This window comes from Pezoporus wallicus, unplaced genomic scaffold (genome assembly GCF_028554395.1).
Source record: "Pezoporus wallicus isolate ANWC-B61680 ecotype Strahan unplaced genomic scaffold, APGP_CSIRO_Pwel_v1 contig_4322, whole genome shotgun sequence".
Taxonomy (NCBI): domain Eukaryota; kingdom Metazoa; phylum Chordata; class Aves; order Psittaciformes; family Psittacidae; genus Pezoporus; species Pezoporus wallicus.
In genome coordinates this window covers 1,368,573-1,440,661 of record NW_026637224.1, presented here as the reverse complement: position 1 = coordinate 1,440,661, position 72,089 = coordinate 1,368,573, and the positions used below count along the sequence as shown (strand labels likewise).

The 72,089-nt window shown below is 39.7% G+C and overlaps 1 protein-coding gene across 3 annotated transcripts; it reads left to right on the top strand.

Moving 5' to 3' along the window:
* Nucleotides 1–27,373: 27,373 nt before the first annotated feature.
* TMEM161B (transmembrane protein 161B) lies at nucleotides 27,374–66,805 on the top strand. Of its 3 annotated transcripts, XM_057404286.1 has the most exons (12): nucleotides 27,374–27,484; nucleotides 37,466–37,569; nucleotides 42,837–42,917; nucleotides 47,568–47,665; nucleotides 49,376–49,532; nucleotides 55,527–55,678; nucleotides 56,275–56,335; nucleotides 58,029–58,169; nucleotides 61,584–61,697; nucleotides 62,728–62,902; nucleotides 64,563–64,659; nucleotides 65,513–66,805. In XM_057404286.1, the coding sequence occupies exons 1-12, from the start codon at nucleotides 27,482–27,484 to the stop codon at nucleotides 65,788–65,790; spliced, it is 1,461 nt and encodes a 486-aa protein (XP_057260269.1). In that variant the 5' UTR covers nucleotides 27,374–27,481; the 3' UTR covers nucleotides 65,791–66,805. The 3 variants fall into 3 exon arrangements, with proteins under 3 accessions (XP_057260269.1, XP_057260271.1, XP_057260270.1); XM_057404288.1 differs by lacking the exon at nucleotides 58,029–58,169; XM_057404287.1 differs by lacking the exon at nucleotides 61,584–61,697.
* The last annotated feature ends 5,284 nt before the right edge of the window (nucleotides 66,806–72,089 follow it).

The window sequence follows — 72,089 nt, the reverse complement described above, 5'->3', positions numbered from 1 at the left end:
AAGGGCATAAGAAAATGGCCTTTTGTAGCCTTCTTTAAGTGGATTAAATTTGACAGTGCAGAATGAGCAGATATCTGGTTTTAGTGGCTTCAAAGACAACTGCAAAATATTCACCAAAAAAAAAAAAAAAAGAGTAAAAATGAGCTAAATCACTTTTGTTGTTGTTGTTGTATAAAATACATCTTTTGGGTAAAGTTTGATCTTGATAAATTTCCTATCATTTGCATTCACCATAACTAGGAAACTGATTTTTTTTGTGACAAATTCATCATCATATAATTTTCTTTGTTATTTTGGATGTATGCATTTTTAAATATCCATGACTAATACTAAAGACTGTATTAATTTTATATATAAAATTAACCAGAATTCAAAAAAATCACAGGTACTAAGGGGAAATAAACCTTTGCACAGCTGAAAGTCTGCAAGCAGAGGACATACTCCACAGTTGGTGTAGCAGCCTATATTTTTGTAAACCAGAAAAGCATAATGAAATCTTTAATGTCCTCCTAAACCAGAATGCTCCTTGGTTTCGAGGCTGGAGAAGTTCCCATCACACATACATTATTCTTGAGATAAATTCTTAAGATAAAGCCTAAACCAACGAATCAATAATAATAAAATAAAAACATTTATTTTCCACATTGTGGAAATCGCTTGGCAATCGTTGGTAATGATTGGGGAATAACTGATTGACTCATTCACAACCCATGTCAAACAATGTGAAATTTATTCACTGTCTTCCATTATACTATATATGCCAACCATTCACATAAAAAAAAAAAACAAGTTCAACTCAGCTCTGCTGCAAATGCATACAGCTGATTTTAATTTACTAGCACCATCTTTACTGTTATGTAACTCCACAAGCTTTAACAGAAATAAGCCAACTTTATGTTAGCACAATGAGGATCAGATATTCAGTGTTAGATGTAGGATTTATAGGTAAAAATCTCCTGAAATCTTTTTACCACAGACCTAAAAAAGGAGTGGTTTTGCCTTCTGGTCTCCAAACAGCAATTTCAATTTTTGTTCCAAATAAGCAAACTGATAAACTACATTACTCTCTTAAATAAATGCAGCCGAAAGTGGGCATTTTTTCTTAAGGAAAAGGAAAGAGATAGAAAAAGCAAGTTATTTCCTTTAGGAGATCAAAACATAATGAGGAAAACAAGAAAATAAACTTAAATGGTGGTGTAATCCCCAAAGAAAAATCTTCAGCAATACTGTGCAGACAGCCCACAAGCATGTAAATCATTTTATCTATAAACAATAGCAGATTACAAGAAAATTATTTAAATAATTTTACTCTAACTTGAGCAAACAGGATGATTGGAAAAACAGAACTATGACAGACTAAAGGTCCAGATTGATAAAAACTCTATTAGCTGTGCTGGTATGAAAGGATAATTTTAGGAATAAGAAAAAAGGAAAGGAAGAGAGCAAGAAAGGAGAGACAACTGTTGCCAGGCAATAGGGAAGCACAGGTGGAGAGAGTGGCTCTGCATCATGCCTGCTCTCATAACTTAAGCTTGGTCACAGTAAAGCATCACCATATGGAAAAAGACACCTTTGACACACACTCCTCAACTCAACTCAGATTAACACTTGGGAAGACTTCTGAGCTATTTATAAAAGCACTGCTTGCTAGCATAAATTTTCTGGGCATTTATATGACAATATTATATGACAAATATTGCTATGATAGCTGAGCACTTGTATTCCGTATTGTAGTTTTTTAATTATCGTCTCAGTCGGACACTTAACATAGACTTACAGACCGGTTTGTGTTGGAAGGGACCTTAAAACTCATCCAGTTCCAACCCTCTGCCAGGGGCAGGGACACCTTCCACTGAACCAGGCTGCTCCAAGCCCTCTCCAACCTGGTCTTGAATCTTCCAGCATGTGATACTTCTAGCAGATGTGCTAGGATGCTTCTGGCAGCAAGCCACCATGTTTGGCAAAAGGCCTTTATTTTATTCTATTTTATTTTGTATTTATATTTTATTGTTTTTATTTTATTTTACTTTATTTGTTTAATTATTTATTACCCAGCACAGGTGGGCTGCAGCTTCTCCACCCTTGGGGTTATTCTGAACTCACCTGGATGTGGCACCAGCCTAACCCAGCAGGACCAGTCTGAGAGCAGGACTGGATGACATAGCCTCCAGAGGTGCCTCTTTGGGTAAAACAGTGTATGCTTCAGTGAAGGAATTTAACAGGAGTCGTGTGTGTACAGCACTCAGTTGGCATTCATAGGGCAATATCACACATGAGTTCTCCTGTTTTTCTTCATATTACAGCCCTAAACAGCTAAAATGCACCTCAGGCCATGACTGGGGGCATTGGCACAAACCACAGGTATTTTCTTTGCTGGGGAATCAACTGAAATCACCATGTGCCTTGACAAAGCTGGTCATCAACTCTACCTGCCAACCATCTAGGTTCCCGGTATCCTCCCTGCCAGCAGCTGCTGCTTTACTCTGCCCCAAAGTGGCTTTTATTTTGTGAACCCTCCATCAGGATGGGTCTGGCTCTGCAGTGGTGGTGTACACCCATACTGGCACCCACATTGATGGCCATCAGTCACCCTGAACTGGTGGGGGTTTTATTCTTCCAGCTCCGCAGTCCTGTAATTGCAATCATAATTCCACACCATTTATCTTGCCTGACATACTAAAAATAAGCAGTAAATCACTCTGCAGGTTTGTGCAACCTTCTGTGTTCACCAAAACTTAGAAACTAACTGATTTTTTTTTTTTAGTTTTATTCTTTAGATCAGAACCTAATTTGCTCACAGCAGGAGTTTCTGTGCTAGACCCTGAACAGGGAGAGCTGAGGCATCATGGCTGGAAAACCAGAGAAGTGGTTGTTTATCCACCAGTTAAGAGCAGCGCACACCGCTAAGAAGTAGATGTTTTCTTATGCTTTTATTTTCAGCCTTGAAGACACCATCTTTATAGTTAGTTGGGAGGATGAGGAAAGAGGAGAAGGAGAGAAAAAGAGAAAGCAAACAGAGAGATGGTTTTATATGCTTTATAGAATCATAGAATGGTTTGAGTTGGAAGCTACCTTAAAACTCATTGAGTTCCAAAACAGGGACACCTCCCACTAGACCAGGTTGCTCCAAGCCCTGTCCAACCTGGCCTTGAACACTGCCAGGGATGGGGCAGCCACAGCTTCTCTGTCTCTCTGAGTAGACACAAGAACATCAGAACAGCATAACTACTCTCACAGTCACAGCAGTGGTAAGAGGAGATCATAGGTTGGTTGTTATTAGGCTCTGACCAAGGTCTCATAGGTTAATTTCAATTAACATGATTATTTTAGTCTGGTGGTGCTCCATTTGCTAAAGTCAACTCGTTGCTGTATTTTCCTATCAGATCTCATCAGCCCTCCCCTTCCCTCCACAGACATATACTTAGTGGGAAGCCACCTTTTTTCAATGCTGGCTTCCAACCCATCTGACACAGCAACTGAGCCGTGCAAGGCCCTTGTCAAAACTGCCCTGCGAAGGGACATCTGCAGACAACAGGCAGTAAGAAACATGGTGTGGTGAATTCCCCTTGCTCTGGGGATGATAGATAAAAATATCATCATGAAAATTCTGTCTCTTTCCTCCTCCTTGTGCAAGGGACAGGCAGGACAGAACAATTTCACACTATGACCTGTCCACATGCAGCACTGATTATCGGGCTTTCCACACTGCAGATCACAAGAACACACACTTCCTGATTGTAAAACTATCCCACCTGATTCTTCTAAAACATTCATTCCTGGGATGCTTTAGAAGTAATAATATCAGTTTAATCACAGAGGGTTTCCTATGAGCACAGGCAAGTAAGATGAGTGAAAACTGAGCCCTTATGGCTCAGTGTGATAGGTAGCAGGCATCTTGCCAAAGCCAAACAAAATCATCAAGTGCCATTTTTGGATGATGAAGATACACACTTGGCAAGTCCACAAATCCTCCTCAGTCTGTGTGTGATGCAGATCCTAAAACTTCTTCAGCATGGTGTCTTGACAGGGTCTTTTTTATTATTTTTTGTTATCAGTGGTTGTTTCTTGCTAAAGAGACTATTAGGTTTTAGTGGCAAAAAAGAAATCCCCTTGCGACATACTGGCAAGGTGGATATTAACTGACAAAGCCAAATTCTGTAACAATTTCTTCCTTGTGTTTTTGACGCTTCCTCCTTTAAAATAAAATGAAATGGCCTAGCAAATGGTTAGCACAGGTCCAACTCCAGTCAGTAAGTGATCAGCCTTAGTAAGTGAAAAGCTGAGCAGTCTGCACTGCTAATTACAGCGTAAACATTTAATAAATATTCCCTCTTTTTATCCTTTGCCCTTTTCAAAAATGGAAGGCTGTAATTTACACATCTGGTGGCTCCTAATTGCCTCTTTACAATACCTGCTTGTTTTATCCTTATTTTGGGAAGAAGTGGAGCACATTGAAAGGGAACATTTCTACTATCATCTACATGTCTTCTGCAAAACAATGCTCCCCCCAAAAGGAGCCACATCTCCCCCACACACACAGAAAGCTAGGATTTCCTATCATCTCAAGTGATAATTATAACAAATTGCAGTTTTAATCACAGAATAGTTATTTACAAGCGTATTTGTGCCTATATGGGTGCACAGATACATATTTGGTGCAAAACCAAGAGGTTTTTTTGCGTTTCTGTTTTATAACTATTCTGACAGGGACATGGTTGAGGGATGAGTTGGGTTGGGGGGGGGGGGGGTATTTGTTCTTTACAACGAAATATGGCTGCAGGAATGGTTATGTTTGGGCTCCATATGCAAGTTCCAGCCATATATTCAGGGTGGACAATAAAACAGGGAAAAAACAGCTGATACACAAAAGGGACCGTCTAGACAGTGCCCCATCAGTCTGGCTAAATTTGGTACTGGCATTCCCAATGGGATTGTAATATAATTGTTCTGGTGTCTGCATTCATTCTCACTGTCAAACACCATCCCAAACATACATCCTTTTTTCAATACAATAGGCCTGAACTGTACCATTAGATGAAAGCAGCTTTGAAACAGCCATCTAAGAAGCTATGTCCTAAGATGCAGAAATCCTATTCTTTAATTGCTGGAATTAAAAAAAAATCCAACAAACCAAAATTAAACTTAAAACAACAAAAAACAAACAAAAAAACCCCCATAAGATAAAACCCCAAATAAGCAAAACTTCCCCCAATTTGTTGTCAGAATAGAAATCATTTGACTTACAGTCAAGATACAATATTTTAATTAAGAATCTAAAAATATTTGTGGAGGGGGGAAATGTGAAAATGTACTTTTTTATGGACACAAAGCAAAGTCACCTTCTCCTGTAGCTTTATTAACTGCTCAAAGAAAATTTAACAGAAATCAGAGATGTAAATGTGAAATGAGATAGCTATGGATCCTAATTTGTGATGGAGGAAAAGTCTAATGAGAAAGGGAAAAAAAGCCTTAATGAGCAAAAAGTCAGGAAAAAATGCTGTTATTTTACCTTCTCACAATTAAAACAAACCAGTGGCTACCTCTTGAATTTCTGTGAAGTGACTGTTTTACTTATTCAGAATATCTGGTTGCTCAAAACACATTTGAAAATACTGGAAGAACAAAACTTATCTTGATTTAGGCTTTTTCTATGTGTTTTGAAAAATGCTGTGAAAAATCTGAGATCTGTGAAAATTTTAACAAGGAAGTCATGCACAAGCATGACACTTCAAAAAGGAATTGTAATAATAGTAAAAAAGGAATTAAGAACATTAGCTATGCCACTGATGTCCACACATGGCACAATGGTAGAAGTCAAAATATGCAGATAAAATGCAAAGATGTAAAATCCCTACTTTGGGAAAGTAAAATACAGAAAATGTGTTTCTGATTTGTCTGTCTTCACACTCATATATTATCTTCCATGCTGTTTTGTCCTTTTGTTGGAAGACCAAATTAGTCCAAGACTTTTAGATATAAATAGGATTTTAGACATTTTAAAGGAACCTGGCTAACTTTATTCTAGAGGGTGCTGCTCCCACCGTGCATCAGTAGCTATTTACTATTGAGGCATATTGAGAGTCCACACACACTGCAGCTCAAGCCCATGGCAGGATGCACAATGGGCATCACCCAGACTGTACATGCTTGTATGACCATGTTGCTCACGTGGCAAACAGAAAACACGGATTTCTTCCCCACCATTCACCAGCTCTGACAAACGGTAGCCAGGAGTCTGAAGTAATAACCTAAACACCAGGATATGCTGCAAAACAAACAATCCACCCCAACGCTCTCATTCCCTAAGTTTTCTCTGCAGAAACTCCAGCCCCAGCAACTTTTTGCAGGGTGAGTGGTATAAAAGAGAGAGAGGACACCCCAAGTAATAGCAGGGGAAAAATAAATCCCCCCATCTCTACCTAGAAATGCCTTGAAGGAGTCATCTGAGCTGTAGCTCACTCCAAGGAGAGAAAAACCCACCAAGAAATGTAAAGACTAGGAGAAAATACAGATATACAATTACAATGACATTATATAAATCAAGTGTATGTTTAATGTCAGGGTCACAGGCCCTGATAGAGGATGAGTAATGAGATGCCCCATTGGATCTGGGGTGCTGTGATACTGAGGGGGTGTTGTTTATGGGGGTGCTGTGGATGCTGGCAGGGTGTTTGGTTTGGGGGGTGCTGTGGGACAGTGCAGCTCCCAGTGTGGAAGTTGGTGGGGAAGGGGGGGTGGGTGTTGGGGCTCTGCAGCTGCCCCTCTTGCACTTGAATAAAGAGCTGCTCTTTCGGGAGGGGGCGAGTTCTGTGAATACCTTACCCAATAAGACATGGGGCATATTGAAAACTATATTAAATTACCCTGATTAACAATTTAACCACGAACAGGGGAGCTCTGAGAGATCTCTATAGGCAGGACTGGGGGCTATTCATGCTAGCAGCTAAGAGGTCGAAAGGTTTCTGAAGTTCACAGGCTCAGAGCCTTTGTTATGCTAACAGACAATCTCAAATCAGCTGCCTGCTGGAGTGTGAAATATAAATTATTCCTTGAGAACTTTCAATAAGTTGTCACTCTTGTTCTTCAAATACCAGGACAGTCTGCTAATTTCTAGCAGCGCCCTTTTCTTGCTCCATCCTGAGCCCTAAATCAACACCTTTGGGGCTGGAATATTCTTTTTGCAGAAACTGCCTTGCTGTAATAGCCCAAATGCGTCTTGGTTTTGGGCTACGAAAGGAAAATCGGGATGTCTCCGAACTTGACTTTCTCTGTGCCGGAGGTATAAGGGGGGGATGCTCCCAAATACACCAAGTCAGCACCCCAGGGAAGGAGAGGCATCAAAGAGAGGCGAAGCCTGGAAGCTGCTAACAGCCAAAAAAGCCCCTGCCCCCCTTGGTCTGAACAAAGCCCAGGGCAGGATTTGTGGGTCCAAATCTGCCTGCCCCCTCCCTTAGGTGTGATTTAGGAGGTGTCGAGGAAAACGACGTGCGACCCACCCCCGGGGGTAGGAGGCGAGTTACCTGAGGGCTTATTCTCGCCCAGAACAAGGCTAGGAGGGGGCCGCACCCGGGCTGGGTGGCCTCGTACCCTCCTGCGGGACATCGGGCTAATGCCGCCGAGAGAAGAATGAGTTAATTATCTTTATACACAAGGAAATCAACCTATTACAGGATGTGATCTGCCCTTACCCGGGGAGAAGAAACCCCCGCACTAATGAGCACCCCTCGGGGGGAGGAGGGCTCCCAAGGTGCAGCAGAGGCTCCCACTGAGTCCCGTGGGACAAGGGCGGAAACTTCTCCCTATCGAGATCATGCTGATGATAATTACAATAAATGTGATACTGAGTCTTCTTGCAGTGGAATTAAAAGTGTTGCTCCCCCCAGCCCCATTCCCATTCCCCGGCTCCCACCGCAGTGGCCAAGGGAGGTGCACACCTGCGTTGTCCCGGGACTAGGTGTGATGAAATTCGGTGAAAGGAGGAGCTGTGTGTGCCACGGGCAGGTCCAGGTCTCTCGAATAAATACAGCGCGGAAAGACGCTGATGGCGTCTTCTGCTGAGCCCTGTACTGACACGGAAGGGGTAGTGCTCTGTTTAGGGGATTTTGAGGGTGTGTGTGTGTAATAATTGTTTTCGTCTTAATCAGCATCAATTTTTCCCTTTTGTTCTCATTCCTTGTGATCTATAAAACATTCAGAAAAATACCCCAAAGCCAGAAGAAACAAAAGTTTGCTTTGTGGTGTGGGCAAGAAGAGAAAGAACAGATTCTTGTTCTTGTTGCTGTCAGCTGGTTTGAGTTTCCTTTTTTTGTGTGTTTTTTTGTTTTGTGGTTTGTTTTTTTTTGTGGGGGTGGGGCGTGTTTGGCTGTTTCTTTGGGGTTTTTAATTTTTGGGCGACGGGTATGTAAGGGACGCATGTGTGTGGGTCAGTACTTTGAAACACAGTGCCACGAATTACCCGTGTGCTCAGAGTTATCATTAACACTTGGCCCTTCCGACGCACTTTGCATTTAGAAAGAGCCTACGGAACACATACTAATTAGTGTTGCTGGTTTATTCTGCGTTTAAAGACTTTCGCACCATTTTTTAAGAGGAGAAAAACACCAAAACTTTCCTGTTTCCCCTGAAATGTTCCAAACAAGTTAAACCCCGACATGTTCAAGCTGCTACTGAAAGTTAGTTAGTGAATTGCCAATAGTGGCATAATCAATAACGTCTGTGGCAGCTGAACCGAGCGGTCTGCATGCCGATGACGGTATTGCTGACGCCGTTTGTTTCATTGGCAAATAGCTTCACACTTATTCTCACGCATTTGGTGGCAGAGATTTGAATTTCAGATTTTAGCTCTCCTCGCAAAAAGCTTTACCGAGGTGGGAGCCGCATAATACTCGTTGGTGCGATTAATAATTTACGATAAACAGACTGTTTTGGGGTTGGTTTTGTTTTGTGTTTTTTTTTCAGGGACACTTTATTTTTGGGCCGATACCTTTAAACCACCCAACACTTTCAGAATTGCATTAAATGTTTCTTTCGTTGAAATACTACAGACAGGCTGAAATAGAGTGGTTGCTAACGGGAGCCAAAGCCCTCAAGCTTTCCACAGAGACAATGTGAACGATTAAAACAGTAAATGGGTCATTCAGTGAATACCAACAGTGCCAGAACGTTAATTTGGGAGAGAAAGCATCCAGGAGATTTCTTTCCCATTCTTTTTCATTCCTGAATGGTTCACCTGACGTTAGTTTGCAGGCAAATTAATCTCGTCCATAAGAATAATATTTTGCTCTCATATTTGTTTTCTGTAAATACATTTCCACAAAAAAAACCCCACAACACAGAATGAGGGGGTAAAACCCCAGAAGTTTCATTCATATGTACGAGTAAATATAAAGGCGGACGCAGTTTCCTTGCAACCACCAGGCAGTGATGGCCTAAAGTGCAAAAGGGGAATGCAACTTTTCCATGGAACGACAAAAGTATCTTTTTTTGCATCTCGAGTACGATGTTCGAGGCTAATGAATGTGGAAAGGCAGTGAGACAGCAAATAGAAAGACCGGGTGGAATAAAACCACGAAGAAAAAGTACAGTATGACACGTACGAGATGGCTGCCTCTTCATTCTTTCTGTATGATTATAGCCCAATTTCTAGAAGGAAATTAATGGAAAGTGTTCTTCAGCAAATCACTCAGAAAAACTACACTCTCCCAAAGCCTATGCAAGAAGTAGGAAAAATAGTTAAGCTTATACAAATAGAGAAGAATATCATATATGTTTATCTGGAGCAACCCTTGCTGCACGTTAGTCATCGCATTAATATCGACAGGTTTGGTTGCCTGAGGAGGACAGCAAAGTGCAGGCGAGTTCCTAAGGTGAAAGAGATCGCTTCTACAGGAAAGAGGGAATTAGAGCAGACCAACACAACAGAGACGTCTTTTAGCAGATTAGAAAGTGCAATGAGAGTAATATATCTGAATATTTAAAATATCCTTAGGCAGGCTTCTCAAATTCCGGTAAGAAAATGTATTTCTGTAAAAGCATATTAGCTCCTCACCTCTTGGTCGAAATCTACGCTAAGAATTGCAAAAAAAAAAAAAAAAAAATACAACGCTCAACGATGGATCAGAAACGTAACAAAAAAAGGCCAAACTCCGTCAAAAAGCACTAAATTCAATCCAGCGGGTTTAGGAAAAAAATAAAGCTTCCTGTGAACTGTAAATGGTTTGGATTTTAGTCTATTCGGAAAAATTTGGTATGTTCCAAGGTTACTATGTGGGCAGAGACTACAGGGGAACAACAAAGCAAACGGTTCAGTTTCAACAGGAAATATAATAAAACCCCTTTTATCTAAAAGCCATCAGGGACAAGCACTCAATAGAAGTTAACAAGCAAGAACTGATAAGATAACATTTATATGAGGTCAGAAGTCAAATGCCAGTCAAAGGCTTTTAACCTCTTGGGTCATAAACAGGAATAGTTAAAACACATAGATATTTATCGGATTTTAAAGGTATCTGGTTATTGTGAATGAATCACGCGACGATTTAACTAATTTTAACTAATAGAAGAGGAACTTTGTCGTCGTTAAAAAAACCGTAAAGCTTCCAGTTTACAACTCTTCTTTTTAAATTTATTGGTTTAAATTCGCCTTTCACTCTTCCCTGAATCTGCAAGACCAAAAGAGACTTGAGACAAAACCTTGTCTTAAAAGAGGCGCATTGTCAGTTAATATGTGGATTGATCTGTGCAATCCAAAGCTTGTCTGAGGATTCAATAGGCTAAATATTTACAGTCAACATGCATAAAAGAACAATTACCACCATCCCTATTGTGGTGTTAATGTCACCGGAGTTTTGCTTTGCGGCTTTTCTTCGAGTCCACTAATATAAAAGGAAATCTCGTTGCACAGCAAAAAAAGAACGGATTTCCCTTCATAAAACCCTCACATTCTGGTATTTAAAAATCACCTAATTTTAAGTGCTTAAGTATTGCGGGTGGATTTAGAAAAGCTCTAATTACACTTCTGGCAAGGAACAGTAATTTCTTCTAGAGTTTTTTTATTTCCTTTTGCAGATTGAGCCTCCAAATTCTGAAATTTACCTACATTCATGTCCCAGCGTACACCCTGTAGTTAATGCTAAAAAATTACCGAATAAAACATAATATCCATCGCCAGAGAGAGAAACAGGGATTGATGGAAGGCCTTTCTAGGCCGACTGTTTCTTTAAACAGAGTTCACAATACACTAGGAGACCATTCTGGATTTAAAACGCTTTTAAATATTTATCAGAAGTATTTTATCACCATATTCAAATAACACCTGGAGTGCACTCACCTTTATTGACAGTCTCTGTTCTGAAAGTCCATTTGCTTCACGAAAGCCCCCCAAGCAGAACAAGGACTAACCGTTTTCATTCGGTTAATGTTTAGTAAAAAAAACCAAAACCCAGGTAACCTTAATCAGCATTCTGATTGCATCGTCAACTAACAAATAATTTACTACTCTAAGCATTGCATTCCATTAAAAGCTCATTAAATTTTCTGTTCTCCAACGGGAGCTTTAGCTTTTGAATGGCACGCTTTTGATCCGAATTATCGCTCATTTTTTTGTTTGTTTTCTTCGCGCCCCCCTCTCCCCCAAAGCACAGGTGAGAATTTAAATACCTACACACCGAAAAGGCATGGAGAAATAAATCTCAGATTTTTATTTCTCTTGAAAAGTCAAGATCTTTGGGTGTCGGGGGAACAGGGTGAGTGCAGAGGCAAACTACTTTGCCAAATTCTAGCTCCATTAGTTTAACTTCGGTGAACCACCACCCCACTTACCCGATTTAAGCGTGGGTATGTTTTGAACAAGTGCAGGAGGCAGGAGGGGGGAAATATATAACATGCAACATTTTACCCTTTAAGTTGGAAGCGACTGGTTAACTACAAAGGAGACGGGGGGTGGGGAATGTAAAAAAGCCGAGCGCCTTCTATTTTATTTGTGAAGGGAAGGGAGAGGAAGGGAAGGGAAGAGAAGAAAGGAGGAAAAGAAGGGAAAGGGAAAAAGAAAGGGAGAGCGAGAAAGAAAAAGAGAAGGAAATCCCAAACAGGAACAAAAAAAAAAAAACCTCCACCTTTTGGGTTACAGAGTACAAAACTTCTTCCTTGTCCTAAATGCCAGGGGCTGTGGTTAGGACGCTTTGGGAGGCTCTTTGGGGAGAAAGTACAAAGCTCATCTTTCCTAGCCTTGCATACTTCGTATATTTAATAAGCAAAACGCAAGGAAATGTCAGCTCCTAAATTAACATGCATCTTTGGATTGCTAATTGTGCTCATTGCAAATTTGGGTCACTTTGCATGAGTGACTCTAATGTAGGGCTGATATTGCCACGTAGCTTAGCGGATTCCTGATTCCTTGGACTAATCCCAGACTCGGTGATTGTGTCAGGTGCAGTTCTGTATGCTCCAGCAGCTGTTTCATCCTCATCAATGCAAATAAGACAACTCCTACAATCAAAGCCTCGTGAGCCTCAAGCCTGATTGCGGAGGACAGGCTAAAGCGCTGCACAAGCTCACTTTCAAATCACAGCAACTGACGAGACAACTGCAATGTCCCTCTGGTGCGATAAACCGGCCTTTTGCCAACAAAACAAACCGGGGAGGGGAGGGAACCCACCAAACAAAACACAAAACAATCGAAACAAGAAAATAATACTCTCCCCCCAGAAAACCCCATAAAACAACAAAAGGCTCAAAACAAAAATCCAAACCACCATCAAGAACCCCCAAAACAACCAAAAAAACTAAACTCACCAAAATAAAAAAAACACAACAAAAAAGGGAAATAAATAAAACAAACACTCAGCAAAACCCCACCCCCCTCCAAAAAAAGAAAAAACACCTCCCCCCCCCCCAAAAAAAAGACCAATCCCAAAACAACCAACCCCCACAAACAACCTCCAAAACCAGAGAAAAAAAAAATTAAAAAAAAAAATCCAAACGCCAAATCAGAAAACAAAAATACAGGCACGTGCAACATTTGGGGGTGTAAAAAACGTAGTCAGGTCTTCTACGGTAGGTCCGTGAAATAAAATATATATATATATATACACTGTGAACTTGAATAAAAGCCTGAAGTGTCGATAATTAACCGAATATTTAAATAGTTATGAGGAGGCCGGGCAGCCGGTGATCACATGTGGGGCGAGGGCCGCCTCCTTGCCGAGGGACCCCTTCGAAGTCCATCTCCAGGAGCTGTGGCTCCCTGGCACCCCCGCACCCACCCCGAGTTCTGCCCCGCCTCCGACCCCAAAGGGGAGCCAGGTTTGGGGTGTCTCTCACCCCCCGCTCACCTCTTCCAGCCCTCGGGAAAACCCTAAGGAACCCCTAACTGGAATCTCCCCCCTGCCTGCCCCCAAACTTAAGCTGCCTCTCCCGAACTTCCCCAGATGTGAACAAAACGTTGCCTGAAAACGATTGAGGGTGCGGGAGGGGCTGTAAAACCCCAATGGCCACCCCAGTGGATAAGCATTCAAATATTTGGATAATTATAGACACTTTAGGCTTTTATTCAATTGATATATTATGTGCATATAGTATAATCATAATACAAATATAAGGGGGACGGGCTGAAGGAAAATTAGCCTTTGCAGCGGGAGGTTACAAACCCTCACGGACAAGGGAAGAAGGTGACCCGCAGCCCCAGCAGCACCGCCCAGGGTCTGAAATCCCGGCGCCAGCAATATTTGGTGCTGGGGAGTCGCTTCAGGCAGACCAGCAGGAGGATGGGATGCGGGGATAGAGGGGTGAGGGGATGGAGGGATGCGGCATCGGAGGAGATGCGAGGATGGGGGAGTGCGCTATGCGGAGATGCAGGGATGCCGGGGAAGCGGCATGTGGAGATGCGGAAATGAAGGATGTGGAGATGCGGAGATGGAAGGATGCAAGAATGCAGGTGCCGGCAGCCCGGTCAGGAGGCATGGCTCCGAGCCGAGCCACGGACGGGGAACAGGGGTGAATCAAACGTCACCTGCAAAGTTTGCCGAAGAAAACACCAGATATCCTCTTCCCCTTCCCTCCGTGCCTCACAACTCCTGCTCCTCCCTCCCCGGGGAGGCAGCGCCAAAACTGATCCCCAAAATCCTGGATTTCTAGAGCGGCTGTATCCCCGGTCTGCTCCCTTCCCCTAATAGGATTAACGCACATTTTCCTAAAAGCAAATCAGAATTTGTCAAATCGTGTGTGACAGTCGATTTGCTATCAATATCCAATTTATTCCGATGCGAGACAGGACCAGCCCCGGCGAGTTTAATCCTGGCTGACACAGGACATTGCCCAGGCAAACGTTTGCCTTGGCACAGAGCACCGGCACCTCCTGAATTCTTCGCATCTCCTTCTGGGGGAGAAGGGGATGTGAAGGGAATGTGAAAAGGACCCGACCAGGGGGTCCCGCAGCCTTGGGGACCTGATGCATCCTCATGATGGAATCCGGACACGGAATTATTGCCGCGAAAGGATCCCTCGTGTTTGTTGTCATCTGCTTTCTGCTGTGTCCCAGGTTCAACAAGACATTTTTGGCTCCCCAGGACGTGTCCCTTTGCCCTGCTTCCTCTGGGTGCTGCAGCTCCGTCTCCATGCTCTTGCGTGGATTTAAAAAGAAAAAAACTATTCCACTCAGAGATTCCCTAAGGTAAACTTAGGCGTTGCTAGCTTGCTTCTTTGGGTTTGATGGGTCGTGTGGTGCTTTTATCTTCTGGGTTTGGCTTTGTTCTTTGTTGTGGGGTGGGTTTTGTTTGTTTTGTTTTTTTTTCATTTTTAATTTTTCCCTTCCCTTCCCCTAAACTTTTCCTTTCCCTTTCCCTTTCCCTTTCCCTTTCCCTTTCCCTGACCTTTTCCTTTCCCTTCCCTTCCCTTCCCTTCCCTTCCCTTCCCTTCCCTTCCCTTCCCTTCCCTTCCCTTCCCTTCCCTTCCCTTCCCTTCCCCTAACCTTTTCTTTTCCCTAACCCTTTCTTTTCCATAACCTTTTCCTTTCCATAACCTTTTCCTTTCCATAACCCTCTCCTTTGCACAAGCAGGAAGATTTTCCATCTCTCTTTTTGTAAACAGGTGCACTTCAGCAGCAGATAGCCCATGCAAAGTCTCTTAACTGTAGTTAATGTTATGAAGTTTCTTAAATTGACCTGAGCTTCAATTTTGCTACACATCATGAGGACAGAATGAGGAGACTGCAACTGTTTAATTTCAAATAACTTCACATCTGTAACTGTACAATGTTGTGCTTTTTTTCTCTGTTCTTTTCAGGTGAGGACATCAGATTTGAAGCACAGGTTACCTGACTTTTCAGTAAGATTATAGAATTCCAGACTGATTTGGGTTGGAAGGGACCTTAAAGCTCATCCAGTTCCAACTCCCTGTCACAGGCAGGGACACCTTCCACTAGACCAGGTTGCTCCAAGCCCCATCCAACCTGGCATTGAACACTGTCAGGGATGGGGCAGCCATGGCTTCTCTGGGCACCCTGTGCCAGTTACCTTCTTATAAACTAATTAAAACTTGATGAAAAAACCAGTAAAAATTATTTACAAAAATAATTAATTTTTCCACCAGTCATATTCTATTCTAATGTTATTCTCCCTCCTGCTTTTAAAAGCTTTTCCTTCATTTGCAACTGATGATCTTTGAAGAGTGTGTGTTTGGGAGGAGGGGGTGTGTGTACACACATTACTAAAATGATATACCAACTTGTGAAACTTTAAAACATAGACTGAACCACATATCCTGACCAATTCAGAGTGAGCTGATGGCACATTTAGCACAGTTAGCAGTCGTGCAGAATGGCACAAAGGCTTTAACTGTGCCCAGAGAGAGGAAACAACACTATAAAGGGAGTCCCCAGCCAGCAGCAACCTCCCAAATGCATCTGACCAGGTACACAGGCAACTCTTCACAACATAACCTGGGAGCAGTCTGGCTGACAGCTTCCCAGGACTAATCAACAGACTGCAAAGACCACAAGATACCTTACACTCATTTCCACAAGTCTCTTGGTGGGCTTAACAAGGTCTCTGCAGCTTGAGCTGGTCTCCGGTCTCCTTCCTGAGCAGAAATAGAGACACTAAATACTCACCCTAGATAATCTTAAGGTCCTTTCCAACCCTAACTATTCTATGATTCTATGATTTCTGACTTGTCACACAAATATTTCTTCCATATATATATGTTTGCATATATTTACTGTTAGGGATTAAACATATTTATTAAATATATTTTATTTATTAAATATACGCTATTAAATACATATTTACCATCATTTTCAGCATTTCTTCTTCACCGACTGAAAAACTGTGACAGTTTCATGCCCACTATAAACACACAAAAATACTTCAAGAGGCTTCTCCTGATCGAAAAGGGTATTTAGAAGTATCTACTGTTAACTTATTTTAACACGGCTCAGCCTTTGCTCACACACGTTAGAGCCACCCATGTAGGTGATTTTGTAGCAAATGCTCACTATGTATTTTACTCTATTTTTATACTCCATGAGTTATCACAGTCATTACAGTTTATGAGCTGGGATGTCCATTCAGTCCAGACTGAACAAACAAACCAGGCAGGGGAATAAAAAAAGCAATGTAGCTCAAAAAACCCCAAAAATGAACACATGGAAATGATCTAATGTTGAAATGGCCAAGTGATACATACCAAACACACAATTTCTAGACAACAACAGCGTATTTCATGGTAAAAGTAACCGTTTTGCTCAACACAGGCTATTGAAGCGCCAGTGCCTCAAGTGAAACATTTGTCTTAAAGCTAAAATTGAAGAGATCAGCTGCCATGGACAGCAATTGTACCAAACTCGGTTTTCTTTGTGGGTCAACGGTTGAGAGGGATATAAACCAGGGTGCGCACAATAGAAGCTCAACAAAACACAGGTTGCAAGAGATCAAGTGAAAAACCAGAACAACCCAGGCTAGCAAAAAGGACAGGAACCTCCCACCAGAGCTGGTGGGGACTGGTATATAGGAAAGGATGTAAAGCTTAGTGCCAATGACTGCATAAAAGCCCATATACACCACACCATCTTGCAGCTAGTCACAAAAAATTCAGCCCTGTAAAAGACAAGAAGGAAAAAAAGGAGATGCCAGAACATAAGGTATTTTTAGGTACATGCTGTGATCTTCAGCATTCTTAATGTCATCTTCATTCTGGGCACCAATCTTCGTCTGAAAGCACAATCATAACCCTCACACATTCATGCAACTATTGGGCTGCTCCAGGAGAGGCTCTCTAGTGTCTTGAATACATCCTATTTGTACACCAAAAAAGCCTTAGCCAAAGTTCATGTAAAAACTAGAAAATGCTCACAGAATTTTTATCAGCTTTAACCTGACAAAGGGGAGATTGAAATGAGCTCTTAGGCAGAAGTTCTTCCCTGTGAGGGTGGTGAGGACCTGACACAGGTTGCCCAGAGAAGCTGTGGCTGCCCCATCCCTGCCAGTGCTCAAGGCCAGGTTAGATGGGGCTTGGAGAAACCTGGCCTAGTGGAAAGTGTCCCTGCCCATGGCAGGGGGTTGGAACTGGATGAGCTTTAAGGTCCCTTCCAACACAAACCAGTCTGGGATGCTGTGGTTTTTAAAATGTCAACTCTAACCATCAAGGCAACTATCAAGATCCTCCCCTAGTAAACAAGAGGAACAATTCTTGCTTTAAAGAAGCAATGTGCCAAATCAGAGCTATCAAATCAATTTCTTTTCCCATTATTTCCTGATTTTCTGCTCATTCAATGACAGACAACTAACTAGTATTTAGAAGGAATATGAGAGGGAGGAGCTGGTTGTATTTACTCAAGTAAGTGCTTGGGTGCAGTAATGAGTTTGTTTTAAAATATTCATATTATATAAATGTTAGTTGAAGTTGACAGTAAATATTGAATAGACGTATCAAAAGGGCAGCATGTCGTCTTCACTTCTCCCATGCTGTCTAACATTCAGGCAGCTGTTTGCTCTGATTATATCCATTTTCTTACAGAAAATTAATTTAAAAAAAAATTACCAAAACGATGATCAAACATGACAGATGAAGAAAGGAGTGAGTTTAAAGATCATACCGCCCACAAGAGATTATGATAAAATTATGAAGACTAGTACCTGATTTGTATCAATAATTAGTACCTACTTTTAGGTCTCTTTTTCAGGACATTAGAACGAAAGACACACGGAGGAATGAGGCCTAAAGCAATTGTAATTTTTCAGCACAAGGTAGGGAAGCACCAGGAATGTGCTGTTGCTAAAAAACCCATTTCCACCATTTTTTTTTTCTAAGTGATGTATGACAAAGTGTGTCATAAGTGTTCACGCAGATATGGCAAAGACCAAAACCACTCATGAGACAGGGACAAAAAGAAGAAAATAGGACTAAAAGTGGTGTGAATGTCTCAAGCACATGTGTCCCATTGTGTCTACAGGCAAAATGCTACGACCACCTCCTGTCTTTTATAATATGGTTTCTAAATCTGGCATTACTTATCAAGAGAGCTGGTACTGCTTACATCCTTTCTGAGCTAAAAAAAAATGCTCCTTTGCCTGAAAGACCTTATCATAAATGTCTCCACAACACCTACACGTTTAAAGATGCAGAGTCTGAAATGGATGATGGGTCTATTGGATTCAAAATGCTGCCTGCGTGTCATGGTTTAAGCCCAGCCAGTAACTCACAGCCATGCAGCCGTTCACTCACTCCCCCCACTTCTTCCTCTCCCCACTCCAAGAGGGATGGGGAGGAGAATTGAAAGAATGTAACTCCCACGGGTTGAGATAAGAACAGCCCAGTAACTAAGGTATAACATAGACCCACTACTGCTACCAACAATATTAATAATGATAAGGGAAATAACACGGGAAGAGAATACAATACCACCCGTCGATACCCAGCCCAACTGAGCAGTGAACTGCCCCTTCCGGCTAACTCCCAGTTACATCCTGGGCATGACATGCTGTGGTATGGGACACCTCTTTGGTTAGTTTGGGTCAGGTGTCCTGTCTCTGCTTCCTCCCAGCTTCCCCTCCTCCCTGACAGAGCAAGAGACTCAGAAAGGCCTTGGTCAGAATAAACATTACTGAGCAGCAACTAAAACCATCGGTGTTATCAGCGCTGTTGCCAGGCCGAAAGTAAAAAATACAGCGCTGCACCAGCTACTAAGAAGGAGAAAAATGACTGCTACTGACGAACCCAGGACACTATCCACTCCTTATTCCATACCATTCACGTCATGCTCAGATCCCACATTTTTCAATATACCATCACTCTTGTCTCATATATTTATATATATAAATATACATATTTTTATATATATACATATATATATATACACACATGCACAAACACACACAAGTGCACACACACACACACACAGATATCATTCTTTAGGCCATGGAACAATACCTATAAATCTGCTGAATTCATCCAGTCCATGATGTTGGGCTCCATCTTTTGTAGCAGTCTTTCAGAGCAGGAGACATGGTGTGCAGTTTTGGATCGCTGTCTGCTGATGACACCATGGAACTTGTCTGGTAACTACTGAGCTCATCTGGTTTCATCATTCTTTGTTGGGCTGATGGCTGGAGGAAGTCAGGGCCAGTCACTGGTGATCTGAAGACATCTAGTTGGTGGGCTATAAAAGTGCTACATAGCAGGCAACAGCACACAATTGAGTTGATTGACTATTTTTGCCTAAAATCAAATCCCCTTGAGGTACACATCGGACTTCCCCATCTTCCCGCATTACCCACCAAGTATATTCAGGTCCCTGAGCAAAAGCAATCCCATGAGTGGGTTTGCCTTTACCTGAAGCAGGAATAACCCAGACTGTCTTCCTCAGCAAATTCTGCATGTGCACCACAGGAACTTTATCCCCTTCTGCAATACATAGGAGTTCTGACTGAGCTGGACAAGCTCTGTTGGCAGATCCTCTGGTGTTGACCAACCAGGTGGCTTTTGGTAAATGTGTATCCCAATGCTTGAAAGTCCCACCACCCATTGATCTCAGTGTACTTTTTAACAGCCCATCGTACCATTTGATTTTCCCAGAGGCTGGTGCATGGTAGGGGGTGTGATATACCCACTCAATGCCATGCTCTTTGGCCCAAGTGCCTATAAGGTTGTTCCAGAAATGAGTCCCATTGTCTGACTTAATTCTCACTCTGGGGTGCCCTGTCACCACAAAATCTGTTTCTCAAGGCCCAGGATAGTGTTCCGGGCAGTGTCATGGGGCACAACATATGTTTCTAGCCATGAGACTTAAAAAGTCTTTGGTCAGAGTAAACATTACCTAGCAACAACTAAAACCATTGGTGTTATCAGCGTCGTTCCCAGGCTGAAAGTCAAAACCACAGCACTGCACCAGCTACTAAGAAGGAGAAAAAAACTACTGCTACTGCTGAACCCAGGACGCTGTGTGATGTGAACAGAGATCTGAAGAGGGAAGAGATAGTGTCATCTAATTTCCTCCTAATTTATTATTGACAGAAGTCTGCCTGCTACTAGAGGGTTGCTGGTGTTGGAGTTCACATTCCTCATGTTCCTTACAATCCTCCAGGACTTATGTTAGTAGATTGTATCAAGCATGTATAAATGCAACTGTATTCACAATTACACTAGTTTACCTTCATGACTAAAATACTTTGTCTTTTGGGCTGTCTGCACTTCTCTATAACTGATGCTTCTACTTTCAGCACTTCTGAACTAATGGATGCTTCCTTGTTCAGTAGCCTGGCTGAGTTCAAGCATTTTTGTAGAGAATGTATTTTTTTTTTAATTTCCTTTTTTTTTTTTTTTTCTTTTTCCCCCTCGATAACCAAACAACCCAAAATGCTTGAAATATTTATGGAACATTAACGAGGGAAGAGCTTCAAATGGTTGCAGTGAATAGAGAAGAATTTTGAAAGCCAAGGAGCTACTTAAGCATTGTTTTAGCTCTTCTTTCCTCCCTCATAATCAGCAAAGTCTTTCTGCAGAAAAAACTCTATCAGAATCTTTCACTGCTAAGCTGCCATGTACAGTTTTTGGTTAGAGAATTGTTACTAACATATTCTTTTCCATCAGCCTTACACTGACAGAGGATGTAGAAGCATACCCGTCAGGAAGCAAAAATTATTTTTCTTGGGAGGCTTTTGCCACCAGCAGTTTGATGAATTTGAAGTCTCAGACTTAACTTGTTTCTCATTTGGTATAGATGGTCATAGTCTTTGGGCTAGAAGTGAGAAACCACGTTCTTTTGCAAGTGCTCTCAGGCCACAGGCATGCTGGGCTCATCTCTCCCAACTTACGTAAAGGTCTGCTCCTCTAATTACCTGGAATAGAGAATGGAGAAGGGAAGGGAAAAGACGGGACAGGAAAGGAAGGGAAGGGAAGGGTAGGAGTTCTTCTGCCGGAAGACTAGTATTTGTGCATAAACTCATTTTGATAAATCCATTTTTGCATTGCCTAAGTGCCTTGCTTTTCAAAGATTCAACTCAGCAGTATTCACTGGAGTGTAAGTGCAAAGTCTTCAGAGGCTTTTCTGGCAGAAGTTTGTTTTTGTTTTTTTTTTAATATTTTTAGATTTTTTTTAATTGTGTTATTTCCTTTTAATTTCATGGAACTAAAAGGGAATAACTGAAAATATTTGCCTTTTTTCAAACATGCCTCAAAACTCACAGGCCCTGGCATCCAGAAACATGCATTCCTAGTGAACCCCCAAAACACTGACTGTTTCAGCATTAGGGCTCTTTACGTTTACCTCAGCCTGCCATCACAATAAGGAACACGAGGACACAGACAAAAGCATTCAACAGATGTGTTGCTCCGTTCCACACTTTAATTTGAGCCTTACTTCTCCACTGCATTTATTTTAGACTCTTTTTTTTTGACCCAGACCCAGCCTTGGTGTGGCTGAAATAAGTGGATTTACACTGGGGAGTTTTTTTGCCTGCTATGCTAACATCCCTATTTATTCATAATCAGCCTGTCTTGAGGTGTTTTCAAGGTTTCCTTTATTTTCAGCTGAGTGAAGAATTGCTCCTATAAATAACACTGGTATGGGAGAGAGAGGGGAGAGAGATTAAAGAATACAACCCAGAGATATGTAAGTACAGGCAACAAAACTCCTCGACAGCTTTTATTCTATTATCACAGAGCACCATTTCAGCTAGCACTACTGAGGCAATGCAAGACTTTACTACTGGGCATAAACAACACATAAGGAGCATCTCTGGGACCCTGGGTAACTCCCATTAGTGGGGGAAGCTCTTTGTAAGTCACATGTTGGTTTACCACCTTATTTTATTAACTCTGACTCACTAGACGGCAGCAGTGCTCTGCAATACACCAACAGCTAACTTCTCCAGGGCTCACTGTGTGATGGATTTCCTGATGCTGACTTCTGGGGTATTTTTCTGATGAGAGGATCATGCAGGTGATGAGCTTGGGTGTTGGTGGAACAGTAGCTGGAGACAACAAATAAAAACAAAGGTCTGCCTGGATTTCTGTGCGTGCAGCCCTCTGTACATAGCTGACTGAGCCAGCCCATGCCTTCTCCCCAGGCAGCACGGGGGAGTATAAAACTTGTCACTGACCTCCATCTCCTCTCCTACCACAGGGATTGGGATGAGGGAAAAATTGTCTCTTGACCCGTGTCCCCTTTGACAGCATGGAACCAGGACATGTCACTGTCTGATTCCCGCCACTCAGACATCTCCCTTGGGGCCACTTTCATGACTTAGAGATCTACAAGTCATGGAATCATACAATCCCAGACTGGTTTGGGTTGGAAGGCACCCCAAAGCTCATCCAGTTCCAACTCCCTGCCATGGGCAGGGACACCTTCCACTAGACCAAGGTGCTCCAAGCCCCATTCAACCTGGCCTTGAACATTGCCAGGGATGGGGCAGCCACAGCTTCTCTGGGCAACCTGTGCCAAGGCTTCACCACCCTCACAGGAAAGAACTTCTGCCTAAGAGCTCACCTCAATCTCCCCTCTGTCACGCTAAAGCCATTTGCCCTTGTCCTGCCCCTACGGACCCTTGTCCAAAGCCCCTCTTCAGGTTTCTTGTAGCCCCTTTAGGCACTGGAGCTCCTCTAAGGTCTCCCGAAGCCTTCTCTCCTCCAGGCTGAACAAGCCCAGCTCTCTCAACCAGCCTTCACAGGGGATCACTGTTCTTGTGAGGAACGCAGAAACATGGGCTCAGTATATCAACAGGTAGATATAGTCCTGACCCTCACAAACACTGCTTTTAATATGATTCATACAAGTAAAGTAGAATAATATTCTTGGGGTGTCAGGTTTTCATTTATTTTTTTTTACAAACAGAATCAACCAAAGGCTTGCAATAATACTGGCAAGTGCTTGGAACACATTTCTTGATGCCCAAGGAACTGAGATAGAGAGTAGAGACCTGTGGCACTTCCACTGAGTGTTTGAAGAATGCTCCTGTCAGGTTGTTAACTTGCTCCACCAAAGTAACACACCAGTTACTTTGCTCATTACACTCTTCCCTGTGAGGCAGGGGATGGATTTTAAAGTTCTTTTTCTGACCTGCCAGACATCCAGTGGTCCAGTTCCTGTCAACCGGCACAAGCACTTCTCCCTTATGGCACTGCAGATTTGAGTGCTGTCGTGATTTAACCCCAGCCAGCAACTGAGTCCCACGCAGCTGCTCACTCACTCCCTTCCCATGGGATGGGGCATAGAACTGAAGAGTAAAAGTGAGCAAACTCAATGAATCCATTCACCACTTCCCATGGTCATATAGTTCCGTCATCCCCAGCACAGCAGGGCTCCATCACATGCAATAGTGACTTGCAAAGACAAACACCATCACTCTGAACATCCCTTTCCTTCTTCTTCCCCCATCTCTTATATCTGAGCATGATCTCCTATGGTCTGGGATACCCCTGCGCTCAGTTGGGGTCAGCTGTCCTGGTGGTGGCCCCAACTCCCTGTGCACCCCAGCCTGCTTGCTTGTGGGATAGGGTGAGGAGCAGAAAAGGCCTTGGCTCTGTGTGAGCACTGATCAGCAGTAACGAAAGCATCCCTGTGTGATCAGCACTGTTTCCAGCACAAACCCAAACCAGAGCCCCACACCAGCCACTGTGGAGAAAATTAACTCTAACCAGCCAAAACCAGCACAAGGCTGCTGTCCATCATTTGCTGCTAGCTCTAATACAAAGAACTTCACCTTTCTTTGCATTCCACATTGGAACACTTTGCCAATTTGTAGTCTGCTCAGTCATAGTAAGATTTTTTACACACAAATGCTGCTCTGGGGAACTGGGAGCATTTACTGGCCCCTAGCTGATATAATTATACTCTCATTGCTGTTATGAGTTTTTCAAATGCTTTAGTGTATGTTAAAACAACAGAGATGAAACTTTGATGCTCAGTACAAGGACGAAATCATCAAAACCATTCGGTGCTTTTTAAAAAGAAATACTACTGTTACACATATTTATTTCTAAGTTCTCACATGTAGTGGTCAGGTGAAGTCACAATACACCACAGGCCTGTCAAGCTCCACCATGCCATTCACCAACATGGCAGCTGCTGCTCAGCAGCTTGACATTTTAGGAGAAAAAGGACATGTGTGCTTGCTATCAGAAAATACATTTCAAGTTAGCTCAGTTGAACCGAACAGTAACCGCTTCAGAACGACAAACAGTCAATAAAACAAGGAGCACTTTAAGTGGCAACTTTGGAGCCCCCAGTTTGAATAGTCTGCTGTGTTCCTGTTTGGAAGAGCCTGTGCTCCAGTTAACATGAGTACTCTATACACAGAGACACATACATGTGTGTGTGCATGGCATAGCAGTGGGAAACAATATAAACACAGATGTACAGAGTTAAAATAATTTGTTCATAATTTTGTAATATGATAGGTTGGGAGTGGGGATTAATATCTAGAAAACTCAGGCCAAACCAAGGTACACACAAAGACGAACCCACAGCCCCTGTAGTCCTAAATTCCTGTCTCATGGCATGGCATTCCAAGTGAAACGAACACAAATGCAAGCGTCTCCTTTTTGCCTTGGTTTCTTGTGGAAGTAAGTCATCAGTGGTACTGCACTGTAAACTCTTGTGGATGTGGCAATCTGTCTGCTGGTGATTTCTCATTCTGTTTGGAGCCCTGAATCAAACATGTTTGTAAAGTTAATCTCAATTACAATTACACTGTCTGTAGGACAGAACTATCATATGTGGCCCAAACAGACACACTCTTAAAACAGGAACTTGCATTTCTCATCTATCAATCATGAAATACCAATGCACACACGACCAGACTTAAACAGTCCCACTACTCACAGAACTGGCTTAAATGAGTGCAGCACCCACACACCTAAGTCAAAAGAACCTCTGAGTAAACCCCTCCCACCTTATATGCTAAGTGCCTATATTCTTATTTTAAAATGCTGGGAAATACCTTTATTGTACTCAGAAGATTTAGGTATTCATCTAAATGAAAACGTTCCATTCTGACATGTTTTTTTTCCAAAAAAAAGAAACTAATGAGCTCTCACTGGATTAGATTTTGATGGTTTTGTCAGCATTTTTCTTCAATATCCTTTCACATTAGGCTTTAAGTGAAGGTTTTCTTAACAGCTTTCACCTTACAAAAAAGAAAAGTATTCCCAAAATGGGATTCGGACCCTTGACAGGAGCAGGAAAAATATGGTAAAATTTTTAGGGGGCAAGAACTGCACCCCAGTTCCAGTGCGTGAATAAGGGCAGATGATTCATGATTTGATTCAGACCCTCTGAATGACTGTCAGAGGCAGTTAAATCTCTTTGGTAATTAGCCAGAGAGACTCTGGAGGCATTCAGGCCATCCAAATGTGAACTGCAGGATTTATGGATATACTGTAAGTGATAAACCTGGTGTTAAATTTCTGATCAGCTTTTGGAAGTCTTCGAAGCTGAGTCTGCTTCACTATGTGGAAAATATCCTGAGCTGCTGAAGATGCTCTTTAAATTTTCTCATACGTCCAATGAAAGGCAGAACTTCCACAACGGTAGGAAAACTGATAAGAAAACTCATTTCTTCATGCCGCTCGTTTATCCTTCACAGAGTAACAACGGTGCAGACGGAAGTTCTTTAAATGCATGCCTGTATGTGATTCAGTCACTAGTGTGTTTTATATTTTGGCTTCTACTAGACAACTGAAAACCCAGCACGTGGTGGGAAGCACAGCTCTTGTTCTTTTATAGAATCCCAGACTAGTTTGTGTTGGAAGAGACCTTAAGCTCTTCCAGTTCCAACCCCCTGCCACAGGTAGGGACACTTTCCACTAGACCAGGTTGCTCCAAGCCCTGTCCAACCTGGCCTTGAACACTGCCAGGGATGGGGCAGCCACAGCTTCTCTGGGCAACCTGTGCCTGGGACTCAGCACCCTCACAGGGAAGAACTTCTGCCTAAGAGCTCACCTCAATCTCCCCTCTGTCAGGTTAAAGCCATTCCCCTTTGTCCTGTCCCTACAGGCCCTTGTCCAAAGCCCCTCTCCAAGTTTCTTGTAGCCCCTTTAGGCACTGGAGCTGCTCTAAGGTCTCCCCTTAAGGAGCCTTTTCTTCCCCAGGCTGAACAAGCCCAGCCCTCTCAGACTGTAAGCGGACCAGAGACTAAACGGCGAACATTCTTTTGCCTTGAGGAGCCGCAGGCGCAGACACTCCGCACATTTCCCTCAGGTGTTAAGGGCTCCGCTCCCTTCCCCACCTCGGCGGCACATCGGGCAGGCCCATGAGGAGGCGGCTGGCCCCCTTCTCCCCAGGCTCGCTGGGAGGGCCGCGATGCACCCTCGGGGCTGCCCGGTAACAGCCACGCCATCAACCACCACACACCCACAACCCCAGACTGCGCGAGAACCTGCACACCCTAAACCACTTCCGGTCTTACCCCTCCCCCGTCCCTCCGCATGCGTCTCCTCGACGGCAGGCCGGACGGGGGGAACGCGAGCAGGGCGCATGTGCAGGGGAGCCACCGTTCTGCCTGCCGTCCTGCCGCTGAGTTGCCCTGTCCTGTCTCCCGCTCCCGCTTTTGTTCCCGTTCCGCTCCCGCTCATCTCCTAGTGCACGCTAACTCCGCCACCCTGCGGCCTCCAGCAAGGCGTTTAGCGCTCGACGCGACCGCTTCGCGTCACGTGGCCGGGGTCGTGCCTGCGCCCCGGCTGAGGCGAGCTGCACACATAGTGCCTGATGGGGCTGGTGTATATACCCTTACAACGGACCGTCCGCTCCGGCGGCGGAATTTTTCTCCGATTATCCTCTCTACATCGGGGGCAGAAGGGTAGGTGTGGCGGTGTCTGCCCCGCCCCCAGAGTAGCTCGTCCTTTTCCGCGCAGGCAGTTGGTTAAACAGCTGAGGGGGGGCCTACGTGCTGTGGGGTCCTGGCGTGACCTCGGCGACGGGCGGGAGCCGGCGGCGAGTGTATGTGCTGCGAACGGCGCCGGCCCGGGCGGCGGCGGCGGCTCGGGCGCCATGGTGAGCCCGCGGGGCCGGGAACGGGGTGAGCCCGTCGCGGGTGCTCCTGTCTGCTTGGACTCCATGATGTGGCTCTGGGGATCGGGGGGTGGACGGGTGGTACCGGGGAGCTCCGTTATTAGCGCTCATCTGCTCTGGTGTTCACTACACCTGGTTCATTCTCGGGTTAGTGGCATGTGCGGTGATAACACATGGGTTACTTGGCTTGGGAAGAACCCTGCCTCGGGTTACGTGTCTCGACAGGTGTTTTAGCACTGACAGGGCTCAGTTTCTTAGGTGTAACACAGAGTAAATGGACCCGTAGTAGCAGAAGAGTGAAATTTGGCCAGGGTTATTCCTGCTAACGATACAGAATCATACCATCATTGGATGGCTTGGGTTGGAAGGTACCCCAAAGCTCATACATTTCCAGTGGCCTCCCTCGTGCAGGGACACCTTCCACTAGACCAGGTTGCTCCAAGCCCCGTCCAGCCTGGCCTTGGGCACTGCCAAGGATGGGGCAGCCACAGCTTCTCTGGGCAACCTGTGCCTGGGACTCAGCACCCTCACAGGGAAGAACTTCTGCCTAAGAGCTCATCTCAGTCTCCCCTCTGTCAGGTTAAAGCCATTCCCCTTTGTCCTGTCCCTACAGGCCCTTGTCCAAAGCCCCTCTCCAAGTTTCTTGTAGCCCCTTTAGGCACTGGGAGCTGCTTTAAGGTCTCCCTGGACCCTTCTCCAGGCTGAACAAACAGACTTCTTTCCCTATAAAGATAGCTGAATTTTATATTTACGTCTTCATTGCCATTTAAAACTCCAAAGTTGCTTGGCTCTCTTAACATACTTTACAGATACAAGGTATATGGAGATCCATAGGGATACTTGAGTGCAGATATAAAAACTTATTTTGTATGTGGTGTTAATACATATATTTATTTTCCATGTGGATGTGAATGGCAGCGTGCTGTTTAAACTATGGCGACATAATGTTTGTTCGAATGATGGAAGTCTTGCTTAGGGAGTAAACTTCAGAGTTATACTTTGGGTAAAGTCTGACTTTAAGCTCTTCTGATTCTAGTAAGGTTATTTTAATAGTGTATGTTTTGACATCTGAAAAGAGCTGCAGAGTTACTTTTCTCATGATGGCTTTTCCTCTGTTCTTTTATATTTTTTTTTTAATCTTTTTTCTGTAGGGATTAGAGTATTTAATCAAAGTCTTGAGAGATTCCTGTCATTTGTAGGAGTGTATGAGTACTGTCACCTAGCTATGTGGAGCTACTCTGGGATATCTGGAAGCGAATACAGCTATTTCTCTTAGTGTAGTTCCTCATTTAAATAAACTGAGTGCTTCCTTCTGTTGCCTGATTGAATTGGAAAATCAGGTCTATTTTTTTCGCTAGCTGCTGGCAGCATGGACAAATAATCTTTTTGTGTGATTCTATGACATAAGCAAAGTGAAAAGATGATAGTCTGCTACTTTTATGCTGCTTGGAATCTGTATTCTCCAGTTCCAAAGCAAAAGGAGTATGAAATATTCAACAGGTTCTTTTGCACTGAGAGGGCTGTAAATCAAGTCACCAGAATAATTCAGTGGTAGCACTCTGCCAAGTTGGAACCAACAGGACTCAGAGTCTGTGTAGCTCTGAACTAATTTTACTTGTAATTTAATAATATGTTGAATGTGTACTGGTGTTTTGCACAGCAAACATTCTGTATTGGCTTCTTCAGTAATAATGCTAATTCTGTGATCTTATAAATGCTCTTGATCCAGTCATAGAGTTTCTAAAGCAATAATTTGATTTTCCTAATGATCACTAGTTCTATAGTCTTTGTGCTAAGAACCTTGGTGAAAAAAGAAGCAAGACTGTCAGGTAAACTGCAGTTGGCTGGCTGGAATGTAGTTTTGGTTTAAACAACACACCTTGTTTCAGAGGGTGTCATGTTGCTGGTGACTGCTTCCATCTAGCAGTTTATGGCTCTCCTTTGAGCATGTGGAGAGGTGCTGGTCAAGAGAGAATGGAGGGAAGACCCGCGGAGGTGAGCAGTTTGGTGGTAGTCCCAAATTCCTTGATGTTCTTTGAGCTGCTTTATATGTCTTCTGTTCATCTCTGCTGTGTTGTAAACAGTGGTAGGTGCAGGAAAAAAAATCAGGCAAGACTTGGTCATAAAAAAAGAAAAATCTGAATTTTGAAGGTGTCTCTTGGCATTGATTTCTTTCCCAACCTAATCTTTAAGAATGTTTGATTTTTACAGATTATAAGATTTGAACTGCCTCTGATTGCTAACTACACAAGGTATAATTCTGACTATAGCTATTTTGTGAAAGTCGTCTTCATTTTTTGCTTTTGCAAATACAGCTTAATGGACATACACATACGGAAAAAAATTTTGCATATGGAATAGACTCATTTAATAGCATGAGCAGTAATATGTCATTTATTAAATGCATTTCAGACAGGTTGTATCAGTGTAGCTTCTAGGTTTCACAAATGCCATTGCACTTTTGGAACTGCAGAAGATAAAAGTATTTGTTACAGTCTCCTGGAGACCTTACAGGTCGGTACTTATTTAAAAGCTTTTCCATTTCTTCTTGAAAATTCACAACTTTGTTAGTATATTTGCATGCTACCACTGGAAGAGATTGATATGCCGTGAATTAACATCTGTAGAGTACTTCAGCGCACTTGTGTAAAAATCTTGTTTTTACAAGACTTGCCACTTCAGAAAGTAAGTAGCTGGCATTGTGCTGCTGAAGGTGAAGTTGTAAATTGGATTCTACCAGCTGCTTTTTCAGGCATGCAGTTATATTGCTGCTGCAGTCCTGGTGCATACAGCAGTTGTCTTCAGCTCAAGGCCTTTGTCTTGCAATGGAGGAGGTGGTTAATGTTAGAGAATGAGTAATTTAAAAGTCCTGTGTTAAGCTGGGTGCTTGAGTTATTTCTAGTATCTAGGTATGAGATAAGGGAAAAAGGGAAAAACCTGCCTTGCTACTACAGATGTGGGAGACTAACCTTGGGCAAGGTCAAAATGAGGAGACTGGAGTGGTATCTTGGCATAAAGCTGTTAACCTTGGCTGTCTTTGCTTTGCATGTTCTGTAAATCAATTAATGATAAAATGAAAAATGTACTTTAGGGAGAAGTACTTTTAAAATCAGTTACTTTCTTTGATTACTATTCTGAGATAGCTGCTGGTGTATTATAACTACACTTGACTTGTAGGTAAGAGTATTGCAACTTTATCGCAACTGCTTACTCTTACTTTTTGTTCTAATTATCAGCAACTGTAACTCCAGTTATGTGGTAAAAGGTATAGACGGTGAAAACCAGAGTCTAGGTATAAGCTTACTGAACCTTATACTGTTGCCTGTTGGGCCTGTCATCTTTTTTTCCATGATTTTAAGAAATCTGTCAATCTTGCCTTTAATGTAGCTGTTACCGCCTCTCTTCTAGACCACTTAGTCATTCTCTGCTACGTTTTATTAAAAGCTTTCTTGCAAAACATGTGCTTTATTGCACAAGCAAAAGTTAGAGTCCATATTGAAAGACCTGGAACTGAGCACAGTGCTCAAGGCTTGACCAACCTCAACCAAAGACCTTTCTCTGTCACAGAGGCGCAGCCATACTGCAGTTTATTGGGCATCCCTTAGTGGTTGTACTATTTCAGTCTCATCTTTGACAGTGAGGTTGCTTGCCAGCCTCTGTTTTGCAGCGAAACTGTCTCATGTAGTTGTGTTTTCTTTGGGCCATGTACTTCTTGGCATTATACAGATTGACAGAAAGGTCTCTGAGTAGTGAGATATTGACTTCTCTCCCCAGTGCCTTGAATTTGGGTTTCAAATTCCAAGCTGCGAAGCTGGAGACATGGATGTATGTAGAATCAGAGTGCCAAAGATGTTGTAGAACAGATCCAAATAATGTTGTTTATGCAAACTGTTCTGCAATTGCAGGCACTATTTAATCTGTGCAGCAATTCCTCACCTCTAAGAGGTGAACAATGCTTCTGTTACTTTTGAGTCAACTCTGTCAATGAGTGTGTGGTCAATTACTTCAGCATAGATCTCACTGGGTGATGGGTTGCTCACCAGAGGCCCTCAAAACCCCCATGTGATTGTGGACTTTTCCTGTATCCATCTTCTTCCTCAAGCACATCTCATGCTCTGTTTAGCAGGGCTAGATTTTTTAAGTTGTGGATTTCTGGCTAAATTGTAAAGTCTGTGTCTTCTAAATTAGAGTAATTCAAGTAGAGGCTGTAAGACGTTGGTGGGAACCAATACCTAAAGCTTCATTCATGGTTTTGGGTTTAAACCATTAGTGGCAGGGGGAAGACTTTAAAGTATGTGGGAGACTTGATCAAGACAGAGCCTCAGTTGGAATGAACCCTATGGCTTTGTGTGTGTGGAAGAACAAAGATGTGTCCTGGTGTTGTAATAGAGATCGTTCGGGATGTGGTAGATTTTTCCAAAGTTTATTAGTAAACACATAAGCAGTGTATAACCACGCAATAGAGAAAGAATAGAGTTGGCAAAATGTGCTTTGCACAAAGTGTGTTATTTTGAGTGGGCATAGCACTTACCGTATTCCCCTGCTATGTGTTCTTGGCTGATTGCAAGAAGAGTAATGCAGTAGAATTTTTTAATTTCAAGTGACATATTTATGCAGTTAACGTATTGCTCATGGTTGATTGCTAACCTTCAGGAGTCAAGAGAAAAATGTCATCATCAAGGAGTGAGTACATCCATTTTTTAATTGCTTAGAGTGTAGAGAAATACCAGAAGGATATTTCCACCACAAAAGTCAGTTTTAAAATTAAGATTAAAGATAATGTTTTTTGAATCATTATTTTTAAATGGCTTCAGAATTGCTAGGTTGTTTCCAGTGGTAAACTGAAATATTTTTGCAAGTATTTCTATTTTTAAGGAAACCATCAGTAACCTTTATAGGGGTGAATATAGTGAATTCCAAATAAAAGAGGGTAGGGAGGGAGCAGATCATGAGATGCTCAAATTTGACATCCTCAGGACAGTGAGAAGAGCAAGCAGCAAGCTCACTGCCCTGGACTTCAAGAGAGCAGACTTTGGCCTCTTCAGGAACCTGCTTAGGAAGGTTCCATGGGATATAGCCCTAGAGGGCAGGGGGCCAAAGACTCTTGGTTGCTATTCAAGGATCACCTGCTACAAGCTCAGGAGTGTTGTATCCCAACTAGAAAGAAGTGCAGCAGGAGGGCCAGGAGACCTCCTTGGATGGATAAGGAGCTGCTGAGGAAAATTCAAATGAAAAAAGAGGCTTATAATAAGTGGAAGCAAGGACAGGTGGCATGGGAAGAGGGATGTTGTCTGGGAAGCTATGGACCAGGTTAGGAAAGCTAAGGCCCAGTTAGAATTAAACTTGGCTAGGGATATTAAGGATAACAGGAAGGTATTCTACAGGTACATAGCAAATAAAAAAACAGACTAGGGGGAATGTAGGCCCCCTCAGGAGGCTCTCGGGAGAACTAGCTACACAGGATTTGGAGAAGGCTGAGGTTCTGAATGACTTCTTTGCCTCAGTCTTCACTGGCAAATGCTCTGACCGCTCCGCCCAAGTCTTGGAAGGCAGATGCAGGGACTGTGAGAATGAAGACCTTGGGCCCACTGGAGGAGAGGAACTGGTTCGAGACCATCTTAAAAATCTGAATGTGCACAAGTCCATGGGACCTGATGAAATCCATCTGTGGGTCCAGAAGGAGCTGGTAAATGAAGTTGCTTAGCCACTGTCCATCATATTTGAAAAATCATAGCAGTCAGGTGAAATTTCTGACAACTGAAAAAGGGAAGTATAACCCCCATTTTCAAGAAGGGGAAAATGGATGACCCAAGGAACTATAGGCCAGTCAGTGTTACCTCTGTGCCTGGCAAAATCTTGGAGCAGATTCTCCTGGAAGGCATGCTAAGGCACATGAAAAACAACAAGGTGCTTGGTGACAGCCAGCATGGCTTCACTAGGGGGAAATCCTGCCTGACCAATTTGGTGGCCTGCTATGATGTGGCTACAGAATGGATAGATAGGGGTAGAGCAGTTGATGTCATCTACTTGTGCAGTGCGTTCAACACTGTCCTGCATGACATCCTTGTCTCTAAATTGGAGAGACATCAATTTGATAGGTGGACCACTCAGTGGATAAAGAACTGGCTGGATGGCTGCACACAAAGAGTTGTGGTCAATGGCTCAGTGTCCAGTTGGAAAAAAGTAACGAGTGGTGTCCCTCAGGGATCGGTGTTGGGACCGGTCTTGTTCAACATCTTTGTCGGTGACATGGACAGAGGGATTGAGTGCGCCCTCAGCAAGTTTGCCAATGACACCAAGCTGTGTGGTTCAGTTGATACACTGGAGGGAAGGAATGCCATCCAGAGGGACCTTGACACGCTTGTGAGGTGGGCTGATGCCAGCCTGATGAAGTTTAACTGTGCCAAGTGCAAGGTCCTATACCTGGGTTGGAGCAATCCCAGGCACAGCTGCAGGTTGGGCAGAGAAGAGATTCAGAGCAGCCCTGCAGAGGGGGACTTGGGGGTGCTGGTCAATGAGAAAATGAACAGGATCTGGCAATGTGAGCTCGCAACCCAGGAAGCCAACCGTATCCTGGGCTGCATCAAAAGGAGCATGACCAGCAGGTCGAAGGAGGTGATCCTGCCCTTCTACTCTGCTCTCAAGTGACCTCACTTGGAGCATTGTGTGCAGTTCTGGTGTCCTCAACATAAAAAGGACATGGAACTGTTGGAACAAGTCCAAAGGAGAGCCATGATGTTGATCAGGGGACTGGAGCACCTCCTCTATGAAGACAGGCTGAGAAAGTTGGGTCTGTTCAGCCTGGAGAAGAGAAGGCTGCGTGGAGACCTCACAGCAGCCTTCCAGTACCTGAAGGTGGGCTATAAGGATACTGGGGAGGGAATCTTCATTTAGGGACTGTAGTGATAGGACAAGCGGTAACAGGTTAAAACTTGAATAGGGGAAGTTTAGATTGGATATAAGGAAGGAATTCTTTAAGGGTGGTGATGCACTGGAATGGGTTGTTCAGGGAAGCTGTGAATGCTCCACTGCTGGCGGTGTTCAAGGCCAGGTTAGACAGAGAGCCTTGGGTGAGATGGTTTAGTGTGAGGTGTCCCTGTCCATGGCAGGGGGGTTGGAGCTGGATGATCTTAAGGTCCTTTCCAACCCTAACTATTTTATGATTCTGTGATTCAGTGGCTTAAGATGAAATGATCCTGATGGGTTCACTTACAGCTTAAGGCTTCACTTGAGTAAAGGAATGGCTTTCTGTAGGTGCATTTTTAAGTATTCTTTTGAATTGTAAGTATTTTAGCTCACTGGTGGACCTGCTGCCCTGTATAAAACCTAGCTGCCTTAATTTGCATCACTTTCCTTCCTGTTACCTTGAGTTGGAAAGGCATTTTCTTTCTCTTACAAATAGGAAATCCTGGGAGTAATTGAAGAGACATACTAGCACCTGGTTAGTTAGTCTTCCTAATAAAAATGTTATTTTAGAGAAATACTAATGTAAATTTATGCTGACATAGTGAATTCTGACGATCATGGCTTAGTCGGCAGGCCAGTGAGACAGTGGTTTTGGGTGGCTGTGGTTAGGCTTATCATGAGGTGGTCAGCATAAACAGTTGATTTTAAAATGCATAATTCATTTTGCAAACCATATAAACTTCCTGAGCAGTTCAGCCATTTAAATATATTATGCAGGTAACTTGTTTTAATAACACTTCCTTTGATTTTAAGTTCACTTCCCCTTAGGTAGGAGATTGGTTTGAGTAATTTTATGCACAGGACTCCAGGATGGAAAGAATCCCTAATGAAGGTAGAGTGTTTAAAATAATACAGAGAGCTTTCAATCCTGATCTTGATCCCTGGTCTTGGTGACACAGAGCATCAGCAAAAGTGAAGTCTTACTTTTAAGGTATGTCAAAAAACTGATGGGACCAATGTAGAAGAGCAGTAGAAATTTCAAGGAGGGAGGATGTGGAGAGGCTTGAATACTGAAGAAACTTAATGATATGTCAAAAAAAAAAAAACAACTCCAAAGGTGTTATTTCAAATTATACTAAATCTATATTATATTAAAAAGTATTTCTAACTGATACTTGACATTTTGTTATGAGATGCATGATAACATATGCTCATGGATACTGAAAGGTAATTTATGTTGTTCTAATCTCCCTCAGTCATGTTATATTAAGGAGGGTGCTCGACATTACCTGTAAGATTTCATCTGCTATAATTTTATAAGAGCAGTATTGATAAAATTTCTGATTTATTTAAGTGAAAGAAAGCATTGAAGGGAGAAAAGATAAGAACTTTTCCTAAGTGCAGCATATAAGACCAAAGATGATATTGCTGCTAAGGAGGAGGGCTGACAGAGAGTGGTGGATCCGCAGGTTAATACCTGGTTGCATAGCAGGTGTTGACAATAGGGAATTGCGTTGTATGACTATAAGACCCTCTCTGAGATGCAAGGACTGCTAGGAAGGGACACCTTCCACTTGATTAAATAGGGCAAAAGCTGCGTCTGTCCTGGCCTTGAACACTGCCAGGGATGAGGCAGCCACAGCTTCTCTGAGTAATCTGTGCAAGGGCCTCACCACCCTCACAGGGAAGAACTACTTCCTAATGTCTAATCTATACCTATCATGAGGCCAACATTGTGAGGGAGAAGCTCTTATACTACTGTGGAGGCAGTATTCTCACAGGAGAATGGATAATTGGTACATAAACTCTGAATAATCCTGAAAGATACAGCAAGGCCATGAGAGGCCCGAGGAAGCTTAAGCAAGCAAGATAAGAAGAAGCTGGAATTCACTGAGTTAATGAGAACTGTGGACTGTTGGCAAGCTTTCGAGGTCAAGTTCCCACACCTGTGCTTAACCAATTATATGTTAGTCACTAAGGGTCTTCAAGACATGTATCCAGTCATAATATGCCAAATCACTGTAAGTGCATGTAAGAAATAGTATATAAGGAGTTAAGGCTTTGAAATAAATGGCAGTCGCTTGATCATATTGATCATCTCTGCGTTGTCTGTGACTCCCACGTCAACATACTACTTCTGGGGAACTGGCACGTGTGGGTGCATCTCTGACCTGCCTGCATGTGGCATGGGGAAAAAATGGGCTGTGTGAAATTGCAGAGCTATGATTTAATTGAGATAACAAAAACTTGGTGGGATAGCTCATGCAAGTGGAGTGTTGCTATGGATGAATGAGGGCCCTTTAGAACAACTGGCTGGGACAGTGAGGTTGGACTTGCTCTTAAGTGAGAGAGCGATGGGGTTGCATGGAAGTCTGCCATGGGATGAATAATGAATCATCTGAGAGCTTATGGGTAAAGACTAGAGGACAGAGCAATGTGGGTGATGTTGTAGGTGTCTGCTGTAGACAGCCTTTATCACGAATAAGGAAAAGATAAGGCCTTTCTCAGACAGTGGGAGGAATACTCAGGTTTCCAGGTACTAGTCCTGTAGGTTATTTTAACTATCCCTGTATCTTCTGAAGAGAGAACACAGCAGGTCACAAGCAATCCAGATCTTTTGTGTGCTTTGATGGCAGTTTCCTAACACAGGTGATTGAAGAGCTCATGGGGAGAGGTGGTCCACTGTGTGTGATTCTTGGTGTGTTTTCAATTGCATGTTTTTCTACATTTCCTTCTACCTCTCTGATATTTTTCCTTTTTACTATTGCTTGTGATGTTTTCAGCTCAAGTGCCAGATCCTGACTGTGAGCTGGGATGCTAAAATGAAGCTGTGCTGATTGTGATTGGTCTGTGCCCTCCCTTCGCTTCCATACCTGTGCCTGGAGTTCAGTGAGGAGCAAATGCTCTGCATTAATCAAAGGCTGAAATTTCTTTACATAGATGTTACAAAAAATGTTATTCCTACCATGCAAGGTGTTTATAGTTATTCTTTTTCTAAGATACTTCAGCACTTCTCTAAAAGAAATACTGACTTGTTATTAACTTATTCCTCTACAGGGTGTGATAGGTGTACAATTGGTGCTTACCATGGTAATGGCTAGTGTCATACAGAAGATCATACCTCATTATTCTCTTGCTCGTTGGCTTCTCTGTAGTGGCAGGTAAGATAAGAAACAGTTGCTATATGGTGTGTGAATATGGTAATGCAGTTATGCATTCAAGTAGTAACAGTAAAACATACCGATTTAGGTGGGTTTCTTGAAAAATAATCTGATATTCTTTTTTCTTGTAAAAAAAGAAATAAAAAAATTAATCTTTAATTTACTACCATACCATTATGACACCTGACTTGCAGGCTCAAGGTATAAAGACACTGTTGATGTAAAAGAGCAAACTTGTTTGCTGCTATTAATTGTTTTAGTCATTAAGTTAATTGTTGCCCAACTCTTCTGTTACTAAAGGTACAAGCTACATATGTTAATATTAAAAAGCTGAGCTGAGTACAAGACACTGAAGAATAGAAGGATTTTTTTCACTGCATTGCCTCGGTGTTCTTGATAGTCCTGCTGATTAGCCATGCATATAAAGAGTGCTTAGGTATTGATTAGAAACTAGCCAGCTACTACACTAATCTGGACTGTTTTACATACAGAGGGTAGATTGAGATTAGATTTTAGGACAAAGTTTTTCCCTGTGAGGGTGGTGAGGCCATGGCACAGGTTGCCCAGAGAAGCTGTGGCTACCCCAGCCATGGACCGGGCATTCTGGATCCCATCCCTGGACAGGGCTTGGAGCAACCTGATTTAGTGGAAAGTGTCCCTGCCCATGGCAGGGGATTGCAACTGGGTGAGGTTTAAGGTCCCTTCCAACCCAAACCGTTCTATGATTCTATGATTTATTAAAAATTCTATTCTTTTACAATTTCATGGGATTAGTATAAAATTCCGTACATTACTTCCTCATAACAATAGATCAAACAGACATAATGAGTTACATGGGAAGCATTCCCTGTTTGGCTATATGCATAATAACAAAAACCAGCAGCTGTTTTGAAGATATATATCAATATCTTCAATATTAAAAGAATTGGAGATGCTGTTTTTTTTGTTCTGGAAGAAAAAAACCCCTTTGATTAAAAGGTAGTGTGCTGTCTTTTCTAATTGTTAAAATTCTGTGAATATCAAATCTCTATTCCTGGATTTCTGAGGAAGTATCCTTGAATAATAATTTTCTTCATAGGAGTCTTAACCAGTCTTTTATAATTTTCCATTTACTTTTTTTGTCTCCATCTTGGCATTACCAACTTTTTTTTTCTTTTTTGTTTTCCCCACTTCATCACCCAAAGAGTTGCTAATGAAAAATGACATAGATGTTGTTTAGATGCATGTTAAGTACCTCTGGTTAGATATAATGCAAAACATTAATTGTCAAGTGAATAATATGAACAGGAATAAAACTTTAACTGTTGTGTGAAGTTTTATTGTTGACCATATCTGCAGGGTATTGATCACCTTTTTCGTACCCTCAAGAGAATATTACATTAATGAATATGAGACAGCATGCCACTTATTTTTGAGATGTGTTACTACTATAGTGGTTTTATCAGCAATTCTTCAAATGCAGTTTTCTACTTTTTATGTCTTACTTTAAAGATTTATTTAAACTTTTATCTCAAAATTTAAGTATTCAATTGTTCTCTTAAAAGAATTGCTCAATATTATGCCCGTGTTCTTTGTTCTTGTGAAGTTTTCGCTTTCCTTGTGTCCTGGGTTCAGCAGTAGCAGTTATTTTTCTCCTTCTTAGTAGCTGGTGCAGTGCTGTGTTTTTGACTTTCAGCCTGGGAACAACACTGGTAACACCAGTGTTTTTAGTTGTTGCTATGTAATGCTTACTCCGATCAAGGACTTTCTGAGTCTCTGCCACGAAGGAGGGTAAACCGGGAGGGAAACTGGGAGGGAGCAGAGGCAGGACACCTGAGCCAAAGTACCAAAGGAGTATTCCATACCACAGGACATCATGCCCAGTGTATAAACTGGGGAGAGTTACTGAGCAGGCCCAGATTGCAGTTTGGATCGGGCTGGGTATTTGTCAGTTGGTGATGAGCAATTGTATTCTCTTCCCTTGTAATTTCCCTTATTATTATTGGTGGTAGAAGTAGTGGTTTGTGTTATACTTTAGTTACTGGACTGTTCTTATCTCAACCCGTGGGAGTTACATTCTTCTGATTCTCTTCCCCATCCCTCTTGGAGCAGGGAGAGGAAGAAGGGAGGACGTGAGTGAGCGGCTGCATGATTCTGAGTTACCAGCTGGGCCTAAACCATGACACCTTGTTCTAAGGCTTGCTGTGCTCCTAAGATAGGGAGAGGTTTGCTTTTTAAATCATGGAATCCTAAAATGATTTGAGTGGAAAAGGACCTTAAGATCATCCAGTTCCAACCCCCCCTGCCATGGGCAGGGACACCTAGACCATGTCCCAAGGCAGTGTCCAACCTGGCCTTGAACACTGGCCAGGGATGGAGCATTTGCCACTTCCACTCTTCTGTTTCTTCTAAAAAAAATACTTTTCATCATCATTTTCTTCTTTTATCTTTGTGCACCTGCAGATTGATAAATACATAAAACAGGATTTCTGCGCTTGTTCTTACGGATTTTTGCTCCTACTGAAGTCAATAGGAGTCTTATGATTGACATTCGTGTTAGTAGCCTTGAAAATGTCATTGTGTTCTTCAGTATTCTGTTTGTCTGGTAACTGTTTTAGTGCATTGTAATTTCAGTCATTGTGAATAATCTCCTGAATGCAAGAATTCTGTAAAAAGCCAGAAATAATTCTGCTGTCCAGGAATAAAAACAAGTAAGAAGCTTCACTGCAACAGGAGTCTGAATTGTAATGGCAGAAAGAAAAGCAGTTCTTTTCTCAGTTTAGCTGACAAACTTTTATGTCTAACCCATTTTCCTTAATGCTGTCTTTTTTTGCCAGTGGTATTTTCTTTGACAGACTTGTGTGGGTAGGGTGCTAGGTGTTTTGTGCACACGTAACTGTGCAGGTATAAGCAGAAACACTCTTAAGCAGTCCAGCTTTTCCAGGAAAAGTTACCACCTGCTCCTCCTTTCCTTTGTTAGTATACTTTCAAGTAATTCTTTGGTTCCCCAAACTGGTTTTTAAGTTACTTCATTTAAGCATTTTTTTTCCAAAGGCTTGGGAGGCTTTTGTAAGCATTATAGTCTGAAATGTCTATAGATAGCCACTGCTGAATGGGAGCAAGGATAAAAATGTTACCAAACAAGCCAGAAGCTCTTCTAGTTATCAGTTGTTTCCAAGATGCCTGTATATGTACATTCAAAGCCTGTTAAAATGAAACATAGACATTTCAAAATTTAAAAGAATTGTTAGACTAGATGGACATAAGATTATTCATTTACAGAATGAAAACCTATAATTTACTGTTGAAAAACAGCTTACTTAAATTTGTAAAGAAATACAAACCTTTTCCATCAATGTCATTTCAGAGCTTGAGTGGAATTTGAATATTCATGTTTGTTGAAGTAAATGAATTGGCAGCCTAAGTATCTGCTTTTTTAACTTTGCATTTTTAACTAATTATCTTTGCAATTTTAGCTAATTTAACCTTTGTATTTTTAACTAATAAAGCCTTCTGTACCAAAATGCTGCTTTTAAGTTGCTCAGCTACTTCAGTTGTTCTGTTTTCAGGCCACTTCAGGAAGACAGGCGAAAATGGATGTTTTCTTTTGCAGTCATTAATGACCTTCATTCAAACTAACTGGGGCATATCTGTGCTGCTGTTGCTATTCAGACTAACCTGGATATGTCACAGTGAGAGAGTAATCAGTTGTGGGATCTAAGTTTTAAACGTATATAAGCTGAAGCAGATATGAACTATTTTTCTTTTTTAGGTCTATGTTTTTGGAAATATTTGTTCAGATCTCTTGGGTTTGAGATTTTAGATGAAAGGTGTGTAGAGTTTATTAGCTAAAGATTTCCAAACCTGTTGTATCCTCTTAGTTGTAATTAGTGATCACTTGCAACATAATTCTGTCATGTAATTAAGAGCAAATTGTTGTTTAAGTGTTTATAATGTATTAGTATCAGAGAATCCCAGACTGGTTTGTGTTGGAAGGGACCTTAAAGCTCATCCAGTTCCAGCCGCCTGCCACAGGCAGGGACAACTTCCACTAGACCACTTTGGTCCGAGCCACTAGACCATGTTGTCCGAGCCCCGTCCAGCCTGGCCTCGAACACTGCCAAGGATGGGGCAGTCACCCTGTGCCAGCGCCCCACCACCCTCACAGGGAAGAACTTCTGCCTAAGAGCTCATCTCTATCTCCCCTCTTGTCAGGTTAAAAATGTGGCTGGTTAAAAATGGAGTTGACTGTATTGGAGACAAAAAACCCTGAAAAATATGCTTATTGTGTGGCACTGCCAGGTACTATTCTTTCTCTCTTTTTGCAAGTCATTTGATGGTTCAATTGAGAAGTCACAGAATCAGAGGATGGTTTTGGTTGGAAGGGATGTTAAAGCTTGTCCAGTTCCAACCCCCTGCCACATGCAGGGACACCTTCCATGAGACCAGGTTGCTCCAAGATCTGTCCTACTTGGCCTTGTATGTTACACAGAACAAGATTTTTGTTGATTCTGCTGCATTAGGTACTATTTCTTTATCTGCATAGGAAAAAAATTGAAAAATTAGTTTTCCAACACAGATGATCTTCATCACTGCAGAACTACTTTTGGTATTTTCCGTTGCCATGTTCAGATCTCGGAGATGTTGAATGACAGAGCAGAAGACTTTTTCTGTTTCTCCCCACTTTCTCTGTGTTGTTTGAAAGCTAGGAAGAAGTTAATATCTGTAATGTAGTTTGTCTTCTTGGAGGAGGTTTTTAGGAAAGGAGTGTTAATGTTAAGATCTGCTCTGCCTGAGAGAACAGATAGCTACTCTGGACTCTGGAGAATTACTGTTGTTTTGAAAAGCATGATTATGCTGCGTAAGATAATTTAGAATGTGGCTCTCATGGGTAATTGTAATGGTACAATTATCCCAGTGAACTTTTTTCAATATCAGTACAATCTTTTTTGCTGTATTTGATGATAATGGTAAAATTTGGTGGTTTGGGAAGTGAAGGGTTTTCACTTAACTGACAAAGTGGCACAGCTTTCTTACTATGAATAAGCGTCTTACATGCTGAAGAGAACTGAAGTTTAGCTGTAGTTGTTTAGTTCAGGCAGAGTTGGTACTTGCACATAAGGGTGTTTTGCGTAGTTACTGCAAATGACCAGTGGCTTAATAGGCATACAGATTGTGTGTTTATATATATATATATTTCTATATTTTTATATATATATTTTAAACCATTAAAACCATTATATTGCAAATACTGCTATGGTTATACTTAAGATTTTATTTTTCTTTAGTTTAAGGTGGTATCAGCATCCCACTGAAGAAGAGCTACGAATTCTTGCAGGGAAACAAAAAGGCAAGAGCAAAAAGGATAGGTAAATATTTGTTCTAAGCTTTTTCTTTTCCTTTTTTTTTTTTCCTTGTTATGATCCATATATTAACTTTGCTAGCCAACTTTTGTCTTTTTGTGAGTTTAAATCTGTTACTTGCCTATAGCTGCCTCACTTGCCACAGCTCTGTACCAACCTGTGTTGGTTTAACAAAGTGTCAGTTTAACAGAGAGTTGAAGATGCCCAAATTGTGCAGAACTGGATGACATCCAGTCCACAAGATTGGTCTGTGAAACTGCTAATTTGGTGGCAGTGAATTTTTTTAGTGAATATATTCATTTGCATGAAAACTGAGGAAAGCAAATCTTCTGTAGGATTGAAGCTCTTCATCTTGAAGCAAGAGAAGAAAGATTTGAGTATATTAGTTAAACAGGATTACTGTGAACCATCACTCTTACACAGCTGTGAAAAAGGTAAATGTGCTGTTAGGATGTATTAGGTAAGGTATTTCTTGTAGAAGAGATATGGAAATACTAATCCTCTTGGGCGAGGCACTGGTGTAGAACTTTAGCTGGATTACCATGTACAGTTCTCATCACTAATGCTCAAGAAAAATGAGGTTGTACCTGAACAGGTGCACAGAGGGCCGCTAGGATCATCCAGGAAGCAGAAAATGTCTTACAAGAGGAAGCTAAAATAGCTTGGCTTGTTTAACCTAACAAAAGACGACTGAGGGGGTGGGATAGCTGTCGGTCAGCTTAAGATGGAAGGAGATTTCTGATGTTCAGGCACAAAGTTCTGGAACAGCCTTATCAGAAGCACCGCTGTGGCAATCTTGGGATGGTGGATCTGGCTATGTGATGCAAGGTTTCTGAATTGACTGTATTTAAAATAAACAAACCAACGAACCTGGCTTTCATTTTACATGTTTGTTGCAATATTCTTTCAAATTCAGAAACTCATCTAACAGTTTTCTGCAGCAAGTTGAGGTGAAATAATTGTGAGTAGCATTACAATTTATAGCTGTCAATTTAAGCAGTGATATTCATTCATATGTAAAATAACTTTAATTATAAAACTATAACTTAAAGTCCACCCATAGAAGCCTTCAACAGAAAAACACAAGCACATTCCAAATAATAATTGTACGTTGCTCTTACTGCCTTTCCTCAGCCTAGCCAGTCTTTTGCCATCCAAAAGATGTGTGTTCTCACTTTCACCAGAGCAATTGCATGCTCTCAGCTGAGTGCAAGTATGGCATGTTAATGTGTACTGACATACAAGTTTAAATTTTGTAAGCTTTGAGAAATTTACTGTGAAATTTAGTAGGAACCTGTATCACAAGTCACCTATATATGCATTAAGTACTTTTTCGGTTACTAAACTTACACATTTAATGTTTTAAATGCAGTGCTGTTTTCATGTTTGCCAAGGCAAATTTTGTGGTGTGATTTCATTATTATAAGATAGATATAATCATCTTACTGTATTAATATGTAACCGAGAGAGCACAGTTGTAATAGTTGGAAATAATTGTTTGTACTAGGATAAATTTTAATTGCAGGGGAGTAGAAAACTTCAAAGAAACCAAGACAGTAATGTGGAGGCTTAAGTGATGCTTTCTTTGCTGTGCTGTTTTAAGGACAGAGTGAATGAAGCACTTACTTTTTAGTCAGTAAGTATACCTCTGTGTCCTCTAAAGAAGTGGCTGTTGTTGGAGAGCCATGGTTTAAAGCAAGAATTGCTCCTATTGAGTTGGTTTGGATACACTGTTGGATATATCCAGTATCCAACTGGATATTGAATTGGTCTGGATGTACTATTTTAGGTTGCACAAAATGGAATGCAGCACTCCTTTGAGCCAAGGAGGTGTGAAACAGATAGTGTAGGAGAAACAAGGAGGCATCTCTTTGTTTTTTGTTTTTTTTCCCCATGTCTTTTCAAGAAAAAATGCAAAATGTAGTACATTCTCCTGTGTCTTACTTAAATACTTTTCCAATATGAACTAATTAAAAGAGAAATTAGGAAAGCAGATCCAAGGAACTTGCTTGAGAATTAGCCTTATAAACAGCTGTAATATGAACTTGTAGTCCAGTTTATTCAATGCGTATTACACTTCAGTATATTGTCCTGTGCGTTGTAAGAGCATGTGAATATTAGGCAGTTTTTCTATTTCTGAATTATGTTGTATTAAATTGTTAGACCAATATAAAGGTCCATAGCTACTATGAATTGCTTTGAATTAAAGCTGTATATGATCCTGGGTGTGTTCAGTGTCTCTTGGATTATGGGTCCCCTGGGATAATTAAAGTACAGGAACACCAAATTCTGTTAAGCTGAAATGCTTCTGTTATCAAAATGCTCATCTCACTCAAGATGATGGTACATGCAGTAGGAAGACTTCAAGAGTACAACTTGGGGCAGGGAAGCACACCAAAGCTTGTAGATACACTTCCAGGGTAGAGTCTGGGACGTCTTGTTCAGACTTCAGCACCTGAATTGTTGAATACTCCTATCCTCAGTTTTTAGTTTGTCCATTAAAACTTCTGTGCTTTTGAAAATACTCAGAATTAATAAAACCTGGAAAAAAAATGATGCTTTCTGCTTGTATCCTCATCTTGCACGTTAGTTGAGAGGACTTCATTCCTTATAAATAAATTAATAATTGATTGATTGAATTTCCTTTAATGCTTATGTCCCAATAACTCATCTTTCCGTGAAAAATCCACCTCTCCTTTAAAGGTTTTAAGGTTTGGGTTTTTTTTATTTTTTTTATTACTCTAAGAAAACATTTTCTGATCTGCTTTAATGATATTTTATTTTTAATAGTGATGAGGTAGGTTTTACCCTAGTTAGTAATGGTAATCTTTCAGCCCAATTTTGTGTAACTTGATCTTGTTCAGGCTCTTTTAAGAGCATCCTTTTTTCTTCAGTTTAAAGTCTGGTAATGTGTCTTATTTTCAGGAAATTGGAGATTCTGATGTTGGCATTGTTTCAGATCTCCAGATGAAAATGCACTTTCTTTTTTTTTTTCCAAATATGTAATCTTTTATGGTCTTTACATGTATTTCTGCTATGAAAAATGATTCCTTAAAAATGTGTTAGTTCTTACCAGCAATTTGGAAAACACAGTCATTTTATGTCTAAGACATACTTTTGTTTATACATACAAGTATTTCAAAGATGATTTGTGTAGGGCTGGAAAAGAGGAGCGATGGTGGCTAGAGTAAAGGCTTCAACATGTGGACGAAGTGTATAGTTTACTAGTCTGAGGGAGGGATTTGCAACAGGTACGTATCCAGTGTGCACAGAGGGTGGATAGGGAGTAGTAAACATGTTGTTCAAGGAGGCACTGAGTAATATTAGTGTAGTACATTTAAGGACTTCTCTATTTTGGACACACATTGTGGACCTTGGCGCCACAAGACGCTATGGAGTTCAACAAATCTCATACTGGTTCAGAATGAGATTAGGGAAATTCACATCAGTTTTGAATGTCGGTTTCAGGTTTCAGAAGATGCAATCCCTGGCTCAGCTTATCCTCAAATTGCTTACTGCTGGAAGCCAGAAAGGGTTTACCAGTGTGAGGAGCAACTTTTGGTTGCTTATTCCTTCTGTTTGAACAAGCAAGTAGCCACCTGTATGACAGGAGCAAGTGAATCTGTGTGTCACTGTTTATCAAGCCCCAGTGTATTTCTGTCGTGCCCTGCAGAAATGACTAAAACCTGAAACACAGCTTTAAACACTGGTGTGGTATCATGATGTACTTAGCATTGTCTGCTTCCCCGAAGAGAGCATGGTGGATTATTTCTTTTCAAGATGTATTGGATCTCTATATGATTGTAGTAACACTGTAATAAGCATATATATAAATTTATTTTTATAAGCAGGGTATGAATTGCAACAACTTTGTGGTATTTCTACATGCATCGTTTTTGATTAGAAAGCTATCTTAAAATTATCTTTGCTTGATGGCAAGTAGGATGGCTCTCTGGAGCATCTATTGGCCAGTTTGTATAATGTACTTGCTAAGCACCCTCTTGTGACAAAAAGGACTGATTTTTTTTGGAAATTTGGGTTTTATTTTTTCCTTATCAGCTGTCTTCTGAGGTAGATTACTGTTTGTTGTTATTTCCAGTGGGCGTTCAGTAAATTAACATTGCCAGATGTGTCTGTCTTTTCCACTTATTTTCAATCCAAAGACTTTAACACTCCTGTCTTTCAGTATCCGGGTCTAAGCCTCAATTAAAAAGTTTCAGTTTAGCTTTGATTTTCCTTTGGGCTGTCTATATGGTGGGGTACATATATTATGCTCTGTAGCTGCACTTGTGTCACAGATTTTTCGAGACTGTGAGAACTTACTACAACACCCTGTAGCTCCCTGAAAAGAGAAAAATCAGTGGGCTGAAATTAATACTGGATCTTGTCCTGATACATGCTCAGGATGCAGCATATAGAAGCCATTTAAACCCACACCACAGCAGTCTGTCAGAGCCTTGCAAGGTAAAGCTAGGAGGCTTTGACATACCTGTTTGTTTCTCAAGACTTGAATTAGTGCTTTCAGCTAGATAGATAAAGATGTTTGCATTTATCAAAAAAGTGATCTGCACTTTTCTTAAATTTGGAATGTCTTTACATATTGAAAGCTTGTCATATCCATGTATGTATTATCTATTAATTTATTTACTTTTTCAGAAAATATAATGGTCATATTGAAAGCAAACCTCTAACCATTCCAAAAGACATCGATCTTCATCTGGAAACAAAATCTGTGACTGAAAGGGACACTATTGGTAAGAATAAGTGGATGCAGACAACGGTACATTATTTCAAATATATCCTGGTTCTTTTTATCAAGTGTTTATTTATGATGAATGTTGGAATATCTTTTGTTATAGACAATGAATGAATAAAAGTACAACTGATATAAAGTTTAATGAGAAAGCAAGAATTTGGGCTAAATCTCCCTTGTTCCATGGGTGACATCTTAGTAGCAGTTTTATGGAAAAGGATGAGGAGGTGAAATCCAGCATAAAGCATATCTCTTGCATCAGGCAGCCAGAGCAATATGAGACAACACCATGGTCTGTTTGAAACAGAGATCATGGCTTTTTGCAAGATAATGAGAACCAGCAGATGTTGAAACATGTATTTTCTGCTCATCTAAAATAGGGAATGTGCCGTAGTATTGAAGCCTAGGCCTTTCAACCACACATCTGAAGCATTGAGGTAAAATGCTTAGAAATCATAAGTGATGCATCATAAGCATTGAGCTAAAATGCTTAAAAATTTAATCTTATAAGTAGCGTTAAGTGTTTTGGAAGTTGCTGTTTTTTATATGGTAATTTTTATTTTCTTAATCATAACCAGTCATTCTGTTACAGAAAACACTTATATGGATATGTATGTATTTGTGATGCATTTTCTTCCAATCTACGTTTTTATATGGATTTGTTCTATGCATAAATACAGAAAGAAGTGTAGTCTTACGCAAAACATTTCTCAAATTATTGGAAAGAGTGTAGAAAATACCTTTAACAGAAATGCAGAGTTTTTTAAAGCTGGCACATAAATAACTAATGCATTCATGGGTTTAAATTTTTCTTATTTGCTTGAAATTACAGCATTTAACTCTCTCCCAGAATAGTTATGGATACTGATACAGTGTAAGGTATACAAACTTTTGTTGACTCTAGCCAGGTAGACATTTCAGAATAAGTATAGGACTTGGAAATACCAGAGTTTGGCCAATTTCATATGTTTGACATCAGGTAGCTTGTTGTCAACAGACAAGTCTCAGTATGTTTCGTGACTTCCTAACCATGTAGATGTAGGAAGAAGTCTTTGGGAGGGACAGGTCACAAATTGCAGTTTTCCAGCACCTGTGGGAGCTCTCTCTTTGTAAATCACCCAGCCTGCATGCAACTGCAGTATTATCCCCAGAATTTTTACAGTGGAATTTACACAGTAATTTCTCCTGTATTGCTGTACAGGAGATAGTAACAATATCTGGAAGAACAGGCCATCAGTATCTTAGATGTTGTTTTGTTTTGTTTTGTTTTTTAAACAGAGGAAGCAATTATATATAGTATTTTAAAGGATTGCCAGTGAGCTTTTAGTCTTTTAACAGAGTAAAAAAACTCGTATCTAGAATTGCAGGTAGTCGCAGCTGGAGAATCATTTTCTGTTATGATATTGACATCTAAATAAAGTATGCTTTTTGAGGTTAGGATGTTAATGTGTAAAAGCTGAGATAATAAAAAAGTAAAATCTTGTAGCCTTATAAATCTGAGCAGTAATCAAATATCAAGTAACAAGTGAACAGTGAAGTTCACTGTTGAGTGGAAAAAATGTGGCTTTTTTATGGTTGTTGGTCTTGGATGGTCTGCCTAGACCTCAGTCAATTGAAAGCGTTTTGTAATTGTCTGTCCATTCTATATATGTCAGTAACTGCCATAAAATAATTGCACAAACAATAATGCTTGCAAACTTGTATTTTTCAGCCTTGCATTATTTTCCAGAATATCAGTGGTTGGTGGATTTCACTGTTGCAGCTACAGTTGTGTATGTGGTGACAGAAGCCTATTACAGCATTGTGAAGCCCTCACAAGAAATGAATATCAGTGTAGTGTGGTGTCTGCTTGTCCTGGCTTTTGCAGTGTATCCTTTTCTGTGTTTTTAAATGACTATCTGATCCAAATAGTCCACAGCATCCTACAATTCATATAAAGGTCTGTATTGTTGATTGGCAGGATACACATATATACAGCATTTGGAAAAAGGAGTGCGTAAGCTAATGCTGGTTGGGTAATGTATATGCTGTATATGCTGGAATCAAGAGCTTGTTAGTATTAATACCAAACCATTTATGGAAAATGAAATATGTGAACTTACATGTAGTTCTTATCTGTAGTATGGAGTGGTTCTAAACTAATTCTATTTTGCCCAGTTTGGCATTCAGAAATAGATTTCTGTACAGAGAGTGTTTACAACTTTGAGAAGTGTGCAAGTTATTGCAGTTTATTGCATACTTTAAGTTTGCAGTCTATTTAATCTGATACTTCCTGAACAAATTAGTGTAGTAATTTGTATACAAATTTATGGCAAAGGGATGTGCATGAATTCATAATTTCGAAGGATATTCAAGAAACTTTTACAAAGTTTACAGAAAATAAAATGTGTAGACAGCTGTGGGAGCAGAGGTGGTACGTTTTGGAAGCTCTGTGAAAAGCTGAATTTCTCTCTGTAACTGAGGGAAAAAGCAACCAATATTGGACCATAAAAGTAAGAAACTCTTATGTTTGTTTTTACTGGAAAAGGCAACATCAGACATGAGTGCTTGCACAATAATTAACTCCACATACCAATCCAGATCTATGTTTTAGGGAGGAAAGTTGCCTTTTGAAGACCTAGTAAGTCTTCAAAGCAGTGGAATTGCATAAGTGGAATTGCAACAGCGCAGGTTATGGAAAGGTGAGTTAGAAAATAAAGTTCTGCAACTCCTCTGCACCCTCAACAACTGACAACCAGATAAAGTGCTAAGTTAGGGTCGATACAGTACTTGAATATTCAAAATTGATTCCTCAGTATAAATGCCTGTTCTTCAGTAAGGGTTCTTACTGTGTTGTGCATGGGGATTTTGGGTTAGGTTTTGTTGCTGTTAGCAATAGCTGGGGGTGTAATATAAACCCTTTGAAATCTAATGCTCAGTTATATTTGGATAACCATTCTGGATATGCTTACTGCTTTTCTGTACTTAATAATTATTAAAATAGGTGCTGCCTTTATGATAAGGATAGGAATTATTTCTTTAAGTAGCCTTGTTGTAGTTGAAGCCCATCTGGTAACTCAGAACCACACAGCCGCTCATGCACTCCCCCCTCCTTTGTTCCTCCCCCTGCTCCTGGAGGGATGGGGAGGAGAATCGGAAGAATGAAACTCTTATGGGTTGAGATAAGAACACTCCAGTAACTAAGGTATAGCACAAACCACTATTGCTACCACCAATAATAATAATGATAAGGGAAATAACAAGGGAAGAGAATACAATTGCTCACCACCTGCTGACCAATACCCAGCCCAACCTGAGCAGCAGTCTAGCCCTTCCAGGTAACTGCCCCCAGTTTATATACTGGGCATGACGTGCTGTGGTATGGAATACCCCTTTGGCTATTTTGGGTCAGGTGTCCTGTCTCTGCTTCCTCCCTCCTCCTTCTTGTGACCCTCCTTCCTGGCAGAGCATGAGACTCACAAAGTCCTTGGTCAGAGTAAACATTACTAAACATTACTAGCAACAACTGAAAACGCCATTATCAGTGTTGTGCCCAGGCTGAAAGGCAAGAACACAGCACTGCACCAGCTACTAAGAAGGAGAAAAATGACTGCTATAGCTGAACTCAGGACAAGCCTGAGGTAAAAACGATACCCAGAACTTTCTATATAGAGTAAGAGCTTGCTGGAAGAGGGAGTTGACTCACATTATGAGAAAATAAAGACTGTAGCTTGCTTCCAGAGAAGGTATTTCTCCTTTGACTTGTCAGTGGAGAGGTCCACAGTTCAAAAGGTGTTTTTTCTAAACATAGTGACAGGAAAGTCAGTCGCTGGCTCTGAAGCACCTTATAATGATATTACAGCAGTATTACAGCCTTTGTTTTATTTGTTTGGGTGAAGTTGTGAATTTGAATTTGTTATTGGCAGGGGGAAAGAAGCAGCTATTGCTTAAGAAATCAGAAGTGAAAGCCAACACTTTTGACTCCCATTTTGAGGATGAGGGGGAGGTTAATAGTGCTAATGGAAAAACAAGCTTCAAATACTAAAGCCACAATGCACTCTTAAATGTATTGGTGGCAGCCAAATCTCGGTTATAGCCAATTTAAATAGTTTTACAATGATTGCAACTCTAGATGAAACAGACTTGCGAATTATACATTGCAGAAAAATCCACTGCAGTTAATTCTTTCTTAGAGTGGTATTTGAATACAGTCCTAATTACTGCTTTCGTTTGGTCATCAATTCAGGGCAAAACCAAATGCAGAAAGTAAAAAAGATGAAGTTGCCTGGCAGTGCAAGGTTTCTGCCTCAGTAGTGTGAACATGCAAGTAGTTATTAGAGTATTTTTTTTTAATTATTCCTTTCTCGCCTGCTATTTTTATGTAAATTGAGCCTAAACCAGCATTTCCAGTTTTTATTCTCATCTGGCTGAAGCACTTGGGAATACATTGCACATTTGGACCTGGAGAAGGTTGAAACATACCTAGTATTCCCTGCATGTTAGAAGCGCATTAGCAATATTTTCTTGCTAGCTTTGCTACGTGACTAGAAGGGAAATAAGATCCAATAGAATAGTTATTAAAAATGAAAGGTCATGTGCTAAAATCTAAATTTTATGTAGAAGCTGTGAACAGTCAGTTGCATGCTTCAGCATTTTTATATCTAGGCATGTGTTGTCTAAGGGATCAATATTGTTTTGAGGTTTTGGTAACGGGCAGTATACTTCAGAAAGTTCTTAAGGAATTCTGTCAGTTTGTTGGGATGGGAGAAATTTCACAGAAGCTAAAGTTTATAATTCATAAGGCACTTCTGAAAGAATATGCAGATTTGGGAAAGTCTAGAGAATAATGACCTGATAGGCAGAAATAAATAAATTCTGGAAAATAAGAAACTTGTGTACAAGTGTAACCTAGTACTAGGTAGTTTAAGAGTTGTTAATCATACAAAGGGAACAAATGGTCAGAACTAGTTTTCTATGACTTTGTACAACTTTCACTTACTTATTTTTTCCTGTGGCATTAAATAGACGTTGTTTTTATTGAAGGCTTCTGCACAAAGTAGGTGATTTTGTAGAAATCCTTGTGAAGTCAATGCTTCGTAGTATTGAATTTACGTAATAACCTATATGGTTCCTGGACTGATGGGATGAAGTAGTGTGATCCTGTGCAGTCTGAGGGGTTAGTGGCAATGCAGAAGGCTGCAGTACCGGGAAGCACAGTCTAAACTTTATATTAGAGTTAACATTTTCGTAAATACATTAATATTATTTCAAGCATTATGGCTTTTTGGATGAAGGAGGATGGTGCAAAGGGTGAAATATAACAAAGGGTGAAATATAAGGTATTGATAACAGTCCTCATGATCATGGGAACCTAGGCAGGTGAAAAGAGATGTAAAAAGAGAACTGGCTCATTTCGTGTGTTGTGCCATCAGGCCTCTGGAATGTTGAGAATATTTTAAAATGTGTTCAACTATTTACTAATTCACTATGTCAAGGCCAGAATTTATTAATCATAATGTGTGAGAAAAATTTTGTTGACTTCAAATTTTCAATTGAAAGCAGTCAGTTTTGTGTTTTGATGACAGATATTTCTTCTGTTTCATGTACTAAGGATTGTACTAAGAACTGTGCTAAGGATTTGGCTGACAGAATGACCAACAAAAGCTTAGCGAAGTTGGAAGATTGGAATTTTTTTCAGTTGTGTCTTCTAGAAACAGATGTTTTGATTCAGTGCAGTAGCCAACTATTAGCATTTTTTTATGTTCATAGTGTAGATATTCAGAAAAAAAAATCCAGAAATTAATCTGGTGTTGGTCCCAAAGTGCTTTATTAGTGGCTCTTCTGGTTTTGGCTGGGATAGCAGCTTCCTGATAGCTGGTACAGTGCTGTGTGGCTTTAGTCTGAGAATAACACTGGTAACACACTGATGTTTTAGTTGTTGCTGAGCAGTGCTTACCTTGACTAACAGTCACATGTAGTTTGCATAATCATTCATTGATATATTGCGTACTGAATCTGTACTGTAATTGGAATTTACTGTCAGTATGCTTTCTTTTTTTCTAATGGCATTTTCAACATCCTTTAGGCACAGTCTGTAGTTGAAAATAAAGTGTCTAGGGGGTTATAAATCTCTTTATAGGTTAGGACTATTGATCAGAAAGTATTATGAAGTCCTTTGTATAACTTCAGGATTTTGAATCGATGTACATTCAGTTTGTGATTGATATCCCTAGGTGTTAAAAGATGCCTGGCTTTAAGAATGCCATTAGAGAAACAGAGCTTTCGAGAACATGGTCTGTATGACCTATTATGTACCTGTGTTCTGGATGAGCTATGTCTTCTTTCTGTGATTTATGAAGGGAGCTTAAGTTGATTACTGTTCATTTAGAGTTATTAGATGCTGTCCCTAGGCCACTTTCTCGTGCGTGTGAGTACCTCTTTGCATATGCATGAAATACAGCAGTATGCATGATAAATATGTGCTGGCTAATGAAGTGCAATATTGCATAATCATATAGTTTCTTGAGAGATTAACTGATGACTGTTCGTATGTATTACTGAATGGATACTCTAAAATGTGTTTTCTTGCAGTCTACATCTTAAAACACTTCCAGCATTTAAAAAAAAGTGCAAATATGAATTAATGTTATTGCATAGTTGAAAAAAGGCTACAATTTATACTTAAAACCATTTTTTTTCCTTTTTCTTTTCATTTTTTCAAAGCAGGTCATGTGTGGAGTGATCTCTAGCTACTGGAAATGGACTGGAAATTGCATGCCATTAAAAAAAAAAAGCCCACAATTGTAATGGGCTGCAGTAATAAGCGAAGTTCATCCTAATCTTCCGTTTAACTTTGGAGATAACTTCTGTGTTTAGAAATGTGTTAAAAAGGAGTATACTCAATAAGCATTTTAAAAGCAGCTTTGTAACAGAGCAGGTGATGTCTTAGATGTTTGTATTTGTGGCACTAGGGTTACATGAAAGGACTTAATATATCATACTAGACTGTAATGGGTTTTATTTTTTGTTTGTTTTTTTTTCCACAAGATGAGCATGGGATAGCTTTTTCTTTCCTACATACTACTAAACAAAGCACTTGTTTTACTATCTTTGATAGGTAAAAATTTCAAAGACATGCATGTGAAAGTGGGGAAATCTAACCTTCATCTTTCATCTGTTTTCTCTTTAGTAAACAGAAATGTAATAATTAAGCAACAATCATCACAGTTTTTTGTAAGGCAGATCTACACTCCCTATGTGCAGATACAGTTAATAAGTTTTATCCCATTATGGATAAAAGTGCCTGTTGGAACGCTGAGTTCTTGCTGTTTGCATGGCTGTTGTACCTTGCATTCAGGAAGAACACATATAGCAGCTCTGTGGTTAAGAATGTTTATTCACTTCCCCACCATCACAGTTGTTGCATTCAGAAGTAATATTTTGCATTTTGTAATTGATGTATTAAATCCTGAGTTATGCTAGTTCGATGGAGTATTTTTCATTTGTATCAATAATTTGCATTGAATATATGGTTGTGCTATGTTTGGTTTGTTCTAACTTACATTTATGTAATTGTTTAAACTGTGGTTTAATTCTTTTGGGTTGATAGTGAATATTGCTGCAGTTGACTATAAATAAACAAGCCAAAATCAAAGCTATATTCCAGAGTAATGTATTCCTGGCTACCCCTTGTGTGATTATTTTGCTTTACAGTATTCTGTAATATTAAGCTGAAATTGGCTGAGCACATTAGTTAAAAAAAAAATAAAAAATAATTGTGTATCATAGAACAGCCCTAGTGTAGATAACCAAAATACCCCTTTATATTTCTTAAATTTAGTTATTTTACAAACCTAATTTTCCTTGACCTTTTTCATGTGAAGCAAGGTACTATTTTCATTGACTACCCATTATTTCAAAGTAGAGGATGGAGGTGAAAGATCAGTCTGTGTCACCTTTGGTTTCTTTTTCTTTGTGAAAGCAATGGCAATTCTCATTGTGACAGAAAACTATCTAGAGTTTGGACTGGAATCAGGTAACTCCTATCTTAAGTGCTCACAACACCTCTAGTGATTGCATGACCTGAAAAATTTATTTCCAGACTTTTAGGTGTTTTTGAGAATATTTGCTTTAAAAAGAACTCTCATACACTTCTAAGAAATTCTGCTTTGAAGAAATTCTGCTTCAGAATGCAGATTCTGAAGGCCATCCTGTGTGTTTTCCCCACTTGTTTTAAATAGTGAAGTAGTTGCCTAGGTTGTTTGTTTTGTTAATTATATTTGTCTTCCAGTTTTACATTTAACCTGTTTTGCCTTCTTAGAGTAAACTAAAGCTCCTTTACTGGAAAAAAAAACAAACCAAACACTTGTATTTGTAAAAAATAATGTTAATTTTATTCATGTTCCTGAAGCTTACAAATACCAGAGATGTTAAAATTCAAACTTTATTGCATACTAATTAGACGTAATGCAATATGTGGCTATGATATGTGGCTATAATATATGGCATATGAAAGATCTATGCTAGACAGAAGGGAAATTTGTTTGAAATAATAACTTTTATATAGTGTTTTATTTCAGGAAGGGATTCTTCGTTTGTACACTAATAAAATAGATATATGTGTCTCTGCAGGATTCTCAAATTTCTCCGAAAGTGCTATGCAATTTCTTGAAAAGCAGGGCCTGGAATCCCAGTAAGTTTCTGGAAATATGTTTGTCTCGTTTATGTGTGCATTTGTAACTGAAGCACTTGGACTTTCTTAGCAAGCATTTGTCTTGCATATTTTCCTCTTTGTACATACTTAAAATTTCTATAGTAATGTGAAGAGTTGAGTTAATGAAAATAATTCATCAATACAAGTTAATTGAGTTGCAGTTGTGTTTTCTGTTTTTAACTTGGAGACAGTTTCTACCCTGACATTTTGGTTGTAGTTCATAAAACATAGTTCAAAATTATAAAGATATTTTTCAATGTAATTCCCCTCAGCTTTGTAAGTATTGCTTAAAGCAGGTGATGGGTTATTTTTTGCCATGCCAGTCACATGCAGGAGGGTGAGGGTGCGGGTGCCAAAGCTGCAGATGGAGCTTGTTACAAAGTTGACATTGAGAGTAAATTTTGGTGTTCAGTCCTGTTTTCAGGTTGTCATAGCATTTTACTGTTACGCAAAAACATCTGCTTGCTACAGGACGTCCAAGTTTTGAACAGACTCTTGAAGGAACATTCCGTAGGTTGTAATTTTGCATAAATATACAGTTGCTATCATAGACAGCCTTTGTATATAGCAAAATAGATTTTGATTCTTTCCTTACACACTTGCTCTAAAATTATTCATGGGGCGTGTCATCAGTGTGGAAGGGCACTTTGGATGTTTTGCATGGAAGTCGTCAAGTATCATGCAGAAGCTATGGAATGTATTTTTGAGGAATGGAAGTTTCCTTAAGCTAGTATGTCATTTATGAATAAACTAATGGGAAACCCTTACCTGAATCCTATGGGTTTTCTTCACCTTGATTTTCCTATGCTATTGCAAGATTGCTAACTTCTGTATTACTTTTCCTGTTAAGTGTTTATTTTTTAACTTTTGTATGATGCTTTGGCTGTTTACAACAGCAGCTGAATTTGTGATAGTGTCTCTTAGTAATGTATATGACAAAGATTAAGACAGAATCTGAATCTCATGTGGTTTACAAGATTTATTTTTGTTTCTCTTTAATCTGTGTTGGTTACATGTTGTTTGGTTTTGGCTTTGTTTTTTTGGTTGTTTTGGTTTCTTGGTGTTGGTTATGTTTTTTTTTGTTTTGTTTTGTTTTTCTTTTTGTGTTATCCAGTGTTAAATCTGTAATTCAGTTTCTTTTCCTGAATTTTTCTCATATACTCAATAATTCATGAAAGCAAACCACATTAAGCATTTGGAAGAGTTACTTGTCCACATGTATGTTTTAAATCTGTGAGAAACTGCAGTAATGAGTGTGTGATGGAGCTTTTTTATGGGTAAAGGTAGAATGTAAGTAGCATAACTTGAATATCCATTTTGTCTTTGACCAGTTAAACATGATGCATCTGTTCCTCTCTTAAAAACACAATGATTAGATTTCTGTTATATGATTTGCTGTTAATTCCAATTAAAATTACTCTTTTTTTTTTTTCTCTACAAACAAACAATGTCTATAGGCAATAGCTCAGGTTTGCTGTTTGTCTGGGAAATAAATACTTGACCTTTTTTGTTTTAGCTCCTGATTGGTTTGTAATAAAGCTGTTATTCCAGAGTAGGACTATAGAATACTGTTTGCTTCTTTATTTGTTAGATACTGTTGAAAGTAATCTCTGATACCCCACCCCCCGACTTCCTCCCCAAGAAAATGCTTATTTCCTTTCTTTTCTTTTAGGGGTCCTGTGTCTAAACTAACCTTCAAATTGTTCCTGGCTGTTCTGTGTTCACTTATTGGTGCTTTTTTGACATTCCCTGGCTTGCGACTGGCTCAAATGCATCTGGATGCTCTGAATTTAGCAACAGAAAAAATAACACAGTAAGAGAAAAATCTATGCACATAGGTATACTACTGAGTCTTAAATCTTTAATGTCTGAAAATAAAGCAAACTATTCCAACAAGAAGGTGGTGACTAAGCCTTCTATTGCTGCCTGCTTTTCTTACCTTGAGCAGACTTGCCACCTGCCTCTTTCTGCTCAACCTGTGCTCTGCCAGTCTTGTTACATTCTTTGCCTTGTAATTAGAGTCCCAATTAAATGAGCTTTCCTTTTCTCCTGCAAAAGCTCCACCATGAATATTTCTGCTTACTGCTTCCTTTTCCCCATCATATCTTCTCGGAAGTTAAGATGACTTTCAGGAAGCAGAGGTGCAACCACAGGAATTTTTGTTTTTACACCCCCACCTCCAGGTGACCATCATGCATTTCATATATTCAGGGTAAAATACAATGAAAAAATGACCCAGAATATTTAATAAGGGTCAGACGTTAATATGAGTTTAAGGGAATATTTTAATTTTCAGCTGTCCTTAAGTTTGGTAGTAAAAATGTTTTCTCTGACTTAAGTGTTTCTCTTCAGCACTCTCTGGTCGAGGGAGAAACTCCATATGTCTTTGATAGCTCTCTGCCTTTGATGTTTTATACATGTTAATGACAGATTATGCAGCACAGACCATTGTGAGCCTGGTTACTTTCCTAAGAGAATCGTTATATTTTCTGATACAGAAATTATTTATGTTCAAACTGCTATTTTTTTTTTGTTGTTGTTCCCCCAGAAGTGCCCATCTTAAAAATTAATCCGTGTTTACAGTGGGTCCTTCAGTCTTGGTAAATTTATAGCTAAGTATTCTGTGCTATACTTGCACTCATTGCAGCTGAATGCATCCAGGTATAGCTGAAAGCTGTTGTCTTCTTTTATCTGCTGTTAAGTTTCTGTGTATGTGTAGGCTGTGACCCAGTCACTTCTTAGTCTGTTCTTTTCAGATAACCTAAATAAACTTCCTAGGTTTTCGTTTTTATGGTTCTCAGTATTTTAAAATTTCTTACACCTTTTCTGTATGTGTCCTCTAATTTTCCAGCATCTTCCTCTATCTGTGGACATGAGATACTAGGCAGAAATACAAACCTACTGAAACAGAAGTTCATTAATCAAGAACTGAAAGGGTTAATATCCACTAGAATGGAGTTACGAAAAATTAATCTTCTCTGACTTAATGTTTAGAGGATTTTGGAGGTGGTTGTTAAAGATAACTTTTTTCAACATCAAGCAAATTTTCAGAAGTCTACCAATATGCTGACTATTCAACTGGGACAGTATAAAAATTACGTTAAATGGATTAAAATTTGGTCATATATCAACGTAATTAGGTAATGCAATTATAAATGGAGAATCAGTGGCAAGTGATAGATTCTAACTGGCCTGAAGAGATTGGTATTTGCCCTTAGTGATGTATTTTTATCAATGAGTACGTCATTACGGACCATTTGCAATTGTTTGTCAATGACTAAATGTGAGTAGTAAATGAAGACAACATGTCACTGATGGAAAGCTCTGTAATTTGGGTGCAGGAAAACATTGTGTCTGCAGTCAGATATGTGGTCTGCTTTTAGAGGGGAAAAACCCCAACAAACCCACAAAAAAATCCCCATCCCAAACCCACAAAGCTGTCCAGAAAAATACCAGCCCCCAAACTCCTCCCCTAAACCAACTCCCCCCCACCCCCAGAAAAAAAAAACAGAAAAAAAACTCAACTAACAAAAGAATCCCCCACCAAAATAAACCCCAACCAACCAAAAACAAAACAAAACCCCCACAACCAGAAAAATCCCCAGAGGAAACAAGGTCCCTTTCCCATTATATTACAGAAAGGGAGACTTAACTTCCAGAGAGCACTGCCAAAAAAAACGCTACAGGTTAATGGTGAACTTACTTAATATACACAAAATGATTAATGTGTTTCTTTTATTTATATAGGAATTGAGTGGTATATGGGGTTTTTGTTTTTTCTTTGGTAAAAGGAATAAAAATAATCTGGAGTCCTTTTTGGTTCTGATAGCTGTTGTTTTTTGGTTTTTTTTTTTTTGTTCTTTAGAAATGTTGTTGGCTGCTTATATTTTTGGGTATTAATCAATTTGTACCATTTTCATACACATTCCCTCATTTTCCAGAATCTTTCAGCTTTTCTCCCTGTACTCGGACAGAAAGGGATTCTTGCTGCCCTTAGCATATTCCAGTCCATTAACTTGGTAGGATGTCTTAAATAAGTTGAAGCTAAGGTAAAATACTTTCACAAGTTAGTGAAATGCTTTGGACTGTTCTTCGGTGCTGTCGTGTTCCCTGTCAACACTAAGTAACTAGCAGTGCTTATTTCTTCATCAGTGGTTTAAATGTGCCTGTGATGACATCTTCTGAAATATGCAAACATCTTAATGGTTTTAGGAAGTTTAGAAATCAGAAAGGACTTGTGTTCTTCAGAATAGTACCTCATTTTTTCTATCGTGTAGAAGCTCTCTGGTTGGAGATGGAAGTATAGACAAACTGATTCTGTTAGTGAGGAAGCATTACACTAGCAAAACCACCAGATCTACAGCAGTGAAGACTTCAACTCTTTTAGTTTGATTTTAGTAATGAAAAATGGTTGGGTTGTGGGGTTTGGAGATGAAGAAGGATTCTGGAAAAAAAAATCTGGAAAACTACCTCCTTTTTTAAAATTCTGCTGTTTGTTTTGTACTGAAAGATCGCAAGAGAGTACTACTCTGCTTTTACATTGATACTGCAGTTTTGTGCAATGCTTCTAAAATGGAATAGCTGTGGTGACTTTTTTTTTTTCTTTATTTTATTTGTTTTGTTTGAATATCTAGTTGAATGTAAGTACAAGTTTCCTTTAGTCAAGGTTCCTAAGTAAAAAAACTTCATTACTTTGTTAAACTGGGAAATCTGACCTCTGAGAACTGTTTCCCCTGGTCTCTATCAATAATGAAAATTAATCTGAGTAAATTTTTAATAAAAAAGTAGTACTGTAAGAGTATATTTTTAATATATCTGATCATAATTATCTGAGATGCTAACTCTCTAGATTAAAGCTGCAATTAGCTAGTGCAATTTGATGTTATACCATCACATGGAAATTTTCGGCAACTGTCTTTTCTGTCATGTGGCTTAATGCAGGCAGCTTTTTTGGTTAGATTGTTTAGAATAAATCAGGTTTTCAGATAGTCTAAGAGCACTTTTTTAAAGCCACAGCCAGTGATTTCACAGTATGTAGTATTACTGATTTGTTGAAATGTAAGTCATACCTATAGAACAGGGAAGTAATCTTATTTAACTTCTTACCTATTTTAAAATTTGGATTTCTCCTTTTCAGTCTGTACCCCCCACTTTCAACAGTATGGTAATTGTGTTTAATAACTTCCCCTCCCCCCCCCCCCCCCTTTTTTTTTCTTATTTCTTTCAGAACTTTGCTACATATAAACTTCTTGGCACCTTTGTTTATGGTTCTACTGTGGGTAAAACCAATCACTAAGGACTACATTATGAACCCACCTTTGGGCAAAGAGAGCATCCCTTTGTAAGATTCCCTTTAAATTTTTTTTTCTGGGTTATTGAGAGCAAAACCGTAAGTCTGAGTAGTGTCCTGTGGAAATGATAGAAACATGAAAGACTTAAAATTTAATAGCATCTGCTGTCAAAGGTCTTGTGGAAGTTACAGCTGGGCTCTGAAGAGCTGATTATTTTGGAAGAATGAGAATTAGTTGCAGAATTTTGAATTTTAAGGTGGTGGTTCCCAAAATGCTGTCTTCTGGCAGTGGTTTTCTTCCTAGGGGTGGAATACCACCTCACTGTCACTTTCTGGAACCTTGTATCTTACATGTTGGGACAGGGGAGGAGTGATTTCACTGATGGCAGTCAAGATACATTGGCATGAGAATGGACCTTGGTGATTTGTCTTCAGATGCATGTGTAGATGGAATGCATATGAAATTGATAACTGAAATATTTAAAAAAACAGAAGGGAAAGGAATTTTCAGGAAGAGTGATATCTGCAATAAATATAGTATCAGTAGCATAGGTGATTGTCATTACCACTATTCGTCTAGATAATTCAGAATAGTAGTATGCAAACAGATATGATTGCCTGACACTCATAGCTTGCGAGGCTTACGAGATGCTTCTAAGGTGTTCCTCAGTTTATTTTACATGAGGGCTGTGCTATAGCAGGGTATCTAAGGCAACTGAAGTGCGCATTTGCTATCCAGAACTGTGTCTCAAAACCTGTAATTATCTGAGCGAGCTTGTATTTTAGCATCATATCTTCATTATTCAGAATTTAAGCCTTTAAAAACTGCTCTTGTTCACAGACAAATGGATACCAATGAGGATTTAATGCTGTAACAGGGCTACTAAGAAGCAGCAGTAAAGAGAGAGTCGGAGGGCAAAAGTGAATCCTACTTGCATGTGAACATAACTGTAGATTGTGTATTAAGAATTTTTGACAATGTGCTTCAAGATTCCTTTACATATGATACAAATAACTGTAGTAGTAAGTGACCGATGGAAAACAGCTTTACCTTTTTTTTTTTTTTTTTTTTTCCCCACAGGATGTCAGAAGATACTTTTGACACTGTCAGGCTGTGGATTGTAATCCTGTTGTGTGCTTTACGGTTAGGTATGATACGCCATCATTTACAGGCCTATCTGAATTTAGCCCAGAAAAGTGTGGATCAGATGAAAAAGGAAGCTGGCAGAATAAGTATGGTTGATTTGCAGAAAATGGTAAGTGTGGTGCCATGGAGGTTATGTATTCAGAGTGCTCTGTCTGTACAGATGCTTTGTTCCAATTTTTGTGTCTTCTGTGGCACCAGAGCTGAAATCTGAATGAAGCTTCCTAGGCTATATCTTATAAAAAAAGCACTATCACAGAGAAATTCTGCAAACCAAAATGTGCAGAGAGGTATCACACATTATGCAGTTGTCTTAAGTTATTGGCAAGTTGCCACAAAACAGATTACTCTCTTAGGATTGTCACTATTACTTATAGTCTTGTCCTTGGCTTAACTGAGTAGCTGAAGGTCATAAGTGGACTGTGCAGTAATTATTTGCAAATGCAGTGGCTAGCAGATTGTTTCAGGAAAATGTTAGGAAATACATGTAGCAGAACCTGGTTTAGGACAGAATTGTGCTCATTGCTGTAAGTACATAACCTTAGTTCTGGGAGCTTTCATCCTGTCTATAAACCAGTATTATTTTCTCCATACGACATGTCCTGAATCCATTTATCGAGTATCTTCATACCTTCTCTTTTCAGAAGGACATAGACACTAAATGAAGTCCTGTCTGTCTTGTTTTAGTAGCTATGTCTGCTTTATCTTCTTTCGAAACTGCCAGTAAAGTCTTTCCTATCTGTCATCCTACGGGAATTACTACTTCTTTAATTTGTTCTTTTTATCTTATTCCATCCATTTCCTTGCAATATTTTTTATCTGGTGATTTTTCTTCTATTGGTGTCTTGCTACCTTTTCTTCTCATGTAAGTTTTGTGGGTTTTTTTTTTTTTTAATGCTTGCTCATCAGAAAGCCCTTTGAGGTTTTAGAGACATTTCCATAAATGTTATTTCTGCCTTCATCTTTTTTGCCACTCTGTAGTCTGTTCTCTAAAATCCAGTTAGCTTTATTTCATTGCTTGTTTACCATTGATTTTATGACTCTTTTCCTTCTTTATTTGGTCTAGTCTTTCAAGTGAACAGCTTACATAAAATATGTAATGTGACAATTTTTGAGAAAGATGGAATAGATTGGGAGCAGTGGGAGGATAAATTTGAATGGATTTCAATGAACCATAACATATACCTGAAATACACCATTTAAATGCTGTTATTGATCAACTACTAATGAAAAGTCATCTTGTTTTTAAAATAGTCATGTTTTACATAAATCTTAAAAATACCTTGCTTTCAAAAAAGGGCTGCAATATTAATCAAACTTTTATTTGCTTCATGAGGCTTTGGACTGTAACTACAACTTCATTTTTGAAATGGGATTTAGTTTGTAAATCACTGGGGACTTAAAAAAATATAAACATGTTTAGCTGGATTCTGGTGTGTTGAAAGGGGAACCTTTGAATGATGATACATAATTTACAGAAGTAAAATTATTTCTGTTCCTTACAACAGAACTAATACTTTTAATTATTTGCTTTCAAGTCTTTCTGTCAGATTTGTAAACATCTTGAAACTAGAGTTCATTATAGGGATTTCTTCAGTAGGTCTTTTGAAGACTATATGTCACATGCCAAGATGTGCTGGAAAACTTTTAAAACAGCTTTAACGCATAAATACCCTCTTTTTTAATAAATTGCTTGTTTTTTTCTAGACTTGTTCATAAGGGTTTGCTCTGATCAGCTTGAACTCATGAATTACTCTTTTCTGTTTTCCCAGGTGGCTCGGGTATTCTATTATCTTTGTGTAATTGCACTGCAGTATGTTGCACCTTTGGTAATGCTCCTCCACACAACTCTGCTCTTGAAAACACTAGGTAAGCAAAATTGGATAAACAAAAATATGTTCTGCTCTATGCAGGGCTCTTACATTTTCAGCTTACTGAAGAAAATTAGAATGTAAGGTACCTGCAATACAGAAATTTACTGTAGTTCCCTGCAGTATAAAACATTCTGATGTGTGGCTTTTAAGCCATCCTTTTCTGTTGCTGCTTTTGACATCTTTCAATTATATGCTAATTTATTTATGAGAAGTTGTGCAATACAGCCAGTAATGCTCTTTACTTCTGTTGAAATGTCTCTTAAAAAGTATTTTAAAAGTGAGCTGTATAAAGCATTGATGGTTGAACCTTATGAGCAGCTGTTAAGGGATTTTTAGTTTTTTTTCAGCTTTTCAGTCTTCAGTACACATTTGAATGGAAATTGCGAGATACGGGGTTCATTTCATTGCTGGGAGAGCTGATGTCGCTCTTGGGGTCTTTTTTTTCTTCTTTCTTTCTTGTGAGGGATGTCTTTCACAGCCTGCTATGCAATCATGGCATTCTTTTTGCAAAATGTCAATGGAAAGAGATAGGCTTTATTAGGCACTGATTTATCCCATTCTGGAGTAGACATCTACATCTGGTAAGATGAATCATACCCAACACTGACAGGGTTCCCAAGGCAGCTATGTCACATCTTCACATCTGGATGTTGGGTTGTCAAAAGGTAAGATGAATCCTAATAGCTCACTGGTATGATCAGGATGACATACAGTTAGTATTTACCAAGTTATAAGAACTTCTGGTTTTGTGTGTGTGAAAAATATATATGATGATCTATAAAGTGATAGAAATAACAGAACTTGAATTTAAATCTACAAAAAATGTATTACTTGTTTCTTTTTAACAGGTAATTATTCTTGGGGCATCTACCCAGAACTGAATTCTGACACTCCAGTAGAAAACAGTCTGCTTCCCAGTTCAGTTTATTCTGAGTATCCACCTGCTGAGGGAAAGATGAAAGTAACTGTAGTACAAATAACAATGGCTTTGGGAAGCCTAAAGAATATTTTCACTCCTCTCCTGTTCCGGGGACTCCTGTCTTTCCTCACCTGGTGGATTGCTGCTTGCCTCTTTTCTACAAGCCTTTTTGGGCTTTTCTATCACCAGTACCTGACTGTCGCCTGAACAGGTCAACCGGGAAAGCATATGTGAAGTCAACTACTAGATACAAACCCAGGTGACCAAGAAGAGGTGAAGAGAAAAGAACTATAAATGAAGAGAAAACATATCAGAATTTTTTTTAAACACTTCCTCTGTGTTCTCAGGGTGAATATTCATATAATGTTTAAAATCGCAACTGAGTTTGTTATTTTTTGTTACCCAAATGGTAGGTAACTAGTTGAATTATAGTATCGGGACTCAGTGACATTATTGTTTGGCAGGTGGTGACAAAAAGATATGACCTCTGGTATCTTGGTTTCCATAAACAGCAAGCCAGCCTCAAAAGTTTGTGTTATAAGCATCAACAGTCAGTGACTGAGCTGTGTCAGAAGGGTAGTGGTTATAGTGGTGGTGGCTGCCTATCAGTTAAATCTTGAAACTGAGCCATACAATGGAAGGAGATTGGGGATTTAAAAAAAAATAAATAATACTGTTGGATAGCTCTTGATCACTTTTCTCTGTGAAAAATGAAAAAGTCCAACAGAACAAAAGAGATACTGTATATTACAGTAAGGAAAGTTGTATCAGATTTAAAGTTAACAGGAATAGATGCATGGGCCTGACAGGTATTGCTGCCTAAATATTTTGCAGGAATGCTTGTGCAGTAAGAGAAGAGTTATAAAAAACATACTATTTCAGTACCTGCAGTCATTTTAAAGTAGTGGCCATCTGTATTGGTGCTAGTATTGATCCACAGATTCCATTTGAATCTTTTAAATTTCTTTTCAGGTAATAGATAAATTCCATTGAATTCACGAAACAATAGAAGAATAGTGACACCAGTCAAACATTTCAAAACAAAATAGTTTAATCCTGCTGACTGAGACTGTATGTATCTCTGCAGTGTACATAAAAATATATATTATATATTAAATATATAATATATATGAAGTTATATAATATGGAATCTTTATTTTAGATTACTGAATGTGTCTTACAGGGCCATGGGAGAGGGATGTATGTGTATCTAGTAATTCCCAGATCCCTATTAAAGTGAATTTTTTTTTTTTTTTTTAATTTTTTTGGAAGTTCAGTTCAAAGGGCTGTTTTTGGTGCCTTTTCAAAGGTACTTAGCTATACTAAAGAACTTAGGCTCTTTGGGAAGAAAAGATCTACTTAAAACTCTTAATTTTGAAATTTCTGCTTTCTCAGATCATCATCTTTTGCCACTCTAATCTGTGTTACCTTGGCCATATAGTAACAACCAGTATCTCTTGGCTTCAGAAACAGATTTTCTGTTCAATAAAACAGCTATAGGAAGGAGGAGCAAAGCATTAACTTTACAAGCTTTGCTTAACTGGAAGGATAGATTCCAAGTATAAAACCATTGCAAAAAAAAAAGTAGAATGACAATTTTTCAAATGTTTTGTGTAACTGCAGAAGAGGAGTGGGGATTTATATGCAGTAACTTTTTTAAAAAGTTAATATTATACTTTGCAGAGGTCAGTGGTATTTTTAACTAATACTAGCTGTTTTGATGTTATCGTTCTTTCTCTCCTGAATTTGCATACAGCTTTGGCATACATCAAGCATTTATAAATGGAAAAGCTTAACTATTTAATATGTAGCAAACCTACCATGTGGGAAAACAAACTCAATGAAATGTGGAAAATCAACAGTTTAAGCTGGTGATAAATAGTCTTACTATGTTGAATGCCTTTTAAGTTATTTATTAGTTTATTAAATTGCATTTACTAGGGAAAGATTTTTGTACACCAGCTAGTACCTATCGCATGCATTGAGGATGTCTGAGAACACCTTGCATGAGTCTGCTGGTTTCATTGTAGTGTGGTATTTCAGTGCTACTGGTGCAGCAATCTTTGGTTGGTGTTTTTTTGTTTTTGTTTTTTTTTTTTTTTAACACCAGCTTTTCGTAATTAACAGGGATGAAGGCTTAACTCTGTGAATTGGCCTAAAGAAAAATACTTGACATCATAGATTCAGACCTCAAAACATGCCTAGGAAATGTCTTTCAGATGAACAGAATGACATATGATGACAGCTTCAGCAATGCTGGACATGCTTTCTATTGATTCGAGATGTATCATTACTAACATAATTAATAAGGTCAGCTTTTAAATTAAAGTTAGGTATCCACTGTTAATGTTTTATTCAGGAAAATAAAGCGATATAGGGCAGTTGATTCTGACACTGAACTTGGCTGATGAAGCTTACTATAGAGAGGATTTAACCTATTGTTGCAACTGAAGGATGGGAGTAAACTTGGATGGAGATGACATCAACATAATGCTAAGTAACAAAGTTTCTGTTGGCGTAGGTATTTTGGAAGCTCATAAGTAAAACTGAGCTGTAGTTAGGTTGCACCCAGCAAAGATTATGTGCATAGCTGAGCTTCACAGAGCTTTTGGTAAGAGCTCATGCTGTCTTACTCTTCAGATGTCGCACTGATCACAGTAAAAAATGGGCACCTGGATGTTGTAAGTTTGAGATGAGTGCTTACTCTTTCATTGTTCTGCAGAACAGAATGGCTGACCTGGTTGGCAGTCTGATCCGAGTGGGAGATGATCTTTGTTTGGATCCATTTAATCCTTACGTGAGTGTAGGAGGCTTATTAAAAACTAAAATATAGCAAAAAATGCCTTTGAAATGTGAGGTGACAGTGAAACAAGAGGGAGCATATTGCAGTGGTTGTGAGCAGTGCTTCCTACAACTACATGACATGCTCAAAAGTGACTGTTTAATAAAATAGCAGCCCTGATAGTCCTGACTTCCATGTAAGTTTCAAAGCAGCATCTGCTCTCTTCTTTGTAAGTTGCTTAGAAACAGCAGCAAGCAAATGGTGTTATTTCTTCATGGGTAACTTTATCGGCACCGAAGAGGAGGAATCATCTTGCAGAAATGGTAAACCGGGTTAAACATTACTGAAATCTTAGTAACTTTTATTCAGTATTCTTAAACATTTAGTCTTGCTTTTTCCCACTACCTAAGTAGTTTCAGAGACTTTAGAAGGAAAGGTGCCTTTGACAGAGAATCAGCATTTTTTTCTTTCCTTATTTTGTCCTTAATTCTGATCTTGCTTTCTCTCTCCAGTAATGTGACTGTTAGCTTTATTTCTCTTTCCTGTCCACAGCTTTTTTCTTGTATTCCCTACAGAAAACTGATTGGGCTAAATTAGTTGAGGGTTGTATTTTGATTTTTATTGTTTTGGTTTAAATTAATCTATTTGGTTTAATGAATCTGTTTTTGAAGGATTAGTTCCTTTGTTTAAATAACTTTGAATTTCAGCTGAAATATGAACAAACTTATTAATGATTGTTCAAACACTCCACTGTTATTATGGTAGTCCCTTTAGACAAAATATTAAAAGTCGTGATAAATCCAAGTCTTCCAGCAAATTCAGGGAAGCCCAGACATAACACTTGAGCTGTTTCTGAGCTTAGAGGAGTTGATTAAGAAGAGGAGAAGAGATTATAACAAGCCTTTTCTTCCACTTCGCAGGCAGTGTTCTTAGCCAGTGCTTGTCCTGTTTTGGAACTTTCTTAAGCTGCAGGCTTTGCCAGGTTTTCAGGTATTTTTAGCTGCACAGTTTTTAGTTCTTCCAAACTCCTTTAGCATAACAATCAAGTGATAAAGTGATGGGGAATAAACAAGTAGTATTGATGCAAAAGAACATCTTTGTACAGAAAGATGTGCTTTAGAAAAGTCATTCCTATAACAGTTCTCCTTTGAGTCACAAGTACTGCGAGATGTGTGAATAGAGATGTGTGCTTATGTGGGTTGTAAAGCCAAACACACCTACAAACAAAAAAGCCACCAGAATACATCAACAGCACAATTGGGTAGCATAACCTCAGTCTGTAAAACAGTTGGAAAATACAGAAATGTCAACTGGCTTAAAAGGAATAATGGAAAGTTTTGTACTTTGTCTCAGTAATTGTGGTAATTGAGGTCTTGGACATACCACAGAGAAAACTGAAAGCATCTAATCTTAAAAGCTGTTGGAAGGCTCTACAAGGGAAAAGGTCTTATGCTTCTTTATTCTCAAAGCCCTTTTGAACATTAGCTTGTTTTTCCAGAGAAGATTTTGAAGTTTTAAAAAGCTCCACGCTTTGTCACACAGCTCAGTTTGCACATTTATTTGTTTTCCACAAACCCCGAGACTTAACCCCACAGTTAATTTTGTCACTACAGATTTACCAGAAAGTTTTAGTTCAGATTGAAGAATTAAGTGCACAGAGAAAATGGAAGTGTTCAATGAAAATGAGGTCAAAGAAAATTGTGTGTTGTCTTGGAGAAGTCTTGAGATTTTGCTCAGCCACAATAGAAAGAGAGGAAGGCAACAGCAGATCACTTGTATCCAAAATAAAATTTTAAATGTGAATGTTTACCATTATGAGCACATAAGACTGTTATTTTCAGCATCTGCAGCCTAAATCCCAAGTGGTAAACTAAGAGCAATATTTTGACCTCACTCATAATTACTCTAAAGAGCATCTAGGCAACAAGTGTTGGAGCCAGATGTCTGGTCTAGTTAGGCAAGCTGATGTAAAGCACTCAGCCTGTGCTTTGGAGTGATTTTTGTGCAATTTCTTCTTTAGGAAGGTCTGTCATGTTTCATGGCTTTGGCAGTGCATGCACTGATATAGATGGCATGTCTCATCTCCTTCTAACACCATGCTGAAAGGTCTTCCTCTTCTGGGGGTGAGATCATGAGGCCAAGATGTTATTTCAGGGCTGATTTACTGACATCTCTATATGCTGCACTTTTTCCAGTCTTTTCACTGTGGACTGCCAGGAGAGTAATGCTGCACTGGACATTGTTTTGCCTGCCAGTATATATGTATTTTTTATAACTTTGATTTCAGTGGTGTTTTTAATGGAAATTGTGTTTAATCCTGATACCATGGATCATTTTTTTTTTTTTTATTAATGTCAGTGCCTGCAAGCAGATGTCAAATACTTTTACACTAAATTTTGGTTGTAAAACTTGATGTCCAGACTGAAGTATTAACAAGTATGCATTTTTTTATTGCAGGGTGAAATCCACCTGTAAATACCAGACTTTTTCCATACATGACACATCAGTCACAGATTTTCATTTGGATTCACATTTCTGTCAGCAACACGCTTATGTGTATGACTCTGCTGTTTATAAAGCAAACACACTTCAGTAGAGTTTTGAGAGTAGCTTTTTACAAACCTCCTCAGTAGCAGGCCATTTCTATTTTATAATGTTGCTAAGAATTTTTTAAAGCTTGGCTTAAAAGATCTGTTCTTCTGGCAAGCCTTGTTCTCTTTCCCTCTGTTCACTGTAAATCCACTTCCTGTATATGTTCTAAGTTTCAAGAATGGGGATTTATAGTATTTTTTATAATAACCTGGAACAAATTAAAGCGCAACAAAAGTTTTGTTTCGTAAATACAGTTCATACCCATGTCATGGTGTGCCAACAGTTTAATTTTCCTCTCTTCAGTCATTCCTTTGTCCCCTTGTAACAATCTTGCATGTTTCGCTACGTAAGGTCTTCTAGGAGGACTACATAAATACTCTGTAATATCAATCACAGGAATCTGTATGTTTTGGTCTTCCCACTTATTTGAGCAAATGTTAATGTAAAGATGCTATTATATAATTTAAAATTTCTCATAAGGTAGACTGGTTGCAAATTGCACAGGGAACATCCTCCAAGCTGTAAATATTTTACTTTATGTTTCTTTGTTGCTGGGAACACACATAAATTCAGTGTTGCTGTTCTGTTAATAGTCTCTTTTTCTTGTCTTTTTAAGTAAAAAGCATATTATGCATTCTGCTCTTGAACAAACCTAAGAAAAGACTTCCCTCCCTTCGTTCAGTATTTGCCAAATGAGAAAGACTCTGATGCTATTTATGTAAATTCCAGCTTCCTCTTATTGCTAAATTACTGTTAAAATATGATTTTTGTAGTTACACCTTTATGAGTATTAAGAACATCATGCTTCACAGCGAAGATGGTGTCAGATGGTTGTTGTGTTGTATTGGCATGTCCCTGACCAGTGGTGCATTACCTGTGGCTGATTCAAAACAAATTGTTCCGTTTGCTTTATGCTGGAAAGGTTCATCAGGATATGTGAACAGGAAAACACAGCACTTGTTGGAGATGCTAAGGATATGCTGTCTTCTGGGTTGGGGCTTTGTGAGCGTTTGTTGGTTAGTGTCTGGGATTGCTTTCCCTTAGTCGGTGTGGTAAATACTTAGGTACAACTACTACAAATAATAAACAAACTACAGTAATGTTGCATTCTTTTTATACACTGTGGACTAAA

Bases quoted from the DNA above. Each gene is read 5' to 3' on its own strand.
- TMEM161B (XM_057404286.1), top strand. The intron at 42,918-47,567 runs GTAAATATTTGT...TTACTTTTTCAG, and splicing joins GGCAAGAGCAAAAAGGATAG to AAAATATAATGGTCATATTG. The intron at 61,698-62,727 runs GTAAGATTCCCT...TTTTCCCCACAG, and splicing joins GGCAAAGAGAGCATCCCTTT to GATGTCAGAAGATACTTTTG.